This window comes from Amblyomma maculatum, chromosome 3, assembly GCF_055883805.1.
Source record: "Amblyomma maculatum isolate TAMU_Amacu chromosome 3, ASM5588380v1, whole genome shotgun sequence".
Lineage (NCBI taxonomy): Eukaryota > Metazoa > Arthropoda > Arachnida > Ixodida > Ixodidae > Amblyomma > Amblyomma maculatum.
The window spans coordinates 167,954,723-168,013,246 of record NC_139346.1 but is presented as its reverse complement, the minus strand read 5'-3'; the positions used below and the strand labels follow the sequence as shown (position 1 = coordinate 168,013,246).

The window sequence follows — 58,524 nt, the reverse complement described above, 5'->3', positions numbered from 1 at the left end:
GCCGCCAAGCAGATATTAGAAGAACTCTAGGTACGCCCATAAAATTATAGTCCGCACCTGAAAATTTCGAGGGAAGCGATATTATTAAACGCCAGAAAACAGAACAATAGAGTTACAAGCTGTTACGTTTAAACTTTCTAGTGAAGGAAGCGATAGAAAAAGGGGGATAAGAAAAAGGTCGGAAAGTGGCTCTAATATGCCCCTAATACTAATAAAGAATTATAATCGATCACCTTTCCCAGAGGCTCCATGGTTTCATTCTCGGTTTCTTTGTTGTATGCAATCTTTCAAGCTGTAAATCTTTGTAAGGTAGCTCACCTTCCAAAACCGTCTTACCGTTAAGAAAACCGTAGGTTTTCTACTGTACGATTGAAAAGCCAACTGTGCAGCCTGTTTACGTTTGAAAAATGTTGTTAGCCGAAGACGCCGCGAAATAAAGTATTTATTCGAAGAGCAATACGAACATGACAGACAGGAACGGTTCAGTGGCTACGTCTCGCAAAGGAAGCCTGTGTTGAGCCCAGACATGCCGTAGGCTAGCGATGCAATATAACGCACGTGAACAGTGATTGAGTACATCAGATAGCGGCACGCAGTAATTGTGGCGCACTTGACAAGCATTTCACCTATACAACTCTTCCCCTCCAACAAGATCAGAACCTTTCGTACGTCAAACGATCCGATACGGTTTCCACTTGCCATTATCACGAGCGCTGCGCCTTGATAGCAGTGGAGAACCGACATCGCTTTGCTCGGACGTTAATGCACATTGAGCGTCACTTGCAAGTCGCAAAAACGATTGTGGTCCAGCACTGAATGGTTTGAGACGTGTGCATTGGATCGTGCACTTGAGGCGGTCAGTTGCAAGGGAAACACTTGTATAATTTTCGTTTTCAACCGTAGGCTTCACGCAAGAATGGCGCAAATGGCCATCATGCGCAAATCGCATCTGTCCATCCACAAACATAAGTTATGCCGCTGCATATTTCACATCCATCACCTTCCCTGGACTCCATTTCACCTGTTCCCACCGCAGTGAATGCTCAAACACTATTTGGCTCATTTGCACTGTGCACATTCTTCTAAATTCTGGCATTCAATGCATCTTTCAGATTCCGTTTCAAAAAAGACAACCTTGTGTGAGCTTCCTCCTCAAGAGGAGCCCAGCTGGCGTTTGGCCTGTGAATGTACGCAACATACAGCAATCTGTAAGAAAGCAGATAATTATCAATTATGTGCTGCAGTGTCCTGGGACTTTTATCTTCCAGTAATTACTTCAACCGCGACTGCTTTACTGTTTAGACAGAACGTTCTGCCGAGCCGTTTTACTGAAGGTGACATGGTGGAGTAAGCATGTGCTTCACCCCGCTAGCCAGCAGAACCTCCTCGAATTCTGGTCGAAATTGAGGCCTGTTATCTGTGACTACCTTTGTTGGTAGGACATGCCTTGTGAACAAAGAGCGTATTTTTCGATCATAATTCGCGCTCACGTTGACTTCATAATTCTTACTTCTAAAAATTTGGAATAGAAATCTACAGCTGAAAAGAATATTTTTTTTCTTTTTCAGCAAAATCCAGATGTGCTCTCTCCCAACTGTTCTTGCACCACTTCCAAAATAAAATAGGTGGAAGTAACCCCACAGATTTTGTGCTTTGACATATGCCACAATGCTTAATTGTTCGTTCAGGGCAGTTGTCTATCTGTGGCCACCAAAGCATTGACCTCGGAAGTGCTTTCATCTTTGTAATACCGATGTTGCTCTCTTGCAACGCGATAGTCCCCCGCTGGACCTATAGCCTCCCGTACCACAACGTCACCAGAACGAAATCACAGAAAATTGAGGCGCAGTTTTGGAAAGCTTATAAACTAGCACTCGGATTACCAAGTCATGCATCCAATGAGGCTGTTATAGCAATGCCCCCCCCCCCCCCCCCCCCTCCAATCTCGGCCACCTACGAAGAACACAAAGAAGCAATGCTGGTATACCAAGAACGCAGACTAGAACAAAGTCGGACTGGTACACCTACTGAACATCATGAGACGACCCATCGACGAGGAAACTAACCCCCTAAGAGAAACACTCACTCCCGAAAGCAGTGCTGAATACCAGCTCCTTCCAATTCCCAAAAACATGGACCCCTACACAACAGCGAAAGACGAAAAGCGAGAAGTCGCCACATACAAAACAACGTCGTCAGAAACAATAGCGACATACTTTATGTAGACGCCAGTCCATATCTGGGGAGAAAAGCGGCGGTAGCCACCACAGTTGACCACACCGGAAGAGAGGTGACCAGCTCATCGATCAAGACCAATAACTGCATAGAAGATGCACAGGAAGCTGCAATCGCCCTTGCAGTTAAACACGCCAGCAGCCAAGGTAGAAAACACATAATACTGAGCGATTCCCAAAAGGCCTGTCGTGCCTTCCTCCTGGGGCACGTATGCTAACAGACACACCGAATAATGGAGCAGGAAAAAAAGACGGGCAACATGAAGCACACAGTCATGTAGATACCGGCACAAGAGAGAATCGACGGCAACGAGGCTGCCGACAGGATAGCCCGAGGGCGTACTTTCCGGGCACCTGCGTCAGCTGCCCCAGAGCCTTCAACCCCTCTCACATACGGGGAACTAATACAACACTTCAAATTAGAAAGAAAACGATAGTCAGAACCGCACAAAGACCTCAGTAGACAGGAGGCAGTAAGTAACCTGGAGGAACATACAGGCTAGGACATTCCCAAACCTAGCAAAGTACCACAAAATCTGGCCCCAAAAATTCAAAAATAACAAATGTACTGCATGCGGTGAAGTCTAGGACATCCTTCACATAATATGGAACTGCAAAGAGCAATTAGTGAAATATAAAGCTCGAGCGCTCAGCCAAGCGGAGTGGGAGGCAGAGCTGGCCCACACGGGTCTCTCTGAGCAGCGCAGCCTGCTCACCAGGGCCCGGGAGACAGCCCAGGCCAATGGTATCCTGGACTGAGGAAACCACCCACGCTATTCAGATAAACAATTAAAGTTTACTCTCTCTCTCTCTCTTGCAACAAATACATAACTTCACTTTGAAGGACCTGGGGTATCTTTGTTCTTCCACACCAAACAACCGCAATGGACTGAAAGTTCAGATCGCCTCAGGAGAAAGGCTGATAAGGTGTGTCGACAGCACATGGCAACCCGCGACATACCATTTCATGCATAGCACTGAGAACTGGGTCTTTCGCAGTTTCAGGCTCAATCTCTTTTGCAGTTATGCGAAGTTTACTGACAGGCGAAAAATAAAAGATTTTTTTCTGCCTTCTCATCAGCTTCCAGCCGTGAAGACGTGATAAACTATCTGCGGAGGCTGCCTTGTTTCCTGCTATGTTAAAAATGCGAAAGTTGTAGTTTGCAAGAAATAAAAAATGCAAGAGTCGCTTTGGGACGTTAAACCGCACAAACCAACAAACCAGTTTCAGCTACTGCATTTGTATGGCTTGTCTCAAAAACGGCTGTGAGTGACTGGTGGTCAATATGATCACATTGAACTTACTCCCGTACAGGTAAATGTGAAATTTTTTAACTGCAAAAACAACTGCAACAACTTCTTTTTCCCCCTGCACGTAGTTACCCTCAGCAGGAGTCATATTACCTGAAATGTGGAAGCAGTCGGTCGCACTACTCCCTTAACCACATGCGGCAGCAGTGCGCCTAAGGTTTAAGCAGAAGCGGGACATGTCAGCTTCGTTTCCTTCTTTACATCATACTGTTCCAAAACCATGTTTTCACCTATCAAACTCTTAAAGCGTCTGTCTAAAACATGTGTCGCACTGCCTTGACTATCTTCATGTGCTGCCTTGCGCAAAGTTGGAGGAGCGGCTCTAGCAAGTTTTAAGCTCAGGCAAAAATTGAGCGTGGTACTTTACTCGGCCCCAAAATGTCTTCAGGTGACCCATACTACTTGGCTTTGACGTTACGTTTCTGGAGTCGCTTTTATTCTTCCTGTGTTGGGCGTCTGCCACTCTTGTATAGCGAATCTCCTAAGTAACAGATAACTTATTCTAAACATTTTCATTTCTCTGCGTTTGTTGTTGCGACTGAAGGAAGAAGGAAAATAAAATGCACGGGACTGTTACTGGCTCTGTATAGCTGAGCCACCTTCGCTGCCTCGTGTGGACAGAAGAGAAAATAGAGGGAGATGGAGATGGCGAGATGACGTTTACACGAATGCCGTGCTTCTAAGTGTTTTTAGCACTTGCTCGTAACGGTGACAGCACTCCGTCATGTCTTTACCTGCGGGAACAGTTGAAACCACCCTGATTATTTTCACCCTCGACTTTAAGGTCACAATTCCCGATGTGACCGCAATAATACTACTAATAATAATTGGTTCACAGGAAGGGAAAGGCGCAGTATCTCACACATCAGTAGCTGTGGACACCTGAACCACGCAGCAGGGGAAGGGAGGAAGGTGGGAATGAAAGGAAAGAGAAAGGGGAGCCGTAGTGGAGGGCTACGGCGTAATTTCGACTCTCTTTTAGCGGCAACGCGTTCGCTCGTACTTGAACAGTTGGAAAGATAATATGCCCGTCATCGCTATCTGCTATTGACTACTATTGACTCTACATAGTGACAGCTGGAATGGACTATGTTCTACTGCGAGTGAATGTGTGCGTAGATGGTGACTTCTGGAGTGGACTATGTTATACTGTGAGTCAATGTGTGCATAGATGGTGGCAGCTGGAATCGAATGTGTATTACTGTGAGTGAATGTGTGCATAGATGGCGACTTCTGAAGTGGACTATATTATACTGAGTGTGTATGTGTCCATACATAGTGACTGCTGGAGTGGAATATGTAGTTATAAGTGACTTTGCGTATAGGGGCAGATTTCAGGGATATTAGGATCATTTTTAACAAATAAGGGATGCTACGGTGGAGCAATTGGTGGCAGAATAAGCAAGGCTAATCCCACCTCTAGCATACAACAACTCAACTCACTCAATATTAATAAAAATATGGGATCATCGGGGTTCCTCATTTGGATGGCTACGGCTGTAGCTTGATCTTTCTCCTCTGTTCTATTTTACTGCCCATTATGACTGAGGTGACTGTGCCCCCTTGCTATCAGCCATCGACGCCCTCATTAACACTGCCGAAGGAGAAATGGTGTCTTATAGACAGCTTCTCGTTTTTTGAAAAAAAAAAGGAAAAAAAAAAGGAGGAAGGAGGGGGGGGGGGGGGAGGAGAGGGTGCAGAGATTTTGCCAGCACATCTCTTTTACCCTCATAGAATTCGGTACTAGCGTTTTTTAGGGGTCGAGGCAATAGTGATGCTGACTGAGTTCTGTGACTTTGCTTTTAGTCCGCAGAACCCAGTACCGATTTATTTATTTATTTATTTATTTATTTATTTATTTATTTATTTATTTATTTATTTATTTATTTATTTATTTATTTATTTATTTATTTATTTATTTATTTATTTATTTATTTATTTATTTATTTATTTATTTATTTATTTATTTATTTATTTGCCTTCAGGGCCGAAGCATTACAGAGGAGAGTAGGTGGTCAAAGCAATATCTCACAAATAAAAATAACAAATAAAACATGGTAAGACATGGTAACTCCTAATTATACAATGTTAGCCAAAGCATCCATGATTCGCGTGTTATCATAAATAGAAACGTCGCAATTTTAAGCGATAGTCAACACGTTCAGATAGATAGTAAGACGGAAGAAGGAATTGTTCGCAGAGGGTGGGGTTGTAATAAATCCTATGAAAATGTTTAAACGAAAATGTTCTCGGCGGGATGGTAATGATGAAAGAGAGAGATCGGATTTCGTAGAAGTTATACTGCCAATATGGTTATAACAAGAACAAATGAAGCAAGCAGAGTGATTCTCTACCATTTCAAGTGAAGTAACGAAATTGTTAGTGCTTGAGTACCACACTGGAGTGGGATATTCCAATTTAGATCAAATGACTGTTTTACATAAAAGAAGTTTCAAAGAAGAAGGCGCTGCTCTAAAAGTAAGGCGTAAGTAACCTAACTTGCGACGAGAGTGTTAATTGTCTTCTCAACATGCCAAGACGAGCTTAAATTAGATGTGATGTGAACGCCTAGATATTTATAAGAAGAAACAGAGGATAGGGTAGAATTGTTCAGATAATAAGTAAAATGGATGTTAGATGCATGGGAGACACGTATAAATGTACATTTGTTCCTATTTAATTCTATTAACCAGGTATTGCACCAGGTTAATATAAAGTCTAGGTCTGGCTGAAGGTTTGGTTTGGTTTGGTTTGGTTTGGTTTGTGGGGTTTAACGTCCCAAAGCGACTGAGGCTATGAGAGACGCCGTAGTGGAGGACTCCGGAAATTTCGACCACCTGGGGATCTTTAACGTTCGTTGACATCGCACAGCACACGGACGCCTCTTCGTTTCGCCTCCATATAATCGCAGCCGCCGAGGTCGGGTTCGAACCCGGGTATTCCGGACAGTGGTCGGGCGTCTTACCACTGCACCACCCCGGCGGCTGTTAGCATTACTATCAGAAACTACTTGATGGGAAATTACACAATCTTCAGCGAAAAGATATACTAGAGGAGACGCTAGAGGGCAGAGCATTGATTTTAATAAGAAAAAGAAGAGGGGCTAACGTGGATACTTGTGGGAGTCCAGACTGAAAAGGACTGAAGGTAAAGAACTTACCATTAGCTACAGCAGATTGAGAACGATTGAAAAGTCCCTAATCTAGAAAAAATAGTTACAATCAATATTAAAGTAAGTGTATGAACTAATAGTAAATACGATACCATTGTCAAATAGGAAAGTCCAAAAAGATACAATCAGCTAATGAAAAGTGGTCAAGAATGCACTGTAGTTCATGAGTAAAAAATATCAATTGAGTTTCATACGAAAATAATTTCTGAAATCCACCCTGAGCTGCTGTAGAAAAGGTTTGAGATTCCAAAATGTGACCAAGTTCGAGAATATAAAGTGTTCTAAGAGTTTTCAGCATGTCGTATGGTAATAGAAATGGGCTTATAGTTACTTGCTGAATAACGCATCAGAAGAATGATTGGAGTCAGCCAATTACTAAATATCGCTAGAATAAAAAAAAATCCAGCCTCAAAAAAGCTTTAGCAACGTTGCATACACCAAATTTCGCAGACATTACGGCATTATATAATGTGTGCTATACTACACTTGTGGCGCTATCAACTGAATATCTATAGAAACCGTCTCAATTCATGATATATTTCATTCGGTCACTAAAATAAATAGAAGTTAAATGTAGTAACACGACTTGACGGAGTCTTTCCTGACATTCGTCCATGTAGCAGTCAGTGCGAATCGGCGCCTGTCGTTACTAACTTTTCACAGTAGGGTATACGATTTATAAATCACATGCTGATTTTCAGTTAGATTTAATGCAAAATATTTTCTCTAAAATATTTTGAAGTCTGTCTTAGCTTCAATCCTTGGAGAACTCAACGCAGAGGCATTGTAAAGTTCGTATTTGAGTTGTTACCTGATCATTCTCGTAACATTGAACAAGCATGTGCTTTTAAAAATCAAGGTGAAAAGCAAGGTGAATCAAGGTGAACCAAGAACCTCGATGGCGGACCTACCTTCCTAAGTTCGTTAGGTGAAAAGCAAGGTGAATCAAGGTGAACCAAGAACCTCGATGGCGGACCTACCTTCATAAGTTCGTTGGGTGAAAAGCAAGGTGAATCAAGGTGAACCAAAAACCTCGATGGCAGACCCACCTTCCTAACGTTAAGCAGCCGCGCCGAGAGACAGCTCCCATCTACTGTTTTTGAATGATATTAGCGTCTATATAACTTTTATTCTCCAAATCCACACGCGAAGCCGGCACAGCAACTGCATTCCTTTCTCTTTCTTTTTTTTTTTTTTTTTTTTTTTTTTTTTTTTTTTTTACGGGACCCTCGTAAACATATCTCGCTTTCTTTAAGCCGAAGACGCGAAAAGACCTCACAAAAATACCTCGCCCTTTTGCGTCACCGAAGATTGGCCGCTAAAGAAGCCGACGAGTGTGACCTTGAGTCTCTATCGTGGCTGTAAGCCGCCGCCTCTAGGTGAAAATGGAAAGTAGGAGGCGATGCCGCGAAAGAGCGCGGCGCGCCTACGGAGCGCCAGCTGCGTCGGGTGGGCGCTGCGCGCAGCCAGGCACGGACACGCCGCAGCGTGACGCTGTTTGGCGACACGACACGTGAGAGCATGGAAAATATATGACCAAAACAAGAATAGTTATTTGTTACAGAGTAGCTAAGGTTACGCTCCTTCGGCTTTGTAATTTATTTCTTGCGGTTGTTGCCGGTGTTTGGCTATCCTCTCAGAGCTTTTGTGCCTGGCTGCAAGTAGTTTTTAAGAAACAGTTGGTTTCATAGCCTGAGCCACGTCCCAAAGCGGCTCAGGCTATGAGAGACGCCACCGTAGTGGAGGGTTCCGGAAATTTAGACCACCTGGGGTTCTTTAACGTGCACTGACATCGCACATCACACGGGCGCCTTGCTTTTCGCCTCCATCGAATAGCGGCCGCCGTGGCCGGGATTCGATTCCGCATCCTTGGGAACAGTAGTCGACCGCCGTAACCACAGCACCACCACTGTGGATACTTTTTAGAATCATCGGAACATTTAGTGGTGCAATTGAAAAACCCGAAGCATGTTTACTGGCAATGGAAACTTATTCAAATGGACCACGGCATCTGCATCTCTCAACTCTGAATTATTTGGGGCCATATGGTGAGTGAATGTTTGACATACAAAAACCCACCGGAAAGTCTTATTGCAAGCTAGGAGAGGGTATTGGCGCAATCCAGACATCGTTGTCGCCTCCTCACCTCGTTTGAATGAGGAAATTTTTAAAAGTACTGAGCCTATACCATTGCTTTTCTTTGTTAGAAATGTTCCCTCTAATCATGTGAATACATATTCTATCTATTTCCCACAAAGTAAACCACTGCCGAACTAACCTAGATGACACTGTCGACGGTTGAGCATCACCCGGCCGAAGGTGTAAGTATCTTCACAATTTTCCGCTCCACCTAGGCTGCTGCCGCACACATTTGCATAGGTAGACAACTCACCTACAAGCTCACTGCAGAGTACCTGTAGCAGGCGCCGCCGACTGATAATTGCAACGGCTGCTTAAGATGGTCGTGTAAGTTCAGTAAGCATAGCGAAACCAAATGGCTGAATATTCGAATCTCTTTCTTTCAACCGCATTTTACACCAGCCGGCTTAATTACGTACACGTGCACTACATACAAATAGTGTTTTCAAAAGGACATTCGCTGCTTCGCTTCCGACCCTAGACATATATACAGAACTGGGGAGTTACTGTGAAGACCTCTGGAAATGACGACAAAAAATAAACTCAGAAAGCAGTGCCCCAGAAATCAGGTCTTATCGTCGACAGCGTACAAATATATACACACATCCAAATATATATATATATATATATATATATATATATATATATATATATATATATATATATATATATATATATATATATATATATATATATATATATATATTTGCAAAAACCCTGTAATACTGCTATTCCGAAGCAGTATATGTGAGTCGGGTTACCAAGATAGCGGAGTTTTACTACGTGCTAACAGTAAGTACGTATGCAGAATCGAACTGCTGTGATAATAAAAGGAAGCGCATTCTTCTTTGAAAGTCTACGTCATCATTCATATCTTTCATCGAAGAAAAAAAGAGAAAATTGTTATGCGAATACAGTGCGGCACTGTTGTGAAAATTGAAAGTATATTGTATCCTTCGGGTTGAACGTCCTGCCTCCGTGGCGCAATCGGCTAGCGCGTTCGGCTGTTAACCGAAAGGTTGGAGGTTCGAGCCCTCCCGGGGGCGAATTTGTAATTTTTTTTTTTAAATCAATCCTTTTCATTTCACCTTTTTATGACTGTCCTCAGAAAAGTCTGTCTGCTGTTTTCCGGATACTTCTCTCCAGCCACGCGACGTACTCTCATGGTCGGGCACTCCCTGCGGACGCGTTCATTTCATGGCGCAGTCCCTTTTGCTGTCACGCCCATTCTGCAACGCTCTGATCAGATCCACACCAGCGGTGACCCTGTTGGCCTTAGAAAGCAAAATCAAACTGCGAACTAATCAGATAATTGTGGAAGCGAAATAAAACATGGTTCTAACGAGCTCTCAACATTTGTAGCAGGTTTATTGTGCACGTGCGCATTGTCCCATCTTAGGTGTTCATATACCGCGTGACAGTACCTGCCCGCCGAAATACTGTCCTCGTGAACAATTGTATCTTCGTTCTTCATGGATCAGTGCCTTGTCGTGGCGGAGGGGCTTGCGAAACTCGATGAAGTCGTGAGCTCTGCTGTGTAGGGCCACCCAAGATAGACAGGTCACGGCAGAGACTTCTGACAAAATGTGATTCACTGGAGAAGGTAATGGCAACCCACTCCAGTATTTCCTGCCAAGAAAACCCTATGGCCAGTCACAATACCATTAATGATATGGCACCGGAAGATGAGCCCCCCGGGTTGGAAGGCGTCCCACATGTTACTGGGGATGAACAAAGGGCGATTCCTAGCTGCTCCAGGACGAATGAAGCGGCTGGGCTAAAGCCAAAAGGACGCTCAGTTGTGGATGTGTCGGGAAGCGACCGGAAAGTCCGATGTTGCAAGGAGATGTATCACATCGCAACATGGAATGTAAGATCTATGACGCAAGGTAAACTGGATATCGTCAAGCGAGAAATGGACAGATTGAACATTGATATCTTGGGTATCAGCGAGCTCAAGTGGATCGGAATGGGAGAATTTAACTCCGGCGATCATTATGACTTTTATTGTGGGCACGAATCCAAGAGAAGGAATGGGGTCGCTCTCATAGTAAACAGAAGAATGGGCAAAGCAGTGCTAGGGTACAACCCCAAAAACGACCGAATGATTTCACTTCGGATCCAAGGTCACCCTTTTAACATAACAGTTATCCAAGACTATGCACCGACCACTACTTCTGAAGAAGCTGACGTTGAGAGATTTTATGCGGACCTACAATGCCTTTTAGGCCACACCCCATCATCAGACGTCGTTTTTCTCATAGGAGATTGGAATGCTAAGGTAGGGAGTGAAGAAATATCCGGAATTACACGCAAGTTCGGTCTTGGTGAGCCAAATGAAGCTGGGCAGAGGCTAGTAGAGTTTTGTCAAGAAAATAACCTGACCATAGCGAATACTCATTTTCAACAGCACAAGAGGCGCCTGTACACATGGACTTCACCGGACGGTATGTACAGGAATCAGATCGATTATATTATTTGCCGGCAGAGATGGAGAAGCGCTATACAAGCAGTAAAAACAAGGCCTGGGGCCGATTGTGGCACCGATCATCAGCTTCTTGTTGCCAAGATTAAGCTTCGATTGAGGAAAACGGAGAAAACTAGAAGGCCTTTCAGGTATAATCTGGATCAAGTTCCATTAGAATATGCTGCGGAAGTGAGGAATCGACTTCAAGAATTAGATCTAGAAGACAAAGAGCCCGAGGAGATGTGGACTGATGTTCATGATATAATACAAGAAGTTGCTACTAAGGTAGTTCCAAAGCAAAAGAAATGCAAGAAAGCAAACTGGTTATCTGAAGAGGCTTTGCAAATAGCTGAGGAAAGGAGGATGGCAAAAGTTATGGGGGAAAGAGAAAGATACAAGGTTCTCAATGCGGATTTTCAGAAAATAGCAAGGAGAGATAAGAATGCCTTCCTGAACATACAGTGCCAAGCAGTTGAGGACAACAGCCAACTAAGGAACACAAGAGCTCTGTATAAGACAATCAAAGATATCAAAGGAAGCTTCTGTGCTAAGCTGGGCGTGATAAAGGACAAACGAGGCAAGGACCTCACTGAAGCCACAGAGATAAAGAAGAGGTGGCAGGAATACACAGAAGAACTGTACAAGAAGGACCCGAATGTGCAAACCCAGCATAAGACGGCTGTGATCACTGATCTCGAGCCGGGCATCCTGAAGAGTGAAGTTGAATGGGCCTTAGCCAGCCTTGCTAAGAACAAAGCTAGCGGAATTGATGGCATTCCAGCTGAGTTGCTTCAAAACCTCAACCATGACGCTGTTAACATTCTGCATACATTATGTCAGAAGATTTGGACAACCCTGCAGTGGCCACAGAATTGGAAGAGGTCAGTTTACATCCCCATTCCAAAGAAAGGCAGTGCCAAAGATTGTTTCAACTACCGCACGATCGCGCTTATTTAGCATGCTAGCAAGGTGATGTTTAAAATCCTCCAAGGTAGGCTGCAGCAGTATGTGAATCGGAAGCTTTCGGACGTGCAAGTTGGGTTTCGCAAGGGCAGAGGAACTAGAGACCAAGTTGCCAACCTTCGCTGGATCATGGAAAAAGCAAGAGAGTTCCAGAAACCCATCTACTTCTGCTTTATTGATTATGCGAAAGCGTTTGACTGCGTAGATCACAGCAGATTGTGGCAAGCTCTCCAAGAGATGGGAGTTCCAATTCACCTCATCTGTCTCCTCAGGAACCTGTATGAAGGGCAAGAGGCCACAGTCAGAACTGGGCATGGTCTTACTGATTGGTTTCCGATTGAGAAAGGAGTGAGGCAAGGCTGCATACTGTCGCCCTGCCTATTTAACCTATATGCAGAGTGCATCATGAGGAAGGCCGGTCAGGATGAGTCTTCAGCTGGAGTGAAGATTGCTGGAAAACGTATCAACAACCTTAGATATGCGGATGATACCACTTTAATGCCGGAAAGTGAAGCGGAACTCAAAAGACTTCTGATGCGCGTACAAGAAGAGGGTGAGAAGTTTGGGCTTAAACTGAACATTAAAAAGACAAAGATCATGGCGTCTTGCCCCATCAAGTCCTGGAGCATCAAGGGACAAGAAGTGGAAGCTGTGACAGATTTTCTCTTCTTGGGCTCCAAGATTACCTCGGAAGGAGATTGCAGCCATGAAATTAGGAGACGCCTGCTTCTGGGAAAGAGAGCAATGGTTAGCCTTGACCGCCTAGTAAAGAGCAGAGACATTAGTCTGCCAACCAAGATCCGTATAACTCGTGCTATGGTCTTTCCAGTTGTGATGTATGGACGCGAGAGTTGGACTGTGAAAAAGGCTGACCGCCGAAAAATTGACGCGTTTGAATTGTGGTGCTGGCGAAGACTCTTGAGAGTTCCTTGGACTGCCAGAAGATCAAATCAGTCAATATTGTCGACCATAAACCCTGCCTGCTCATTGGAGGGTCAAATTCTAAAGTTAAAGCTCAGCTACTTTGGTCATCTGATGAGAAGAGAGGAGTCGCTGGAGAAAGATTTGATGTTGGGAAAGGTTGAGGGTCGCCGGAGAAGGGGTAGGCAGCGAACGCGATGGTTAGATGGCATCCTCGAGGCACTGCAGATGAAGTTATGTGATGTTAGGAAGATAGTGAGAGACCGGAAAGCGTGGCGTGACATGGTCCATAGGGTCACGAAGAGTCGGACAGGACTGAACGACTGAACTGAACTCTTGGGGTTGAGAATGAATGAATGAATGAAAGCTTTATTTCCACCGAAAAGGAGCCCTTCATCTCCCGCCCCCGACACGCAGGCCGGGGAGCGGGTCAGGAGGGCCCCGCAGGCTGAGGTCAGGTGAGGTTACAAGCACGCTTCACGGCCTCAGCCGCCAGGCGGGTCGCGTGCCGCTGAACGGTGGGATCTCCGCTCCGCAGCCAAACCTCCCAGGCTTCTCTACTATTAATGTTAATGCCGGCGCCTGGGGAATTGGCGCATTGCCATATTGTATGATCTAGCGTGCCTTTTTGGCCGCAATTTTTACGCTGAGATTTTTCTTCCTCCCCCGTCTGTGTTAAGAAAACCCAGATAGGGCAGATGTAGTTATCGGCTTGTAATCACCTCCAGATGCGTGCTTCATTGTTAGTGAGAGACCGATCTGGGGGAGGGTATACTTTTCGATCTAGTTTGTAAGATTTTGTGATCTCATTTTATGTGATAGCGCAATCTTTAATTCCCTTGCATTCGGGCTGTTCTACCGCTGCCCGGTGGTAGCAGCTTCGTTGCCAGGGGCAGACTCGTGTGCTGGTATCCATATGATGGATATGGTTCTAGTAATGGGATTTGTAAGAAGAATCTTTTTGGCCTCCTCTGAGATCCGTCCTTTTGCAAAATTCCGGACAGCCGTTTTGCTGTCGCTGATTATAGTTTCGGCCTGTGTACCAGTGCATGCGAGTGCTATTGCGACCTCTTCAGCTGTAGTAATGTCACGGGTGCGTATTGAGGCCGCAATTTAGGTGCACCTTCTCCATTTACTACTGCCGCGACAGCTGCTCCGTGTCGTCCGCATGATGCATCTACATAAGCAACGTCATCGGCTGTTTTGCGTTTCATTCTTTTAGTGATGGCTTTGGCTCTGTGTTCTCTGCGTTTTTTGTTATAGTCTGAGTGCATGTTTTGAGGTAAGGGTGGTACCAGTATGTGTTCCCTTATGTTGGGTGGGATAGATGTTTTCGTCTGTGGGCCTCTGCCTGATTGGAGTCCGACCCAGTCTAGGATGGCTCTGCATGTCTCCGTCTGACTTAGTATTTCCAGTTAAGAGGTTGACAGCTTCATGTGAGCTCTTGTCATGTATTATGAATCCCCATTTTCTCCAGCTTCTCTGTTGATGTGGATACAGGGAGGCCTAGTGCGCGTTTGACGCATTTTCGAATTATGACGTCAATTTTTTTCACGCTCTGTCTTTTTGAGATTGAGAAAAGGCGTGGCATAACATATGCGACTGATGATGTAGGCAGGCCTGCGTCATTTTGAGTAGACTGCGTTCCTTGAGGCCGTGTCCTCTGAGCGCTACTCTTCTGAATATGCCAGTAACTTGGGCTGCGTAGTTCTCCAATTCTTTTACGGTGTTTGTGTTCTGCCCTCTTGCTTGGAGGATCATTTCTAAGATTCTAATTTCCTCTACTTGTGGAACCGGGTAGTTTTCAACATTTATCTTTATGTCTGCTTTATTTTTCTTATATTTGGGGTTGTAGATAAATAGTTCGGACTTTTACGGTGAGCAGGATAGACCGCGTTCCGCAGCGTACACAACCGCCTTATTTGCGGCAGCCTGAAGTTTGTTCTCTATCTGTGTGTCGCTACCTTTATTTATCCAGAGATTTATGTCATCTGCGTACATGCTAAATTTTAAGTCCGGTATTTGCTTTAGTTGCGCTGGTAGCCCCCTCATAGCAATGTTAAATAGAAAGGGAGACAAGACAGAGCCTTGTGGCGTTCCCTTGCTACCCAAGGTGACTGTGGGTGATTTGGCGTTTTGAAAGCTCATGGTGACTTCTCTGTTAGTGAGAAAATCTTTAATATAGTTATAGGTTCTGGTTCCAACCCCAACTTCTTGGAGACCTTCGAGCACTGCCTTATGCTTGACATTGTCGAAGGCTTTGGTTAGGTCAAGTCCGAGAATAGTCTTTGTATCTGAAGATTCATGTGTTATGATATCGTATCTAAGTCTGAGCATCACGTCCTGTGTGCTTAGCCCCGGCCTGAAGCCCACCATTTCGTGTGGCCAGAGGTTTTCTTGCTCCATGTATTTGGTAAGTCTCGTCTGAATAACGCGTTCCATTAGCTTTCCCACTCACGAGGTCAGTGATATGGGTCTTAGGTTTTCTAGTTTTGGCGGCTTCCCCGGTTTGGATATGAGGACTATACTGGCATTTTTCCATGCCTGCGGTAGCTGTCCAGTCTCCCATACCTTATTCATGTATTCTGTCAGGGCTGTGATTGACTCGTCGTCTAGATTTCTGATAATAGTGTTCGTGATACCGTCAGGTCCTGGGGCTGATCTTGTCTTTAATCCAATAATCTCCGCTCGGACTTCAGCCCTAGTGATGGGGGCGTCTAAGTCTAGGTTAGGTTTCTCCTCATATGCCGGTAACGTTTGGGTTTCCGTTTGTCCGATGTAGATTTCGATTAATTTACTCATCAGTTGTTCGTCCGAGCCTTCGAAGGCATGCTTAACTTTAGTTTGATTTACATTGGCTTGTGCTTTAGATTTTTCCGGATCGAGCATGTGTCGTAGAATGTTCCATGTTTTGGAGAGGCTCATGCCTTGTTCCATTTCATCACATCTGCTACACCAGTTTTGTTCATTTAGGTTAATGGCGTATGTCTCCGTCTCTTTATTATGTCGAGCTAGTGCTCTCCTAATATTACGGTTCCATCTTTGTGTTTTTAGGCTTTTCTCTAGGTCTTGTTTCTTGTTCCACATGTTTAGGAGTTTGCTATCGATACTCGGCGGTGCATCTTCGTCTTCTAGAGTGACTGTTGCGTCCTCCACGTGTTTCTTTAGCATTTCTGACCACCTGTCGATATCTTCGATTTCCTCAATTCCCTCGGTCTCTCGTATTTGCCTAAATCTTTCCCATTCCGTTATTTTGGGTTGTTTGGGTTTTCTAATTTTGATTCCTATTCCTAATGTGAGTGCAATAATGAAGTGGTTACTACCTAGGTTTTGCTCGGTGTTTTTCCAGTCCGCTGTACTTACATTCTTGCTTAAGGTCAGGTCGGGGGTGGTGTCCCTGCTGACGCTATTACCCGTGCGTGTGGGTGCATTTGGATCAGTGTGCAGTGTGAGTCCTAGTGTTTGCATGTCTTCCCATAATTGTCTGCCCTTAGTATCCTGCCGATCGTATCCCCATTCCTGATGGGCTGCATTAAAGTCACCGGCTATGATAAGCGGGTTATTTCCTGCGATCTTTAGGGCTTTTCGGAATAGGACTTGAAACCTAACTTTCCTTTGCTTCGGAGTGCTGTATATATTCAAAAGAAAGATACTCTTTCGGTCTTTTCTTCCAGTGATGATTTCGGTTAAAACTGCTTCTATATCCCGAGATGTGTTCTCGTGATTAGTAGCGGCTATATTTCTCTGGATAAAAGTCGTGACTGGATTTTTCGCCCCTATTGCTTCTGTGGCTTTGATGTACAAACAATTTGGTTGGGTTTTTCCCAGTCTCCTGTATCATGATAGCTATGGGTTTGTCGGCAGTTTGTTTTATGTATTGTTGCAATAGCGCTCGCTTTCTCTGGTACCCTCGGCAGTTCCACTGCCAGATCGTGGAGTTGTCTTTCTGATAATGGCTTTTGTCCATGATTTTTACCCATTGTTTCTTCTAGTTTTGCGATTCTGTTACTGGATTCAGAGAAGGCCAGTGATGCTTCCTGCATTTGTTTAGTGAGATTTTGAATCTGCACTTGCATCTGTCCCTGAGCCCCTAGAAGTTGCTGGATTAGCGTGTTAATATTCTCGAGTTGCTTATCAAATTTGTCATTACGTTGTTCAAATTTTCTATTAAGGGTTATAAACTCATCGGTCTCTCCCCCTTTACGCTTCTGGGGTGGCGGCTGAGTGAATTCGAAGTTCATATCGTTTGATTCCTCTGAAGTAGAATTAGTAGTAATTGAATTTGTGGTTTTTGGTACCTCATTTGATTGATTTGCCGGCCGGCTCTTAGCCGTGGGCTTTTCGGGGAATTTAGATTTAAGTTCCTGAATTTCGCGACTCATTTGTTTGATCATCTCTCTAAGTTCTGCGTTTTCCCCTCTGAGTTTTTCCATCTCTCTATTTTCAGCCTGGGAGGTTTTGCTAACGAAGCTTACCGCCTTGTTATCTGCTGACTTGGGTTGGCCCCATGGATTCTTGGGATCTCTGGGAGGCAAGCCAGGTCCTCGTCCTGGCTCGTGTCCCGGGATAGCGAGGTCGCTCGGGTTGTCGAGCTTGATCTTGATCTTGATCGGGTCCCGACCGTGGGTTCGCGTTTGCCCGGTTCCTTCCCCGGGGTTCTCGTCCCTGGTACTCTTGTTCCGAAGAGTAGAGGATGGGTCCCTTGCTTCCTGAAGTTGATTGCAGTCGTTGTTTTTCTAGCTTTTTGTCCCACATTTTCTTCTTTGTGAGGTAGGGCATCCTGTATATTTCGCGGCATTTGTTGTCTCCTAGGACATAATCTTTACCGCAGAGTTGACACTTAGGTTCACATGTGTGTCCAGCGCCTGGATGTTCCAAGCCACAGCCGCGACATTTCACGTTGGTCGGGTCTGGTCATACCTCGACTCTGTGTCCCAGCCTGCCGCATGTTGTGCAGACTTCGTACTTCTTCTTATACAAGTAGCACCTCATGTTGATTCCCTGGAAATTGAGCCATTTCGGCACAAACCAGTCTTCGAAAAGTGTCAGAATTGTTTTGGATCCCGCTCCCAGTCTTCTAATACCGGAGATTTGCGGATTAGTCCCACTCCATTCTATCATTTCTTTAAGTTCCTCCGCTGAGTATTAGAGTGCATGGTACGTCGTGAACGACGCCTTTGCCTCCGTCATCCGGCACGGCGATGTATGACTTGGCTTCAATTATGTTGGGTCCAATCTTCAGAGCTTGAATTGCTGCGTACTTGTAAGTTCTCTCGGTATCCGTGGTAGCGACCAGTATTGATTGCTGAGTAGAGTTTGGGGAGATGATGTCACCCTTTGTGGTCGTCAGGTCCAGGCCGGCGGCTTGGATGATAACTCGAAACAAGTTCAGTCTTCCTACGATGTTGATAATACTGTTAATTCCGCCTCTCGGGCGATTGATGATCTTGTTAGCGGTGCTGGGAATTCGCTCCTGCTGTCGCTCAATCGATTTTTCGGCCAGCTTCCTTCCTTGAGGGGGCTTGGGCTTGGGTAGGCTCAGCGTTCCAACGTTGGGCGTTGTTGACGGCCATGTTTCGGTTTCTCTTTCTGATAAACAATTGTCCGTTCAAAATATCGCTATCGGAAGCGTCTCTTCCCTCCACGATTTCCATCATCTTGCTCTTCTCAAGTCGCGACGTTCTGGGGCCACTCCCAGCCTGTTCGCGTAGCGCCTAGCGCCCAGCGAGGCTTCGGAGTCGAGCTAGGCCTAGGCCTCGGTCAGAAATTTTTAAAGACTCATAAAATCCAGAACATTGGGCCTACCGTCAAACGCCCGGTGTCCCCGTGGTGCTTCAAGGTCCAGGTATCCGTTGGTAACACAGGATAGGAGGTGAGAAATCAAACACCGCATTCGCAGATTGAACTTTTGCGGAGCGAAACAAAGTGGCGTCCGTCTCAAGCGAAGCGAAGAAGTGTCCCCTTCAGGTTGAGAGCCATGTGCACCTTGCGAGCATGCAAACAGCGAAAAGTGACAATGTATCATGCGCGCCTTTGACGAAGTTCGCTCGCTGTCATTTAGCTATAAAATTTGAAGCTCCATTTTGTTCGCAGGATCGCAACTGCCTGGAGGAGTCAGATGTAGAGATACAAGCAAGAAATAAGGCTCAGCGCACCTTGGTCATAATGAAAAAATAAATGGGAAAAAAACAGACGCGATAGCCTTAAATAGCTACGGTGCATTGGCACAGCTCTTTTGCTTCTTATTTTTATTTCAGTTATTTTTATTCGGTAATTATTCAATTAATTATGATTTTGTCATCATCATCATGCTTACTGCAGGATGACGGCCTCTCCCATATTCCTCCAACTAACCCGGCTGTGACATTCATATTAACAACTAAATACCCAATCACATTTGCCATCCATTACCGAAAACTTATCGATCAACTACCGGCCTTCATTCTTCCTTCCATGTTCCGAATCCTTTCGACAAATTTCGACAACATCGGAACCAAAACTGAAGTTTACAGCGACGGCTTTTCGATCCAACGAGCTCTATGCGCTCGCGTGTGGTAGATAACGTCGGCCAAAAGAAAGTGTGGTAGTTCTTCCCATATTAACGCGAGAGCCCTGATGCCCCTCTGGCAGAAATAAAAAAAAAAACATCTTTAAAATCACCGCAGTACGATAAATGATTTGGAACATAGTATTAATGCCCGTCTTATAACCCTTCCCTAGTAACTTGTGGAAGCGCAATTCTGAGCTTCACTCTCTACCTCTGAGCTCTGTCGGCAATTAACATCAAATATATTGTGAAACTAGCTCAGCATTTTGGTAAATGTCATGTAATACAACTGCCAAGCTATGCTGATTCCGAGATGTCCTCTTGAATGTGGAAGCGTTATCCAAATGCAAGTCTAATGGGCTTCTATATCTGCACAGAATATCCTGAATTTTATGAAGAAAGACTCACCGATGCGTTCGAGGAAAGCACAAGGTAGAATGGCTCTCAGTGCGGCACGAGTGAAAAATGCGACACTCATTTTTCTCTTCCACTTCACTTCATTTCACTTCTAATACTTTTCAGCACGTGCGTTTCCGAAAAGGGGAAATACACTGTCTTCCTCCACTTCTAAGGTCTGTTTTTGAAACAGTAGCAGCTTTCAGTCAGAACCACGCATAGATCACTCATATTGCGAGACAGCTTACCACGCTCGCTGGATCGCGTCCACAGGTCGTTGCTTGGTGAGAGCCTCCTTTTGTCTTTGCGAGGAAATGTGGGAAAATTGGCGACAACTTGGAAAAAATATTCCTCTCGAAAATTAACTCGTTTTTTGATGGTTTGTGAGGTTTGACGTCCCAAAGCGACTCAAGGCTAAGAGATACGTCATAGTAAAGGGCTTGAAAATTTCGACCACCAAGGGTTCTTTAACGTGCACTGACATCGCACACAACACAGGCTTCCTGCTTTTCGTCTCCGCCGAAAAGCAGCCGCCGATGCCGGGATTCGATCCCGCATCGTTGGGCGCAGAAGTCGAACGCCCAACACTGCACTACCGCGGCAGGCCGAAAGTTAACCACGTGTAACAAAGTATCAAACAAGCAATATATAGCTCATTGCAGCCAAGAAATATTTGTGTTATGGCAATAAACGCTGAAAAGAATAACGCAATAATAAATGATTACTTGCACATATAGCTCATTGCAGCCAAGACATATTTGTGTTATGTGAATAAATGCTGAAAACAATAACGCAATAATAAATTATTACTTTTCTTAATTGCTCAGTATATTTAAGGCGAAAGCTTTTCTAGGCTAATGGAATAAAATCCTGTGCGTGAGAGTTGTGCACAAGATCTGTCAACGCCTCCTATTTGGAAAAGTTGGATCTGTGCGCGAGATTCCGCGAAATGTTCTCCTTGTATAGCGTTCCTGCCATCTGCAATTCCACAATTGAACGCGCGCCAAGGAACGCCACGAGACAGGAGCGATGGCGTACCGCAAAACTCATTCTTGCCGGAGAAAGTGCGACAGATACTGCGCCTTTAAACCAGTTATAATTATATGAAGCACTGCAACAAACGCCGATAAGAAGCAAATGATATAAGCAAATGATAGGAGGGGAAGAGTAGATTTACTATTCTAATCAGTTACATTTCAGGTAGTACTTTTTTGTAACACGTAGAAGCCTTCTTAGATGGGTAGAGAATTATTTAGTTATCGCGACGGCAAGAACGTAAGCGCAGATTTTGATTTTGATTTCCCGGAACAGCGAAACTGCTTCTGCTGGGTGCATATGAAGCTCAGTTTACAGTGTGAAGCACCTCTCGATCAGTGGAATGCCATGTTACTGTTGTGACTATACATCGGGGCTTATCCACTAAGGAAGGTATGTTGATTCCTCTAGCCGCGAACTGCAACGTACCTTATACAGATCACTAACTCTTTGCACCGAATGCCACAGAGATGTAATATCGACAGTGCAACCGCCGGTGTAACAAAAAGCAGTGCCTGGTGTTCGACCTAGTATTGCTGCGCAGGATCATGTATTATGTAGACTGCACAATCTCCGAACCGTCCGCCCTCCCCCTCCCTTCGGCTTTTAAGGTAGGATTCAGAGTTGTACGCAACACATTACGTGTAATCAATTACTAGTAATAATTCCCATTTTGAGTAACTTTGTAAGCACTTCATTACCTTTTTATAATGTACCTTTTCGGGTAATTATTTTTTCGCTAATTGATTATCACTTACTGCTTTGAAAAAAAAAAGGCTGCAGGGGCGAAACGTCTGGGACGATGTGACTGCTTCAAAGTGTTCGACCGAACGACGGTGCGCATGGCTGCCTGAAATGATACGCTCTCCGCAGCATTCATTCTTGGTGTAGCTCCTGCTGGCAGATGTTGCAGTTCTTTCATTTAAGGCCGAATTGGTGCCCTGTGAAGGGCGACGTCAGCAGCCCCACCAGCTTTCGGCCGATAAATTCCAACCAGCCTTGCTATGTTTCTATAAGAGAAGCTGTCTCGTATGTATTGAACAAATGACCAACACGGTATTTTCGCAATTTTAATAGCCTTATCTGCCACGCGTTTTAGCAGCCCAACAACGAAGGGAGTCGCTCCATAGAGGACGTAGAAACTGCCATCAAAGCACTGCGCAGCTGCAAGCGGTCGCGCAAGGTGTTCGTACTGTAAAAGCACATTGCCCTGTATAGAGCGGCTGACGGCTATACATTCAAAAATCTGTAACGACAACCTTGAAAAGCAGCTCCCCTTGAAAATCGACTGCGTATGACAAAATTTCAAGCAAGCCCCACTAGTAAATTGCAGTTTGAGCGAATTTGGCAATAAAGGTAAAAGACAAATTTACGAAATTAAAATCGACCACTGCTGTGTAGTTGGTTATACTTTTCTTGGGGCTGTAAATTACCACTGTAATCAGTCACGTTTGAAATGGAGCAATCCCTTACAAAAATGAGCATTGACAAAGAGTTGACAGACTGTGGAAAACTTGCGGAGTCAACAGCTTCCACACAGGTTGTTGACTGTGGTCAACAAGTGTAAACGAAATGGATATTTACCTTTAGTCAACAGCGTAGTTGTTGACTAACATTTGTGTAAAGTTTGTTGACCATGTTTTGACCTAAGTAAATACATACAGTTGTTGACTAACATGTGTGTAAATTTTGTTAATTATGGGTTGACTGGCTGAAGCATATATGGATGATCTTCAAAAATTCTCAGGGAGAATTTACTTAAAGAGACTTTATATTACACAGGAGAACTGAAATAGCAGGCCTACGTAGTTATGAATAAATCAGTGGGAAACATTTCCTTAGGTCCCGAAAAAATATATATAACGTAAAATTGACCGGAACATTCGAAATTTACTTTCATCTACGAAACCTGCGTCCTAAGGGAAAATACACTTTACCGAAAGTCGCGCCTTATTTTCAAGGTGGAATAAAATAAGACCAATGAGATGAATCACCGATTAGCCTGGTAGTTCCTGGCATATACCCGTTTCTAACGGACTCCACAAGCCTCGCTTTCAGAAATCTCATCATCTGCAGACCGGATAAGTTACTGTTTATTTTTATTGTTCTAATGGAACTATGGAGGATTCCTTTCAGACAATTGTGATGCGCCTGGAACCATCGTAGCGAGGCCAACTATAGCATCTCATTTCCGCCTATCTATGCATCGTTTAGAAAGGAAGGCTTACCATGGGGGTTTCTGAAGAAGCTTCCAGTTTCACACAACGCAGCAGGCAAGCCAGATAAGCCTTGGCCTGAAGCAGGGCTAACCGAACACCGACGGAGTGGCGCGGCCTGGCACCGAAGGGCGTGTAAGTGAACGGGCGCACGCTGTATCTGTTTTCTGGTAGAAACCTGGTCAAAGGATTCAATAAAGATATTAAGAAACAGTGATACTCACGCAGGTAATATCAAATGAGAATAGTAAGGTATGGCTAAGGGTGTGTGTATATATATGAAACAAATATTTGCGCAAAAGCACCGATTGCTAACCTACAAGGCTGGTTATATACGAATGTTTATGACGCTTTAGTTTAACTAACGCTGTTGTTCTTAGATAATTTCGAACCAGTCACGCATGCTTTCTTAGGTAGTTTTGAGCCAAACAGTGAGCTCATGACAGAGAAATCTAGTGTACGCCTAGGTTGTAAGAATGGCCACGTCAAGGACTGCTGCGATGACTGGCTTTATTTATACAAGAATGTGTCTTCTGAAAGGCTGCTAGTTGTAGAACACTTCAAACTGGGGATGCACTTATTAAAAAGGCAATAAAGAGATCTGTAAAAACAAGCTGCAACACCAGCGTGTAGGTTCGCCTTTTTAATAAACGCTTCACTGGTTCCAATCAAGGTTTTTTAGAGGTTGCTGAAATTTGTTACACGATCTTTAATTTTGTAATTACCAAATGTTCCAAGCAAAGCTTATTTAGCTTGCCCAAAGAACAGCTGGTTATTATGTGAACATTATGTTTCCAAAAAGAAAAAGAAGCTTGCCTGTCAGGATTAAACTTTTCCGGTTCAGGGAAGTACTCAGGATCGAGATGGATTCCGGCAAGAGGAATATTCACGTTCATGCCAGGGGTGAAGCAGATGCCGGCCACTGTTGTCTCCTCTGTGCAGAGGCGCATGATTCTTCGACAAAATAACCCCGTGCGACCTTTACATTCAACAGCGACAATAATCGCAGTCTCAGTAAAGTAAAGTACTATGCCTGTAAAGAACAGCAATAACAAAATTATACTTTTTAATGCGATCTGAAAATAGGACAATGGTGAAGAGAGAGAACTTATTCTGTCTGTTTCAGTTGGATGAGCCTTTTTTTTTTTCGGTATTATATTTTGTGTAGGTGACATGCTCTCCCAGCACTGCGGCATTCAAAAGCTTAGAGCCAAACAATCTTGTTGAAAGCTTTTTCTCACATACGAGAGCTGCAGGAATATTTCCGGCAAGCTAAACGATTGTAATTACAGCTCGGTTCCAGTAACGATGCCGCTGTTCGCACCAATAGTATATATAATAACTTAGCTAAAAGGGCGACGATAGGCGCATCGTTCATCAGTCCTGCACGTCCGTTATTCACTGGCAGGCACACCTGGCCTATATGATCACAGGTAACAGGCTCTGAAAGACAGTCTCTGCCAGAATGCGTGTCCATTAAACATGTCAAGCACAATGATAAACTGCAAAATCACCTGTGACAACAAGCCCCTCCATCAGAACAAACGTGCGTAAAACCCACCATCAGTTGAGGTGATGTCCGGATCTCTTGAGGTATTGCACGATCTCAAAACCTCAGCATCTTATAACACCTGCTGACCAAGTCTCCTCTCATCTGGTGCAATCTTGTGCCTTGCTAATTTAGCTATGAAGAAAAAAACAAATTGCATGGCCCCTAAAGTGGTACCTGCCTTAGGTTACGTTTCTGGTTCGATTACCAAGTTTTTTCTTGTTTTATTCTCTATTTGCGTCGATAATAATGAGCGTCTTCGCTTATTCTTACATTACTGCAAAAAACGTTCACCAACGCTTTCAAAAGTGCTTGGGGATCGGGGCACGCAAAAATTGCGTATCCAGGCTAGTGACTTTGTTTGATATGAGTAGCAAACATTCCGCTCACCGTATACAATGCAAATACGCCTTGTGACAGAGGCTCACGACGGAACGTTGTACTAGCCGCCAGGCCAAAACAGCGGTTATCTGCTAGGTCTCACTGTCATCATTATAACACCGCCTGCCTATCGCTACAAAAAATCATAATAAACTAATCGTTGCAAAACCCGTCAGAAAAATGGCACGGAGGTTGTTGATACGGTTTCTGAAAGGTGCTCGTGCCACGGCTTTGTTCAGGTGAACGCAACAAGTGCTGGTGTGCAATGCAAACCTAATGTGGGCACTTGAACCACTCTGTGAGCAAAAACATCAAGAAGGAAGAAAACGAATAAACAATGAAAGAGAGCTTAGGAATTTCATGTGCATTTTGGCACCATGAACAAAGCCTATGGCAGTAGCCGTCAATTTTTCTGCTAAACAACAAAGAGTCCTATTAGTAAACAAAGAAACAGTTTTCTTTCAAAGAGGACACAATTCAATAGATCATGTTGCCTACTTGTTGCTTGACTTATGCTTCCCACAATTCACCCAGTAATGACGGTTAAATCAGTATTGACCAGCATTCCAGACTTCACGGCATTATTCAACTTGCAGCGTTTCAAATAGCACTTGTACCGGCGATATATATTTGGGGTCCTTACACTGGATCTGGTGAGGTGAGGCGCATCGCCTTTTCTTTTTTATGCTTCCAGGTAATGAATTTCCTGCAGAGCGTCATATGTGAATCCTTTCTGAAATAAGAAACGGTTTGAAGTGACATGATAGCAAGCTAATGTCTTTGTTAAATTGGCCATCAGGTTAATCTGATAGCTGAAGGATTAAGCCCGCAACATCATGATTTTAGATATCTGCAGAGAATAATTCTGATTAATTGCCAAAAGCTTTTAGAGCTCGTTGTTAAACGCCTCTACTTCGCTCAAAATTAGGAGGTCTTTGTCACTACCTCTAAATATGATCCAACTACAGTATGGTATAATGCATCAACGCAGCCAATTTTGTCTAGTGCCAAGAAATAGTCTAAATTAAAGGAGACTGATCGTTCCCTTGAAAGTAAGTGGTTCAGATGGTCTTTCAGAAAAAAAAAAATAAGCAGTATTGTTATACTATTATAGTTACTGGCGGCGACCTCCTAATAGAAAATCTACGTTTCACTTTTTGACACCCTTTCCCACCCTTCCCAGGCTGTGGAACAGTGGTTAAAGCGCTCGACTTCTGTACTCAAAGGTGCCGTTATCGAACCTCGGCCGCGGCGGCCGCTTTTCGACGGAGACGAAAAGCAAGATGACCATGAGCTGTGCGTCCCCTAAACCAGACAAAACCTGCGTTGCCCGTATCACCCTCGTTAGCAGGATGTTCAGCTCGAGCCTATTAGCGATACGATTGCAAACACAAAACAAAATGAGGCTTGGCAGCTCCAGCCCCTGTCCCGCCTAGTGTGCTTGATGAACTGGCTGTCCTCAAAAAATTTTAAACCTTTCGTGACAGCCGAAGTCTGGTTGTTGCGAGTTTTACCATTATCGTGGATCTTTTTTGAATTGATGTGAACTCAAAACAGGCAATAAAGAAAAAAAAAAAAAAAAAAGCCTCCGTGGCGCAATCGGCTAGCGCGTTCGGCTGTTAACCGAAAGGTTGGAGGTTCGAGCCCTCCCGGGGGCGCGTGTGTGTGTGTGTTTTTTTTTCCTTTCATGCTGACTTGGAAATAGAGTTACTCTGGTCCACAAATAAAAAAAAGCTGTAGAACTCCTGCCACCGTAGTGCAATCCCAGAAGCCACTAGCGCTGCTACACTGGTACACTATAGGTTTGGTAATGTTCTGGTTAACTATCAGTCTTGTAGTGGTCGCTTTATAACATAGTTCAGTGCCTTTAGGCAATTCATCACCAATGTTTACACTCTCCAATACAGCCGACAAAAAATCATGACGCACCTTATCAAAAGCTTTTGCCAGATCAATCTGAATTGGGGCCACTTGACTGACCTCATCTGACACTGTTTCTATCACAGAACGTGCAATATGGATATGGTTTTGAATACTACGGCCTTTGATTCCACACACTTGATGTGGCCCTAATAAATCTAATGCCACAAGCTATTTGCGGAGCCACAAGCTCCGCAAATATCTTATAATCCACGTTGCATAAGGATAGCGGACAGTACCTTTCAACAGTTTTCAACCGACATGCGTCTGTGGTTTTCGGGATTAGTATAGTGTGATCAGTATAGAACGTGGGATGCAAAAAGCCTTTGTCATAAGCTGCACTGAAAACTTCCAATAAGGCAGGTGTTAAGGTAGGCATAAACGTTTTATAGAATTCACTACTTAGAACTATCCGGACCAGGAGTCTTATTGCCCTGTAGTGAACAAATGGCCAACTTGACCTCATCTAAAGTAATGGATCCCTCAATGGTTGTCCGTTGCTCATCATCAAGAAGAAAATCTTCTTTTAAATGACCGAAATCAGACCCACTGTTCGAGTTATTACTACCACTAAAGAGCCACGCATAATAGTTAAAGCTGGGTACTCCTCGCCGAGCTCGGGAGAAACCAATCTCCTTGTCCAGTGTGAGGATGATAGTAGCGATCACATTGACGATGCTGTTAGTGATATATTGATACTATCGATGATAATGGCGCTGTGTAGTTAGTGATAATGATAGTCCATTTAGTTTATAATGAGGATAGTAGCAATAGTGATGATTACAATGACAATAGTAAGAATGACATGAAGTTAGTGAAAACCATTCTGTAATCTGGATTTCCCTATTTCCGCTCCTAAACACGCTTAAGCTAAGCGCAGTCCTGTAATTTTCTTCAGCAAATGTGAAAGGTCATTGTTATAATTTACTTTACACTGACAATTTAATCGCTTACAATTTAACCCGTTTACAGATGTTTTGTATAGTTCCATTGTCATCGCACGGCGTAATCACTGCACCTAGATATGAAAACTATTTGGTGTCAATTAACCACAAGCACAACATCTAGAAAATGTTGCCATTCCTGCTTTCTTGCGCCATGGAATGGTTTGCAAGACTGCCAATAAATATCTGGGTAACTGAAACCTCCGGTAAGGAATATTGGGAAGAAGGAAAATTTGTGTGGTACAAAGGTTAAGGAATCGTGCAGGAAGTTCTACGCGAAAATAATGGGGTGGTATCAGGCCCTAAGGAATAAGTTTCAGGTGGGAATAGACGCGATACAACCTATAAGACTTCAATCTTGCTTACTTACAGGGATTAACGCCCCGCCACCAAATGAAAAAGCGCGAGGACTGTTCGGAATCCGAAATAGCGGGAAATAACCAGATTCATGTAGCCGACACCATGCAGGTCTACTGAGAATGTCTCGGAATATGAACCCAAGTTATCCGGTTTTGGAAAATGGCTGCGCAACTTTGACCCCCATGAATGACAGCGTTGATTTTACGTATTTATATTGTAGTCAGTGGTTCTAGGTAGTCGCTTCGTACAAGCAATCACTTCTCTAGTGAGACAGTTGAGTCATTACAGTGTGCAACACAGTGGAGCTCACAGAATGCTAGCTTGTATTTTCACCACGCTATTGATTACTTCGAGCCGTGCATTTAAGCTACTTCCTAATAGAACGCACCGTCGGCAAACAGTCGACCTCTATAAGAATAGAACAAGGTTCAAGGTCTTTGAGTTGGGAAGCATTTTTAGACTGCTAGTCTTATCTTTAAAACTTTAGCACTTCACATTTATAGGATAGATGGTGTCATTCTTTCGTTCTGTATTATGTGGTCTACCTCTCTTTCACCAGCTGAGATTCCCGAGATTTTGCATACAGCTTTGTTACAGCTTCTTTGGTATCTTTGGATGTGTTTGCATCGTTCGAGGAGGAATCAGGTTACCTTGACGCATTATGTTGCGAAGGCTGTCCAGAACTATACCCTAGCCTGTTGAGACTGTCTTCTCTATGATTTGAAGATCATCTTGATAGTGTCACGTCCTTAATCGCAGCGAGATCTTCAACCACCTTCACAGCTAAGTGCGGGATTGGTCTCAATGTCACCAATGCAAAGGCTAAATGCGCGCGCCGGAATGACAGGTTCGCTTTGCGCGAAGCGCAGGGATCATCCCAACTCTCCGAGATATTTGTAATTCGCGCCCCCCTTTTTTTTTCGCAAATCGGCGAAAAAGGTTGACGAACGACGCTCTGGAATGCGGACATAGTGCGCTGAGAATGGCTGCAATGACCTTGCTGCTGGGATGGTGAGAGCTCGAAGAACAAGTAGAAAGGGCCCGATGTGACAGGGAAAGCCGCAGAATGACGGTGGGGCAGAGGAGCGAGAGAGTTGCTATAGAGGAGAACGCCATAACCTCACCTCCCGAAGGCTGACCTAGTCCTGTTCGCCACCGTATTCAGATCATCGTGTAAACCGTCATCATTGGCGCTGTTTGCAGCTATATGTGGTCATCGGCAACCACAATCCCCGGATCATCGCAAGGTCGTCCAGATGCCGCCTCAAGGCCGTCGGGCGAGCGAGGGCTTCCAGTTCCTGAACAAAGCTTTTACTGGCCCTAATTTTTGTCTTATCCGTGCTTTCCGAGCCGTAAAGAGGGCATCACACCTTCACAGATAACCAGGAGCTTCATACGGGACACGGCTAAGGACAGTCGACGGTCTACGCACAAGAGCGCAGCAGCTGACCCTGGGCAAAGCCGAACTGGTGAAATTGACATGATTTTCCTGTTCAATGGAAAAAAACTACAAATCCGAGAATATGTGTAGAGTTCAACATCCACCACCGCAGGATTGACCACTCAGAAAGCAAAACAAGGCGACATACAATCTGTATTTGTAGCCAAAACATAGGTAGTTGCCTAGACTTCGTACAGTTACGACGCACTCACCTAAATGATGAGAAATCGGAGTTTGATTAAAGGCAGGAATCGCTCTACGAATTTAATACAGAACATCACACTGCATAGCATATGGTCATGACATCATTCAGCGACAGCTTAAATGCGAATGTCATGCACTGTGAATAAACCCTCAAATTTTATCGCATCCTACTGAAGCGAACTAGAATGCTTTCGAAAAGGTGGCAGCTTTGTACTAGGTCCTCATTACGGTGTTGCACTTTTTGCAGCAGGACATTTTTTTTTTTTTCTCATGCAGTAGGCACGTATACTGATCGCGATTTTTCTTCTTTCTTTTTTTTTTTTTTTTTTTGTCCAGAGATCCAGCCCTGTCCAAGGACTCCACGCCGTCGTTGTTGACGCCTATCCTGTATCTGCTGAACACTAAAGTTTTACCCCAACGGAGATCATACAGAGGACCACGTATATCTTTCAGGACATCATCTACGCCTACATCACAGACAACCTTCTCTTTTATCGATGCTAGCTCGTATTGGTGGCCCTCGACTTCAGTAACATCAGTCTATCATCGTGCTGTAGTTGCACAATTAAGATATTTGCCCGTCTCAAAACGGTGGGCCGAATAGTCACTACGGCAAAACAATGGCTGACTGACTTTTCCACATCGCATTCGTGTGAACAAAGAGAAATACAGAGGAGACAGGACACGTAAATTTAAAATGAACTCACATAAATCTTCATACATCAAAACTTGTTCGCGGCATGTAGCCGTGTGAATTATTTTTTTTTTTTTTCATTTTCTGATATGCGAGTTAGAAAATCAACTGCCCAAATCTACAGTAAGCATCGTATATACACTATAAGTAGTCAAAAACAGGCGCACAACTTTTAAAGAATTCCGACGATTGTTTGGGACCGCATAGTGAAGGCACAACGGATTTTATTCTTTGCCTTATCCAGGATCAGCGTCTAATTTGTCGTTCACCATCTTCTTTATTCCTTTCAATCTCGTCAGCAGCGTTTCGTACTGGAAGACTCCAGCTGGCGAAAAGAAATCGTACATATCTGTACCAGTCAAGTGAAGATTTTTTTCAGCGATGCTTTCATATTTACTGTACGACTCTAAGAAATACTTTAAGATCTGCTTCCGGATGGCTTGAGGGCATTCAGGACTGTCCTGGATAGCATCTTCCACCATCCCACAGACGGCCACCCTGATTGTCTCGTGCTGGACGAAATTGTTGTAGTCTGCCACCGCATCGGCGTTAACTAACTCGGGAGCCAGTAAAGGTTCATCGCGGAAAGGCTCCTCATTCAACATCGACTGGATGGATAATAAAACGCTTTCCATGCACTGGGCGGGGCACCATGATGGCCCCTCCCATGTGCCAAGTATGCTGAGGCAAACCTTACCGCTAGCATAGAGGTGCGGGTTGAAGCGCACCCGACCAGCGTCTGTGGTCATGAGGCGTACCCTCGGCGGACTCATGGGATAATCCTGCGGGAACTTCATCAGGAAATGAAAGAAGCCGCCTTCGTATGGAGTGTCAGAAGGTCCCACAACGAGGGCGTGGATTTTGGTGACGTCGGTCTCCTCGGGCGCAACGAAGAGACCTGGAGGAGGGCTGGCGTAGAAATCGGCGATGTCCCTTTTCACCCGGAGCAGGCACTGAGGAGACGGTTCTTCGTACTGGGGAGCAAGCGGGTCCCAATTGGTAGTTACCTTGGTATTTAACGGTGACTGAGCCATCTTGAGGTTTTCGACGTGGTAAGAACATTTAATCACGACTGTACCAAAACATCAACGTGGAGAATACATGCCGGTCCATGACTTCTCCTTTCCTCGTGTAGCGCCGGCAGCGCATATTTATCGCGCCTCATGCGGCAGTTATAAAATTATATTTGTTCAGGATTTTGCAGAAAGCGCGCGAAAAAAAAATGCAATATAAAGCACCAGTAATTTCTGTCTGCGTCGAAACCCCTTGAACAAGCATAATAAATTATAGGAAATAAATTATGACCATTATTACTATAACGCGAGCTTCTATGAAAGACAAAGAGGAAAGTCAGCTTTTGATGCAGTGTTGGTCAGCGATATCTGCCTAAATTTTGATACTAAAGACGTTCTGCCTGATTTATGAATCGGCTATACCTTCGCTATGTTTTAGTCATCTAGCAGTCTGCAAGTACTAAGAAATTCACGATATTCCGCAGTTCAATTTCATATCCGGAAAAAAAGAACACTTATACACATTTGCGTGTACCGGGATAATATAGGTTAATTGAAATATGCCCGTGTGCTTTTTCGTGTTCAGTAGTATGTGCTTCATATATTTCACTTTTAACTTGATAGGTATATTTAGTTCTCCTTTCATCACCTGGAAAATGAGCGTTAATCTGTGCTTTTTTATTTCTAGGAAATTTAATTCACATTGCTTTACACTTCTGCAAAAAAGGTAGTGCGTGGCATAGGTGATATAAACGCGTTGCAATCTATTATGCTTTTTCTTTTCTTTTTAACTATTTTTCCCTGCGGGCTTTATGCTGCACTGGTCTACCACATCACATCGCCGTATAAAGGTCTGTTGCCAGTCAATTTTTATTGACTTTATTTAGTTATTTCTTATGTTCATTTATGTTTATTTATCTTTATTATTCATTTGTTTATACATATAGCTTCCTTAAAATCTTATTTGCCTCCCTTATAGCCGCATATCGACAGCTTTCTCGTAAGGAAACAATTTCAAGCTTCAAACATGATGCAATAATATATTTTAATCTGGTCTTCTGTGCAAGCACTGAAACAATATATATTAAACAACCAAGAAAACGTTTTGATCTCCTCACGCGGTTCAACGATATGAGAGGTATCAATTATCTATAGAAAACATTCTATGCTGGGCAGAAGTGTAATTGCTGTAATCCATGGAAAGTACTATTCTGAAAAAAAAAAAAATGTTTCGTGATCTGCATTGGCTCTGCTGATCAAGAGCGCGAAAAATCAGCGTTTTTCTCCGCTTTGGTTTCCGACTTGCTGGTTAATTTAACTCCGGAACAGATTTCTTCACGACTGTTTTATCTCTTACGCTAAGTGTTAAAGCTCCGCTGCATAAGCAGCATTGAGAAAAACGGTGTCCGAAAAATAGGCACCTGATTTCTTGACAAAATTGTCACTCAACCGTTCCTTCTGCAGCGTTCAGAGTGACGTCATATATACCATTTCACTTCCCAGTTAGCTTCCACCTGCTAGTCAAGTTTGCGGCTAGTTTTTGTTAGAGATTCGAAACGATGACGTATGCACATTTGACAAGTGGAGGCGCCCACTGAGAAGTGAGATACTGCGCCTTCTTTTTGCCCAAAACCAACTTAGACAAAAAATATTAATGAATTCGTTTTATGCAAATGCGGTGTTAAAGGCGCTTCGCGTTTACTCGTAAAACTAAGTTTGAGCGCCCCCTACTTTTTTTTTACATATTTTGCACCGTTGCACTCTTGGAAATTTGCTGCGGGGCTAGACATTCTTTGTTTTATATATTTGATAATTCTAATTATTTGTATACTCATCCCAGACATCTACAGCAACTGCGCAAAATTCAAAACTAAAAATTTGTGACTTGCGGCAAAAGAACGTGAGAATGTGTTAAATAGATTTATTGAAAGGAGAGACAAAGAGGTTGGCCGGAATGATTAAACTCTGGCCTGCTACTCTGCATTGGTGAAGAGGAAGGGGTGAGGATTTGTTGTCCTGTAACATGCTAGTAGAACGGAACTAATGTCGACTAGTATTCTGCTTCATTTTGTTAATGTCGCATGCTTTCACAAGAATCAAACGATATACCTCAGGAGTGGAACGTTTTTTGAGATACAGCAACTAAACTTAACAGAACTCGGAATAGTATTTCCAATAAGCTCAAAACGGTGTTGGGCAAATCGAAAACGTTTGTCTTCGTTTATGGGTTTTAACGTCCCAAAGCGATTCAGGCTGTGAGAGACATCGTAATGGAGTGCTCCGGAAGCTTCAACCACCTGGGGCTCTTTAGCGTGTACTGACAGCGCACAGCACACGGGCGTCTTGCTTCTTGCCTCTATCAAAAAGCGGCCGCCGCGGCCTGGATTCGATCCCGCACACTCGGGCACAGTAGCCGAGTGCCCTAACCACTGCTCCACCATAGCGGGGCCAAACAGGAAGTAAAAAAAAGTTTTCCCTGAAAACACATCTCCCTTTGCGTTATGCTAATCAGATTCCTGGAGACAAAGCGCGATGCTCTACCAACTGCTTTTAGAATCTACCCTTCGCGCCTTGTACCCACGATGGCATGAAGGAAGGAAGGTGCGAGCAGCAACCGGCTGTACCATGAAGATAAACTCGCTATTTTCCCCTAACCTCCCTTATTTCTGCGAAATGCATTACCTTCCATTCACACTGGACTTAGAAACAAAATCCGTAATTTCTGAAACGTGTCTCCTCTGAGCTTCGAACTAGCAAAAGAGCAAGTAACAAGAGAGAACAGGGTGCTGTCTCGTGCCGTCTTTCGCGCTGGCCCCATTATATACAGCGGCTTGGGAAGGGAGAAGGGAGTTATTAATTATATTCTTCCTTTTCCTACTCCGCCACAGCATTTTTCCATTGCGTTGTGCGCTGCAATTAAGGCAGTAGTACTAGACCGACCTCAGAGGCCGCTGAGTTATGCTGCGAAAGCACGTCATCTATACAACTGTCACTATGTCAGCTGTTGTTGGAGAGCAAAGGACATGTCTCTCTTCTTTTGTGCAGCTGAGCGGGTGTTTTTTGTTTACGAGCTCGCTTTCTGGCTCTGAATACAAAGCGACAGAAGTCAGGGTGAGTGCATCACCTCAGTTGCAAACGCCTTGCCGGGACTTGTTCGTTTGAAGAAACACGCGGCGACGATCAAGCTACTGCCAGATGCCTTCTATTTTCTCACCAGCTTAAACATAGTTGTAGTGGAGTCAAGAACGGGCAATATAAGAAACTCCAGAAGAGTTTCTGGAAGTTCTCGGGGAGGCTGTAAAGTTTGGAAGTAAAGCAGGCAATAGCAGCTATGTTTTTGCTTCCCTTCCTAGGATCCTTTAGAAGTATTGCTTGTGGATATCCTATGAACTATGGAGGTTACAGCTGGGCTCCTATACGTTTGCCCCAATGAAAACCTTTTGCACTCATAATTAGAATTGGGCTTATATGTTCAGTACGGACTACGTTCATGGCACAGCGAATCCATTTTGTGAAATGCACAAATGCACTCACCTGAAAACGAGTGACAATAAGAACACCAGAAGAGCCGGGAACACGTACAACATGGTTGACGTAGAAACACCGAGGAAGCCAATTCTTATTTCCATTAGGCTGAAGAACTTCTTCCTAATTAGTAAACGTTGACAGTTTTCATCAGACGTAGCACCATTTTGATGAATACACACGCACAAGGGCGCTGAGCCTAAACTGCCCTTTCCTGGTACTTAATTCCTCGCACTCGAAAGTTGAGAGAAGTAATATAACCAGGTACGCAACAGAACGCTCGAGAAACGGGCGAGGTATTATGTCTGTCCGCAGACAACGAAGCCGGCACGTTGCCCATTCAAGGTTACTATATCAAAGGAGACGGTGTGTTTATCGGGTGAGATCTCTAGGACAGAAGTTTCGAGGTCACAGCCACTCTAGAACGGAGACAACTTCTGATATTGCAACTGATGACATAAAATGAGATACAATTAAAAACGCCTAACACGCTGCGACCCTCGTGTGTTGACGCGTGTGATCTTGCTTTTTCGGAGCTGCGTAACTTGAGACGTAACGAAACCATATTGGTAAGGGGTACGAAAGCAGTGAGTGGCAAGTCATAAAGTTCACGTGGTCCTGCCGCCGGCTATGGCCATCGCCACTCACCGTACGCCCCAGTGTCACACCAGTTAAACGCTGGACGCGTTACGCAGCCAACCGTGAGAAGCGGCTGCTTTCCATTGACACGTGGATCCGGCACGGAAAATGAAAGCTTATTGAATGCAGCCCCTCCTGTGTCTTCATACTCAATTGTTTTATGACTTCGGCCCCTACGTTGCTGGAGCTTGTCTTATTAGTATCTTAGAATGTCAGATCTTTGGAAAAACCGAACCACGCCAAAGGCGTGTAAAGGAACATATTGCAACTACGAATGAATGTAGTGTCGGAAGTTTTACGCGGGAAATTAGCTCTCTAACACTTACGCATGCTTTAAAGTGTGCTGACGGTGGGCTGACGGCCTCCCTGTGGCTTGTGCAGTCGGAGGTGCGTTAGTGGAGTTGATAATGAAACTAAGCAATGGACGATAGTGGACCTATCAAAAAGACGCATCCGAAATGTTTTCGCAGTTAGCTATAGAAGTGTGATGTTATCGTTGTGACACTTACATTGTAATTAGATCATTAAAAACGTATAAACCTTGCAGAAACAATTTTGTACCGCATCAAGAATTGTCGAAACGTCATTCTAATGAGGGCCCCAATGGAAACATGCGCATTCCATTTTCGCCCTGATAAATGTTCAGCAAGGAAGTTATTATTTCATTGACGGAAACAGTAGTCGCATGCCTTGGCGAACTAATAGCGACAGTGGCTTACTTAGTATCCTCAGTTATGTAAATGACTAGCTAAGATTGTGAGTTAAATAAATGCCTAAAATATGTTGTTACTGCGATGATTTCCGTATTGTTGGTAAAATAATTTGATGCTTGTGAATGACTCCCATAGAACTATAATACAGGTGTCTCCTAGGCCTGTAAAGGAATGAGTAGTTTATTGCATAATTTGCTTGATGTCAGACAGAAGAAACTAAAGGCATCACACAGTTATTCTTAGGGTGGGACGTTGAACTCAAAATACAAGACAAATTTGAATAAGGAGATGTATATTTGTTATCGAGAATAAGCTCCTCTTTATACTATCTCTGATTCATGAGGTATAACACGCACCTGATGAAAGTGATTGTTAAAAATAAAGTACTGGACAATATAACGCTAAGTAATATTGCACGTCATTAAACATCGTCGCAATAACTGCATTGATCCCTGCCGATGAAATTAACTTTAAAGAGTCTATTAATTTTACAATCCCATTGGGTTCGAAGATGAGGTTCGGCTAGCGGAGAAAATCAAGGATGGAAAATAAGGAAGGTAATTATCTGCTTCAAGGATGAAAATTGAGCTAAAGATTAAATTCAAAACTTCCACAGAGTAACGAGCCGCGTCTAGGTTGTTATTTTCATCACAGAGTTAGAATTATAAACACATTAGGATTGATATTTTGGCATAGTTGACATAGATTTGTGCGAATCGTTTCGGGTAGGGTAATTTAAAAATATGTGCTAACTTAAACACTTGCAAGTTATTGGATTTTCCCACTTCCTAATGATATGTCTACCTAGCTGTTACTGTATCTCTTATTTTATTTTTTTTGTCGGTTCGGAAAAGTATATTCTTTTTATCGTCCAGACGTTTCAGAGGGATGTTAGAAGAATGGGGTTCAAGCCGTCTGGTTACGGCAGTGATTGGGATTTATTTTTTCAGAGACAGTGTATTTAGTTTTTAAATAGCAGTCAGGTTTGAGGGGTGCATTTGTGAAAATCAATCAGCGACCAGGTAGATGTTCTTTGTCATAAAATGTGATTATTTCGGTGACTTCTTGGGCGTAGTAGATAGTTCAGGAACGTGGCGTATGTTATCGGGTAAACATTGATTCCCGCCCAATATGAAAGCAGTGTCGAGTTTTTTTTTTTGTTTTTTTTTTATGTGAAGTTAGCATCGCATCTAGCATGCTACAACACTGAGCGTTATGCCTAGTTAGAGCTCGCTTGGTACATGTTCAGAAAATTGCGTGTTTGCTATCACAGATGGGAGGAGTAGACACCTGAAGTCGCCTGGTTTTCGGCTGTCTTATTTGATTATATGTTAGCGCCTGTAATTCAGGGAATCTACGAAGCATTTCGGCTCGATTTCAATAGGTTTGGTTTCATCTACCGCATTAAAAGTCCCAAAATGACTCGCGCTGTGAGGGCAGCCTTAGTGGAGGTCAACAGGAATTTCGATCATCTGGGCTTCTTAAAGTGCCGAGACACCACACAGTACATGGGCGCTTTTCTTTTCGCCTCAGTCGAAAAGTTTCCGCCGCGGCCGGTATTGAACCTGTGTTCTTGGATTCGAAAGTCAAGCGCCTTAACCCCTGAGCAACCATGGCCGCGTGCCAGTAGCTCATAGTCTCGAACAACGTGACTCATGCTAATACACACTATTTTGCAGGTAACCTCCATTTCAGGTTTCACGAGGTGAAAAGAAAAATACTCTGTTTTAACCCTGCTAAACCGAGACGAACACTTACAATGATCCATTTGCATGTGGGGATTTTATAATCCAACAGCCACATCTGTGTTGTGTATACTGTGTAAAAAACGGGCAATAAAGAAAAAAGCTAAGCCCAGACGAAGCGAAAGCTTCGTTATGCTCGTTTACGTTTTTTTCTTGCTCATCATCGTACTTATCCCATTATCAATTAAATACACCGTCAGTGCCACCGCTACTACGATCAATATGATTATCACTAACTGCACTGTCTTTGTCATCACTACTATCATCCACACGATAAAGGAGAACTATGATCTGTTTCTCACGAGCCCGAAGTAAAGAAAAAAGTCCCGGGGTAGCGTAGTGGCTCGAGCACTCGGCTGGGTATCGTCTTTGCTTAAGCCACACTTCCAATCAAACGTCAAAGTTGGTGCGGCGCCATATGGGTGGTGCATGATCGTTGCTTGTAGCCACAATTTGTCATCTGGCTCATGAAGGTCAAACGAGAGCCATCACTGACATTAGCCCGAGGTGGGGTAGGGAAGCTCCTATTTCAAAAAGTAAGCCACCGAAATGTATTCATGACTGTAAATTCATCGTGAAGACCATGGGGACTAAAGCAAGAGCACAGTCGAGTGCTGCTTTCGTCCTCTTATTCGCCCTGAATTTCCGAACATGCATCCACTTTAGCTCACGTGCAGTAATGCGCACAGGAGCAAGGAGTGAGAAAAAAATAAAGTAGGCACAATATTGGTCGATGAGTTTATTTGCTTCTGACTTCTTTATTCGCCGTTTTACTTGATTTCAGCGACGCATTTCTGAAATAAAGCAAAAGAAGAAATCACTTTGGCAGCTCTCAAGAACTTATATTATTACAAGTAACAAATACATTCTGAAGCTGTCATCAAAACTCTTAAAAGGCCGTCTACATGCGACACGCACATACGTAAGCATCATATCTGCGTGCCTATGCATATTTGCATGGTGCGCACGGCAGCAGTTTGAATTGCGCTGCACAGAAAGATAACACAGCGTATAGCATACCATCGCCACTCAGCGTTAGTAGCTGATGCATACATTCAGATAAGCCAGCTCAGTGCAACACCAAAAATTAAAAAAAGCATTACAATGAATTCGAAATCGTCCAGATTTCAATTGGGATTCTAAAAAAAATGCGACCGATTCTTTAAGCGAGCACTTCCACTGATTCCAATTTTCTAAACCAGCGGCGATACTCCGCCGCGGTGGCGCAGTGGTTAAGATGCCCGACTACTGTGCCGGAGCACCCGGGTTCGAACCCTACCACCGGCAACTGCGCGAAACGAAGAGGCATCCGTGTGCTGTGCGGTGTCAGTGTACGTTAAAAATCCCCAGGTGGTCGAAATTACTCCGTAGCCCTCCACTACGGCTCCCCTTTCTCTCTTTCCACTTTAACTCCCACCTTCCTCCCTTTCCTTAGAGTGCAGTCAGATGCCCACAGAAACAATGGTAACAGATACAGCGCCTTTCCCTCCCTGTGAACCGATTATTATTATTATTTAAAGATCGGTGGTGTTCTTCACCCTTTGAGTGCCGCCGTCTGTGCTCGCCGACGTGGATATTTTGCACATTAGACAGAAAAGACGTATACATGACCCTGTCCAAGCTAAAGCCCCGTCCGAACCACCCACAGCTGATATTAAGTAAATTGGGCACAACAAGCGTTCAATCCTCGCAGTTATTTCCAGTATGGATTACGGAACGGCGCTCGAGCAATGCTTCTGGACATTCTTCTTTAATTTGTTTAGAAGAAAGGAAAGGTGCAGTATCTGTCACACTTTCTCTATGTACACCTTAAAGGGGGGATGAAACGGCTAGAAAGGTCACTGACAAACGTTTTCAATGCGCAGAACAAATGCTTCCGAGCATTCGTTCAAAGTAAAACTCATCGGAAAAAATCCAGCGATTTGTTATTAATTTTTAAAAACAGCGTTTTTTGAAATTCGCGGGCTGCGCCATTTCCGCGTGGCGGCGAAATTTGGGACTATTCTGCCGTGATTTCCTACGTCACCAGTCCCAGAGTGACAGGCCACGACAGGCTGCCATTGGGTGCAGCCGCGACGCCCACTACGTCACTGACACACTTCCGGTAGCTGCGAAAGTCGTCTGCTCGAGTGCTGCAATGCATGCGTGAACCCGAGCTTGGCGCTTCGGTTCGCGATGTTAACCGAAAAGGTGGTGGCATCCGACTGAAAGTGCGCGTCGGTGCAGGAGTGCGAAAAGAGCACTAGCTGGTCCGATTTAACACCGTACCGATTAAATAGGCAGCATCAACCTTTATGTACCGACCGACGGCGCAGCAACGTACTGTACTGTAGTCCCGTCTCGTCTTTGCCGCATCGACCATTTGTGCGGCGTGTTAATAATTAAATGGAACGTGCGTCAAAAAAAAAGGTGTACCCTCAGCTTCATCGCGAAAGTACACAAATTCGCACCGCTTAAGTGCAGCACCCGATGCCGCCAGGCGCGGGCGCTGCGGCCGACGGCACTCCGGTCGTGCGCCGCTCCCTGCTCGTCGATAGGCCTTGTTTCTTTTGCATCGCAGCCACGGCGGACGGCATTTTAGAATCGTCCGCTTCGCTGCGTCTCTAGTGTAGTCGCTCGCGTGCTCCTGTGCACGATTCTTGCGTGTAGCTTCGGAAAACAGTGACAACCTGCGCTGCCGAACTGCATGTGGCGAGCTGCATTGCTCATGTTTTGCGCCGTTGTTTCTGGATCGGCCGATGCGTACACATGAGATAAAACACGCGTGCACGTTACGCACTGGCACTTCCTAAACTGTGTGCGTCCGACTGAAAATGCGCGTCGGTGCAGCAGTGCGAAAAGAGCACGCAGGTCCGATTCAACACCGTACCGATTAAAAAGGCAGCATCAACCTTCGTGTATAAATGAAACGTGCGTCAAAAAAGGTCTCTCCTCAGCTTCATCGCGAAAGTACACAAATTCGCACCGCTTATGTGTAGCACCGGATGTCGCCAGGTTACCGCAGCGATGCCGTCCGCGGGCGCTTCGACCGACGGCACTCCGATCGTGCGCTGCTCCCTGGTCGTCGCTAGGCCTTATTTGCATCGAAGCCACGGCGGACGGCGTTTTGGAATCACCCGCTTCGCTGCGTCTCTAGCGTAGCCGCTCGCATGCTCATGTTCGCGATTCTTGCGTGTCGGCGCGAAAATCAGTGACAACCTGCGCTGCCGAACTGAATGTGCCGAGCTGCTTTGCTGATGTTTTGCGCCGTCGATTCTGGCTCGGACGATGCGTACACATGACATAAACACGCGTGCACGTTGCGCATTGGCACTTCCTAAACGATGTGCGAAAGGACGTCAAAAAAAAAAAAAAAACACTACACTATCTTTTTTGTTAATCTCAATTTTAAGATTCGCGGACGAATAATTCGTGCTCACCTGTCATATCCGATATCCAAACTCTGTAGCGACCATCAGTCCGTGCTCTCGTCGGTGATACGTACGCGCATACATTCCATTCGTTATGCACAAGAGATGCCTCTCGCCGACCATGATGAAAGCAGCTCCGGACTAAAAGTGACGACGACATATGTTTGCACGCGGGCAACTCGCACGCTCGATCGTCTGCCAGCATCCATGCAGAGTCGATGCTATCGCGTCAACTCCGCGAGGGGTCACCGGCCGCCGTTGGTCAAACCGCAGAAGACGGTACCAAAGAGACTGACCCAGGCAGCGCGAGAGAAGAAAGCGGTCTTGTAGAAAGCCGTGCTCGGCAGGAGTGCACGCTAATTTGCGCTGAATGGGACAGGGATATGAAGGGAAGTGCTCCCTCCGCGGCGGCCGCCGGTATGTGTGAACTCCCACCTGCAGGTATGCGCTCGCGAACGACCCGAGTCGTTCGGGCTGCTGTCGCACACAATTCCGAGAGGTCAAGAAACTGAAGACACCGGCGGCCGAGGAAGACAGCAGGCAAGGTTGAAAGCTATGCAAACGCAGACGGGACGGCAAAGGCAGACCGTGAATGCATAGGCGACGCTCGGGGGAAAACAGGCGCGACGACCGGAAGTCTGAGAACCGAGCGTCACCCGATGGCGCTTCGTGGGCGGGGTTAGCGGGGCGGAGTTCCCGAGCTGTTTTCTTCGTTTTTTTTCTGGTGTCTCGGAGTGTTGAGTTGAGGGGAGCGAGGAGGAGCGCCATTTTTAATCGCCGATATCTCTGGTGTTAATGAAGCTAGCTAAAAAATTCTTGCGGTGAATTGACCTGTGAGGGAGTACCTATCTCTCGAGCGATTTGTTTTACCCCGTTTTAGGCATTGCATGACCCCTTTAAGTAGTTTTTACCGCTCATAGCTAAGAAGTTTTACTCATTTCCACTCAATTGCATCCATTTCATGTCGTTGTTTGACATATTGATCGTTTCGTTGTCATGATGAGTCATGCCTAATAATTTCAGACATTACAACTCATAGCTAAGCATTTTTATTCATTTTCAATCAGTTGCGGTCATTACAAGTTGTTGTTTGACATACTGTTTATTACAAGTGATTTTTGGTCATTATTAATTATCATTATTAGCCAGTAGCGCGTCAGTTAATAATTCTATCAGTATCTGTAACTTTGTTTGTTACCTATCACCATAAATCGTTTTTAATCTTAACCTCCCTCCTCACACGTCCGCTTTTGAAAGTGACACATCAGCGCACAGCTCCTGCGTACAGATTATCGCTCCATGAGCGTAGGAAGGCTTAAACTGTAAAAATTAGAGGGCCTTTTTTTTTTTTTCGAATAAGAAATTAGCATTGTACAGCTGCAACATTTTTGCACCGCTGAAGGTTTTTATTGGTGAGCTGCAGAGCTGCCATTCTACTGTTCACATTTTTTAAGACCTGTTTTCCTGCTATAAACGTCTAGAAGCGATCAGAAAATTAGCAATACTTACTGAGAGTGTGCGAGCTTTCTTAGTCAGGTCACTCATTGTTGTACTCGGATCCTGTTTGAAAGGGTTGATCACATAGTTATCAAATAAACGTAACCTCATACAAACATGCGCAAACCGGATATACTGGAAAATGGCGATGTCACATGCATAACTTCTGGCGTCCCTCTAAGGCTAGTAGCTTCATTCTACCTCACGCATTCGCTCGTGACGTCAGGCTCATTACAACTCTAAAAGCTCATATTCCTGTCGTTAACCGACGCTTCACGCATGTGCCACACTGAAAAGACAGAACTGTTGACTTCTCGTACCGTAAGTTTTGAGAGCTGCTTTCTCTCCTCTTCGGGGCTCGAACGACCGTTTTTACCCTGTAACAAGCAGCGTCAGAAAGCCGGTCGTGAACATTCAGCACTCGACGAATTTGGCAATGTTGTCCCGTACTACGCTTTGTACTGCATTAATACGACCTTCCCAGCGCTGCCTCACTAAACTTGTAGTGAGCATGCAATTACTTTCACTGACAACGTTTAGTGTAAACGTGACCTTGTTCGGTTATGAAAATTAATTCCGCTCAACAACTTTTGTTAATTCGAAAGCATTATTAGGCTATGTTGGTGGGACCAAACCATGGGTGCAAAATGTGAATCCAAAGAGTGCAGCCACGACTGTGTACGCGAACCTTAGTGCAATGTAGTAGAGGCATCCACAAAGTGGGACAAATACAGCGTCTTCCCGTAAATCAATTACTAATGGTAATTCTCTAGTCGTAAAAATAAATCATTGCAATTAATGATGATGGTAATTAATAACTGCTATTGATGATAGCGGCACATAAAAAAGAATAAAAGGAAAAAGAAACGAAAATAACAAAAATGAAATGTAAAAGGAAATTGAAGTAAAATAAAAGGACAGATTAAAAGGTAACAAACAAAAATTACAAAAATTTCGCTGAGCGTTAATGGCTTCCCATTCTCCCAGTACATTTTCTGTAGTAACCTCTAAATTTTTTGTACGCAGAGAAGGTAGAATTGCCAATTCATGACTGCAAATAAATATATTTCCTTTATTAGTTCGTAGTTTTCTATTAAATAAAAAAATTCTCGTCTGTCAATGGAAACCGAACAAGGGTTAAGGGGGAACCTCCGTCCGCTCGCCAATGTTTCAAGAAGTGATTTTCTTCACCCGGAAAAGCAGACGGTAAAACGTTGTTAAAACGTTGGATAGCAAGCAGGCCGAGGCTCCCCTTTAACCCTTCTTAGTTTTAATTGAAATTTGTGTGCCCATTTTCTACACCTCGCTCAGCCCAAAATGAAAGAAGTTACAATTAAATCAAGGTTTAAAATATAGAACCGGTTTTTTGCTGCAGTTCCCACCTACGGCTTTTCAGCTTTTCCTCCACTAGTAGTGCGTTTGTCTCTGAAATGACTAGGGTAAAATAAAGAGCGCTCTTCAGAATGCCAATGGCAAAATGCGGCAAGAAATAATTTCGCGTTGATAACTTATTTCAGACTGTGAGGGACATCTGGATTAAGTTTTTGTTTGCACTTGTGAGATGCTCTGCATGCAGTCGTCCATCGCTTCTCAAGGAACTAAAAGCTTCAACTATATATCAATGCTCAGTTTTTGGTTAGATGCATCTCAAAGCGTTTTAACTTACGTTGCATTAGTTACGTATCGTACAGCTCAGCAAAACCATGGCAGCAGGACTTTTTTGTGATTTTGTTTTTCGGGCGCGTGCCCGGCTTCAGACATTGAGCCAATATACCGTCCAAGGACTGCAGCTGAATTACTTTGCAGAGAGAGGGCGAAAGGAACTTCATCTATGCTGTGAAAATTGGTGTTGTATTATATGATTCGCAAATGTATTTATTTGCAATACTTCAACACAAAATCAAATGCGAACTTGTTTTGCTGGTCGCGCTGTTCTGAAACCTTAAAGTCGAAATATATGTGGGTAGTTACAAGCGCAGAAGTTTGGGCGTGTTAGTAGTGATTCATACTTAAGACAGCACGAAAAAGACGACCAAGGAGACAGACAATGACTCGAGAAATGAAATGCATCCCTCAGTAATTCACGTTTTCTGCGTGCGCTGTTTTAAGCATGAATTTATCTACAATCTTACGTACATGCAAGCATTGTGACCAACCTAATTAAAATACTGGCTTGAGAGAGTCGATTAGCAATTTGTTTTTAAATTTAAGCAGCGCTATATCTCCAGCAATAGCCTTTCTGTTTCGTGCACGTCATCGCCGTGTTTTTCACGCTCCCTAAATTTAAACACTAACCGAATTCTCCAAAGATAAGTCAAGGCTCATTTGGCCCGTTTTAAATGTGTCTTTCTCTGTCGTCAGTGTCATTCCCCCCAGATAAACTCAAGACTGCGACAAAGCTGTGATCCTTGTTCAGGCCCTCCGCTTTGACAAAACAGCCATGTTCGAAAGCGTCGAGGCACCCTTGCGCAGTTTGTCAAGACAAATTCAACACTACGGTCCTGTGATGCGGCCGCTGAGAATGACATTCCGCTGAATAAGCTGGGTGCTGCTTGCTCCAAAATTTGACTCCCCGGATGATAGCGGAGTATGCACATTAATATTCATAGCATGTGAAGAAATGGCGCAGGTCTTATTGCCTAAGCCTGTCTGGGCAAAATCATGGAAAGGACACGCAATCACTTCAATTATGACAACAGATGTGCATGTTACAACTGCTATCACTCCGTCGGCCCGTATTAAATATACTACTCATACACATTATCAGGTCTGGCTATCGCATGCCAATTTAATGTGCGTAATGTACCTCCTGTGCCCTTATCATTGCGCCGACGCGGTGTGTCAGTGTCATGTGCCTATCCCGCACGCTTATTTATTGCCTATTCCGGAAAGCCCACTCACCCTATCTCCGGATCTCCACCTTTCGATGGCACTCTTCAGCTGGAAACGAAGGCATGGCAGCGTTACGAATTTGCATCCGAGTAACGCAAAAGGGAGTATGCGAGAAAATAAACACGTTCTAACACTTAGGAGCAATCTGATGTGGAATGTCACCTTTAAGCACTCCCTTGATGTTCTCCATTGATTTCACCACGTACTGACGCTTATACTCTTTGTTACTTACGCTCATTCATCTTTCTTCGGATAAATAAATATTTCACGGGTCAGCATCCTCGCTCCAGACCCAAAGTAAACTATGCTTAGTATGCTAGATCTTCCCCAAGGTTTTTAAAAGTACGGGCGTACATGAAGCACACAGCAGCACACTGAGGCACTTTCTCACAAACACACACACACACACGTGTGTGTGCGTGCGCGTGCGTGCGTGTTTGTGTGTGTGTGTTTGTGTGTGTTTGTGTGTGCGTGCGCGTGCGTGCGTGCGTGTTTGTGTGTGTGTGTGTGTGTGTGCGTGTGTGTGTGCGTGTGTGTGTGTGTGTGTGTGTGTGTGTGTGTGTGTGTGTGTGTGTGTGTGTGTGTGTGTGTGTGTGTGTGTGTGTGTGTGTGTGTGTGTGTGTGTGTGTGTGTGTGTGTGTGTGTGTGTGTGTGTGTGTGTGTGTGTGTGTGTGTGTGTGTGTGTGTGTGTGTGTGTGTGTGTGTGTGTGTGTGTGTGTGTGTGTGTGTGTGTGTGTGTGTGTGTGTGTGTGTGTGTGTGTGTGTGTGTGTGTGTGTGTGTGTGTGTGTGTGTGTGTGTGTGTGTGTGTGTGTGTGTGTGTGTGTGTGTGTGTGTGTGTGTGTGTGTGTGTGTGTGTGTGTGTGTGTGTGTGTGTGTGTGTGTGTGTGTGTGTGTGTGTGTGTGTGTGTGTGTGTGTGTGTGTGTGTGTGTGTGTGTGTGTGTGTGTGTGTGTGTGTGTGTGTGAGCGTGCGTGCGTGCGTGCGCGCGCGCTTTTCGTAGCTGCAACCAGTTTTCGAGCCCTTGCAGAATGAAAGCTGTGGCAACTTGCCTATTTCGTTCTTCGTTAGCACTTTAGTCTTATCTCACTCTGAAAAACGCAAAATGTACAGGTAGGCCTGCAATGCCATGCAATAAAATTGCAGCCACTGCTCAACTCGGTTGTTCACAACACTCTGATCACAACAGCATCACTACTGGTGTTTTCAGAGGCGAAGGGGAGAAAGTATATTACTGTCTCTGAATAAGTACTAAATGTCAGCAGGCTGTTCTGCTAGCACATTAATAGTCCTTCGCTCAGTAGTGGGAAGCGTTTTTTTTTAATTTCCATTCTGATATGTGCCTAAAGTTGACTCCTTGTTAGATCGGTTCGAAATTATATATGGCGTCTAAGTCGGAGTTCGTACGCGCACAGCGAGCCCCTCTTCCCATTCCTATTACAAAACAACCACGCAAATTTATGTCTCTTCTGCCTGATCTCAGAACGGCTACATGCGTATGAATTAATTCTGCACAAACTATTTCAAAGTTCTGCTGTGAAGAGTATTGCCACCATATCCAAAAGCTTTGCTTCTGGATATTAAATCTGGTAACCTTTGGCAATCACGAACGAGTGCAAGATTGTCGCCACATCTTCGCACAATCGAGCACGGATCTCATAAGAGACTAAAAGAGGTAATCAGCACCCAAGCTTACCTCTTTGTACTGCTTGAAGGTGAAACCAGCTTTGTCAATACACGTATTCAAGGCCTTAGATTGATCTGAAAGGAAAAGCAAATAACTTTGCTCACGACATTTTACACAGCAGCCGAGCGGACACAGCCAGGCATTAGGGGCCGCTTAAAAACGAAACGATTCTTCGGAAGCTGCCTCACTGGGGGCGCAACATCTCAGCAGGGTGTTCTCTTCTTCTTCCGTGAAAATGTGCTTCATCAAAATGTGCCAGTCCCGTAGAAAATTCTCTGGAATGATAAATCACGAAAAAGAGACAAAGTCGGTAGCTTTAAAATAAGTACACGCTTCAGCTGCTCAACAGAAAAGCATTCTCCCCGCCACCGTAGCAGCTAAACAACGAAGAAGCCAAGAGTCTTCGCAGACTACAAGCCAGAAATACCCCAAACCAGTATTGCTGCACCATTTACAATTAGAGGACAGCGAACTCGAAAACTCTGAACACTGCGGACAGGGAGGTACTCCAAGCCACATAATCTAGAAATGCCTCTTTTCGCCTGGGACAATGACCAACAATTAAGATACGGAAGATTGGCAATTCCTCCTAGGAAGCGAAAACCTTGAGATCCAAAAAGAAGTTATCCATCTGGTGGCTCAGGCCGTGAAAAATCAGTGCATTCTTGCGCGCTTTTAGTCGCGGAACCCCAGCCCACTAATCGGGTTTGCGTACCTATGCGAGGTAGTAGGGGCCGGACCTGCCGTATCGGTAGTAATAAAGTTTTCAATCAATCAATCACTCAGTCAATTAAATCAATCGATCAATCACTCAATCAAATAAGCCGCTGTCGGTCGGCAGAAGTTTAATACAGATAACGGCTTCAACGAACACAAAAACATGTAATCAAGACAGTGGAGAGCAAAAAAAAAAAAAAATGTTTTTTTTCAATATATCTGCCGTTATCATCAGAAAACAGACCAGTGAGCAGAATTGCTATTTTCGGTTTAAAACTATCCCTTGGTGTGCGTGGCACCAAGGGTTTATCCCAATACAATACTGATAAATCTGAAAAAACAAAAATAGTAATACAGCAAACTTTCCGGCACACGCGAATTCCTTGATCACGCATTGATTTATTTCCAGTAGTTCGGAATGGTGCATGTGGTGCCTTTTAGATGAGTGAGCCTTACAACCAAGCATGTCGAAATATAGAACATAGCGTGTTATGCCTATAGTTTTTACCGTCCTAAAGGAACACATGGGCTGCAAGGGAAGCTCTAGTCAGGGGCTCCTGATTATGTTTGGCTAGTTGTGGTTTTTTACCCGGCGTTGACATCGCACAGCACACGAAATGAGACTACGCGACTAGGTTTGAAGCCACGTCGGCTGCGTCTACGGCTCAGCAGTCGAGTGCCTTTATCAGTGATCCACAGTGGATGGTGCCGATATAGATAACAAGATGTACAGGGCCATCCACTTCTACCTATAACACGGTCACTCCTTTCAAATCGTCATTGCATCTGGCCCGGCTACTTAATGAAGCTAATTTATAGACCATGCGAAGCACCACTCCAGTTCCCTCTGTGGTTGTATCGTTCTGCTTCGATATACGCCTGCGTCCTACGCAATGTTGCTTTGAAAGCATTCACTGTGCTAGAGCTAGAAGTGGATGACCCTGTACGTTTACAGCTGACATACAGCGCGTGTTTCTTCTAGTGGTTTGTAGCCAATTAGGCACTAAGCATTCTTAACAGTAGCCACAGTCCTGCGATCATGACATGGCCAGTAACCTAACTGCACATCTACTAGCGAAGGCAGCAGGTCTTAATGGTCCGCCTATTTTCATGCTCTAAACAAATCTTCTATATTATGCACTTCGCCTCGCTTCATTCGTAATCCCTCCCAAAAGTATAGGTTTGCGTTTCCTTTTTCATTAGCATCTAATACGTAGGAGGGGCTGTCGTGAAAGCTGAATTTTAAGAGACATATTCTTTAAAGCGGACAGACACTTAAATCGACACTGATTGCATTTGGTCAAAGAAATAAAAATACATGCCTATTTGGACGCAGCACTTTACCATAAAAGCTGCGTCTTGACACGTAACGATAGCACAACCTGAACTAACCAGGCGATTTAAAGGTCCCTCAGACATCGATGTCCGCAATGTCACAGTCTCTCTCTCTCTCTTGTAGTAGCATTACCCAGAGGCACATGATGTAATATAAAAGCGGAAGCAACTTTTGTCTGCATTCACCAAAAGGAAGCTGAATTGAGAACTGCAGGCAGTCTAACTCATCGTGTTGCCTCAAAGATTAAAGCATTCGAATTTTTAGCAATGTGTCACTTTTTTGTACCCATACTGTTGTCGGCACGTCTCTGCAGGGGTACGCAAGCAAAAGTACGCTAAGAGGATGCTGCACGTCGTTATTCTATAAACTAATTGAAATTAGTCTAAACTCCTTCAGAACAAGCACCTATGTATACTTGTGACGTTAAATTGTGGTTCTGCACTTGCCAGGTAATAACACGGCATTACGACGCAAACCTACTCATGTCCAGTAATGTTGTCGAAAGGTCGTTTACAAAGTCTAAGCTTCATCACTCTCTTTTTCCGCGTCAGATTTTCGCAAGTAGCGTGCTACGATGAATGAGCCCAGAACGTTCATGCATAGAAACAAAAACTGGACATGCACCTTCTCACGGTACCAAGCGTGGATACCGATGATATCTAAAGGCCGCAGCGAGGACCGATTTCCCAAGCACACGCATGTATCGACATTTTCGCATTAAAAGCACTCAGTCACTCAGTGCTCTAAGTGCCGATATGTCGGTTCTTCGGAGTGAGGCCAAGTTTCTAACAAACATCGCTTAGGCGGTTTTGCAGAAGGTACGCGAACGTAGTTGACGCTCGTCACACGAGCACTGCATGCATTATCGCCGATACGAGCCACAGACAGCAAAAGCAGGGTATTCTCTCGTTGGAGAGAATATGCATCTTGAACCGCAATCGGTCGTCCGTACAGGTATTGAACTAGATAACAAAAGTATAAGCAAATCTGAATTTTCTAGGAAATTCGATCGCGTATTAACGGAGGGCCTGGCGATATTTTCTGCGGGCCCATCGCAGGAGTCGAACGTGCTTCAAATAAAATTCTTCATTCCGGAATCCTGCCTAGCGCATTTTTCCTTTTTTATTTTGCAACACTGCACTGTGACAATCAATATACTTGGAGGTAATCTCTCGGGATTCGTTTATTCTTCTAATTTGTCGTCAAAGACGCACCGTGCAGATGTGTGTGTGTGTGTGTTTTTTTTTTTAAGTCTTAACCACCAGATCCAGGCGCAGGACAATGTTCAATAGCAAGACTTGGCTACAGATTGAAAGATCAAACTGTTCCAAAAAATATGTTCACAACAGTACCTTAGAATATTCCCCAGCTGCCTAAAAATTGCAGCAAATGTTGAAAAAAAGCGAGAATTGGGAAAGAAAACAGAGGATTATGTGAATCGAACGTCGTCTGCCGCCTTCGTCGCAAAGAAACAACAGTGAGCGCGAGGAACACAAGGTGCGCAGTCTGGCGGAGGAGACAGACGTTGTGCGCGTATGCTTACGCTATGACGGTTGTGTACCACTTCAGCTCTCAGACACGAAGGTACAGACAGGTGGAAATTAATTTTCATGACGGTAACACATATGAAGATGCATAAAGAAAAATAACACATTCCCAAGTCTTCTTGTTTTTATGTTTTGTACTTATTTCATACGAATTCAATTGTTATTTAAGTCTATTTTCTGTTGTATCGTTGCTTGCCTAATTGTAAAGGACGCTGTGGGCTCTAGTCAAGCCGTTTTCTTCTAACGTGATTTTTACTCACAATCTCCTCCATCATGGATGAAAATAAAGAAATTATTATTATTATTTGCCGATGCACACAGACCTCTATTTGTAACATCCTCGTAGATGGGCAGGCTCGTGCCCTGTACACATTTCCAGCACTCAAGTCCATTAAATAAACGTACAGACGCCACCAAGCCGGGAATGAACACATCATAGAGATAGACTCAATAGTTTCAATGAGAAGCGTCAGACACAATTTACTCCATTTCAAAGCAAACTTGTATTTTACCTCCTATCCGCTACCAAAGTGATTCGCTAAGCAGCTGGTACCTCTAAGAATAAACAAAAGGCAGAGAAGAAATGCCTTAGCTCTTTTAAACTACAGCGACTAACATAAAGTAAAAGAATAAGTACGGAAAAAAAAGCTTGGGTAATGGAAAATAGGGTAAGATCACTAGTGAAATATACCTATCATAACAGATGCCGAATACGCCGGTGTGACTTACGGAAGGGAAACTGAGGTAACTCAGGCTATGAGAGACGCCGTAGTGGAAGGCTCCGGCAATTTCGAACACCTAAGGTTCTTTAACGTTCGAACACCTGGGGTTCTTTAACGTGCACTGACATCGTGTAGCACTCGGGCGCCTAGCTTTTCGCCTCCACCGAAAAGCGGCAGCCGAGGCCGGGATTCGATCCCGTATCATTGGGCACAGTAGTCGAGCTCCCTAACCACTGCGCCACCCCGGCGGGGTGAAAATAAGATGTCGCAAACACACATTCTAAAACGCTGACAATGCAGACTCCTAGCTAAATGGGTTGACCAGACGAAGAAAGACCCCAGTTTTAGGCAATTATATGAAGTTTTATTGCAGCGCATCTCCAGTTGCGTGAAATGGTCTGCCTTCAGCTATATATATATTGCTGCAGCAGTAGAATCATCCTTCAAGTGCATTTTGACTAGAATTTTTATACACGTGGAAGGGGGGAGTGGGAGAATGATACACTACAAAGCCTTTGGACGAAAAGGCAGGAAAATTGGTCCATGTATTTCTCCCTCTTTTTAGCTAATATCCATCCAGAAAAACCCTCTTTCGGTTAGAGTACATTTCTGAGCTCTTTTGCTGAACAAATCGCATGCATCCAGATGCGTCTGCGGTTCAGAACCCAAGCACAGACACACGAATGCGAAAAATCCGTCGACACCCAGTACGGTGACTTACTCCATTGTTTTGACTTTGGTTTCTTGTTTGCCTCCGGGTCCTGACAAAACGCAGCTGTAAAGCATAAGTATCAACCTGTAATGTCGTGACGGCATACTCCCATCAGGCCTCGCGGTAATCTGAAACGCACTGTCGCATTCACGTGTCCTCAGAGGCGTTAAAAGGAAGACAACAAACGAGCTTCATAATCGTTAATATGCACCACGTGCCTTAAGCCCGATTTTATCCTTTCACAAGAAATTAATGTTCTCCCAGTGCTGACATTCCCGTAAAGTCGGTTGCAGGTGTAAATGTGAACCTTTTTCGTGATGCTTACAGGGCAGCTCGCGTAGCATTCCTGCTGCTACAAAAACATCTGGACTGTGAAAAGAATCTCCCCCAACCACGTAGAGATTTAAGGTTCCCGCAGTACACCTGCACCACTGCCTCAGGGCATAGCAACAACCCCAATGGCCGGAGTTCTGTGCGTATTTTTTTAATAAATAGTACGTCTTTTTGCTTGGCACACAGTTTGACTCCATAACCTAAGCATGGCATGAATTTTGCACCAACATTCCTTGTTATTATTTCAACAAAATCTATTTTATCGCATAATGACTGGAAACCTGAAGTTATAAACATTTTTAGGAGAAGGCATAGCAATAATTCTGGCGTTTTCCTTCTTACAATACACGATGCAGTCCAGCAGTTTGGCGTGACGTTAACGTCGCGATATTAACTTCTTGAGCATTTAAGCGATATTTTGTTCCTAAGCGCTGAAAACATCGCACATAGAAACAATAAACAGCTTATCATCTCAAAAGGCGGAGAGGATTCACTTATCTCACTTGCTCGGGCTATTGTAATCAAATCAGTTAGAATTATGTACATTGCTTATTCGATACATCACTCATCCACAGTACCGAAACCCCTTTTTCTCCATCTAAAAACGACACTGCGAAATTATTCCAGGTTCTAACCACCAGATGCTCAGCCCGAGACTCACTCTGTAAGAGGACCAACACGAGGACAGCCTTCGCGAGCATTTTGCACGTACCGAATCTCACCTGCAGCGAGCACCTCGTAGACTGCGTGACGGCAATTTGCCTCCGTTTTACAGCCGTCTCCCACAGCTCCTTCCTCTTTTGCACCGTCCGTATATTTACGATGAAAGCAAATGCTAGCACGTCTGAGGCGTTGTTGCTCCCGCTGGATTCCCATCTCCTTTTGATGCTCTTAGAGAGGGTCTCATTACATCCAGACGCCAACGAACAAAGTTACGAGAGCACGAAAACGGCCAGCGCGAATAACAAAAACATGTCTCTCGAGATATTAGGATTTTGTTTTCTGTTTTTAAGGTACTGACAGTCATCCTGTGTGTTTGAAGTATTCCGTACCCCCCGGAAACCACACAACACTCGAATAGGCTCGTATGTTAGCTCACATGAACAGCTTTTCTTTCCCTGCCCCTTTTTATATACGCACCATTGAAAGCTACTCATGCAATTAGGCAGGGTATTGATACGCGTTTCTGTTGAGCATTCGTTCAGAGGCAATACATCAAAGCCTAACTGCTTTTCCACAAAAATGCCCGAACATATTCCGTTTTATAATGTTCTCACCTTGTAAAGCAACGTTATATACAGTTGTACGAACCGGAGCGCAGCCGCCTTCTTTGGTAACAGGTGAGCCCTTAGTATGACCTTATACTCGAAACTACTGCTAAGGCTGCACATTTACAAGTGTCTATCCGAGTGGCAAATGCTAGGGCTAGACTAGCAGGGAAGCCTAAGAATGAGAGAAAAAAATCGTCTTGCTGATCAACACTGCTTAAATTTACATGGGCGTCAGCTCGTAGCTAGGTGGTGAAACATCGTAACTCGCACACAGGGTGGGAGGAACGAGATGCAGTACCATGGATGAAGGATGTCAGTAAGCGCTTCATCTGTGCCCTTGCTTCCTAATAAGCTGTGCGTTCTTTACAGTTTAAATGCCGAATCAAACCCGTAACCTTCGGCGACAGCATTGGTGATAGTGAACCGATTGTTAAATTTATGCTCACGGCGGTCAACTCTTAGGGTAAACAAGCGAGTGCGAGGCTGCTCGTTTCGGAGTGCCAGTGCGTTTGAAATGCTGTTCATTGAGACAAGATGGCGAACTGAGACGGACCTCGATGTGGTACTTTGGATGCTTAGTCTTCCACGTAGCCTAAAGGTGTGGCTACGATGGACTTAAGGCGCTCCGAAAAGTTACTGTGGCTCAACTCATCTGAGTCAGGTTATACGTAGAAAAAGCTCGGTTAAACATCGTTTAGCCGCCGGAGCGGCAAGGGAGATGACGGCATGCACAACTGATACACCCCGTGCAAGAGGACACCCGTCGCAAGCAGCGCGACTGTGCTGTTTTAGAAAAACGTGTGTACTAATGCCGGGGGATAGAGCAGTATTTTTCGTAAGCTAAACGGAAATCCGCAGTGTATGTGGTCTTGGAGAGTTGCTCCGGTGTATGCGGAATACGGAGCGCCTGCTCATAAGGGCGTTCCATACGCTTCCCGCAAACTTCCTAACGATCTACGCAGCAGGCGGGTTTGTGTATTCGCTAATATAGCGTGTGCTTTCGGCGCAGTAATTAGACTTTGTATATTACTGTTAGTACTTGAAACCTCGGGCGATGCTTTAGAAGACCGTTCATAAGCACGAATACAGATAAATGAGTCCTTGAATCAACATCACCCTCTTAAATCATTTGATTGGCAGCATGAATGTCAGCGCTACATATTCAAAAGCCTCGGCGAGGCGGCTGAAGTGCGATTGATCTTTAGGACCTATAATCCAATCGAAGTTTTTTTGCTCATTGCCATACGCTTTCACTGCTTTTGTGTAAACAAACAGCTACAAGTCAAGGGTTCTGGAACAGCGTTTAGTAGCGAGACTATACGTTGAGATATCTTTAATAAATGATGTATCATTTGCTGGGAAACCCTGATATGACTACAACCCCCTTTATGTTTGTTTCTATGTTTGTTCTTTTTATTGTTATGCACGTTCCCATCATCGCCGTTGTAAACCAATAAGCCCCCCCTTATGTAATGCCTTCGGGCCTTTAAGGGATCAATAAATGAAATGAAATATCACAAGGTACTGTTCTGCACATTTTCATGGGAATGACCTAAGATTCCAATGCGTGGCAAAAAGCTGCATTTAAAATTTTTTCGGTGCTCCCAGCCTATAGGTAAAGCTAGTACAGGCCAATCAACAACTGTTTTGAGAATAATTGTGAAGCAGCTGAGGAATACTGTGAGCTACTTTAATGCAGGTATTGATAAAAAAAAAAAGCCTAAGCCTCTGATTGGTGCCAGAATTTTGTTCAAGAAGTTTCTCTTGCACTCACTAATTAACATTGTGTTAACCCAATTGGGTGAGTTTTTTCAACATAACAATTACCGCCACCTAACTGAAATATTTTGTGAAACCTTTGTAATTAAGAGGTGAAAAACTTTGTACGGCCTATTCGTCGCATCGTTATGGGCAAGGTAACGTGGTACTACCGCTTTGCTCCTGGCGAGGGACAGAAAGATTGTCAGAGCGCGCACTTTTTACTATAAATGGGATATCGTAATCAGTAAAAGTGAAACATTTTTTGTCATTAGCCTCACCGGCAACGAAGTCGAAAACTGAAATCCTGGCTCCTGCAAAATTGATTGACTCCTCAGCACTGAAGCGAGTGACTATAGTGAACTAGTTCACTATATATATAGTTAACAATATATCCTAGTTAGCAGTGACTAAGCACTGAGTTTCACTGAGACGTTCGCTTTCTTCGTTCTAGATGCAGCAGATGATAGTTAGAGTCTATATTCAGACACAATGAAGACTAGTAATAATATATTATGTTAACCCAGGCTGCAAGAAACCAGAAGTAACACCAAGAAAACAAAAGAAGAAGGCATTCGATATAGAGAGGATATAGTAAACGATTACCCGAAAAGAATATCATAAGGCATGGGCCGGTTTCCCTTGAGTGTTCAGCATAGCAATTACCTGAAGCTGAAGGGGAGGCCTCAGTAGTTTGTTGCTCACCTACCAATATCTGCGCCTTCGTGGCCGTGGCTTATACGTAGCCGGTAGGTCGATAGTGACATTCTCGAGTACGTACTGTCGTAACACACCAGAGGCCTTCAGACCGTAGGTGTCTCAATTGAATAATGATAATCCCAAGATACCTAATTTGAAGTCCATTTTTATTTTACTTTGTCATTCACTTGCTTTATCAGCTGCTCCCGGAATGTTCACCATGCAGTCCTGAAACGATGAGATAAAAACAAAATTCGATCGCTGTTATCCACGTGCAAAATGAATAGATTCTTCCTTCTAGAAGATAGCACTTTCGATCCCAAATTTTACTGTGAAAAAATAAAAAACCTCAAATTATATCCTAGTACGGTGCATAGTAAAAACATAAACTAAATAATCGCGAAAGAGCCGCATCGAAATTACGTGAGTGCTTTTTCTCACATAAGAAACCTAAGCATATGCAGCGGTGCCACTGCTTGATGAAGTTATTTGTGTTCGGCTGTTCTCATCCTCTGTTGCAGAGACAACTATTTCTTCCATGCACCTTTTGAAAAGACGTTTATCATCGACACTCCAGTGTTGTGGTAAACAAATCAACGTATAGCTTTTTGCACCAGATTCTCACGAAGCATAAGCTTATAGTGCGCAGAAAAATGGTCTAATTTTTATATAGTTCACTTACATAAGCCTGGTTTGCATAAAACAAAAGTAAACGAGTTCTAATTTATCAGGCCTTGAAGTAAAATATATATAACAGACCATTAGATGACTGCATATGCCCAATCCTTACCGCTAGCTGTATGCATGCAAGCTGGTTATATGCGTAATACTGAATGACTAACACTCTGCTCACCATAAGCTTCTTAAATTTCTTGATGAGATCCCACATGGACATTTGGCCGCGCTTTAACTGCAATGAAAACAACGGTGTTAGGAACATTGCGCGCGAGATATTGTGTTTGAAATGGTTGGGCTCAACGTAAGCGGACAAAAGAAAAACACATACTGGGCACATACAATGGTCTTCAAGTGGTGTTTACTTGAACAGCATTATACAGTGTGATTTTAAGCATGAAATGCTTTCAGCTCCCTTTGTCGGTGACCTTCAGGTGACCTCCAGCCAAAACCTATAGAGACAACATCTTGGCACCGATTTGCAGTCATCCGGGCACCGAACAAAATTTAAGGAGACGAATTAATTTTCCGTTCTCTGTGCTGTCGAACAGAACTGACATTTGTCTCAAAAAGTGCTTGCCTGCACCCCCAAACTTTGGTCCTATTGAACCCCGAAATTTGATCGCGTCAGAATTTCTCCCAAAATTAGTGTCTAACCGAAGTTGGTTAAAGCCAATTAAGAGGTTACTTCCAATTTAGTTGAACCACACCCAAAATTTTGCATGCTTATACGTATTCTACA

The 58,524-nt window shown here is 44.2% G+C and overlaps 1 protein-coding gene, 2 non-coding genes and 1 pseudogene across 3 annotated transcripts; 2 read left to right on the top strand and 2 right to left on the bottom strand.

Annotated features, from left to right (window-relative positions):
- The first annotated feature begins 9,828 nt into the window (after positions 1 to 9,828).
- Positions 9,829 to 9,902, top strand: TRNAN-GUU (transfer RNA asparagine (anticodon GUU)). Its single transcript has one exon. It is a non-coding gene; the product is annotated as a tRNA-Asn (tRNA).
- A 17,013-nt stretch (positions 9,903 to 26,915) lies between these two features.
- TRNAN-GUU (transfer RNA asparagine (anticodon GUU)) lies at positions 26,916 to 26,989 on the top strand. The gene has a single exon. It is a non-coding gene; the product is annotated as a tRNA-Asn (tRNA).
- Positions 26,990 to 30,468: 3,479 nt separating this feature from the next.
- LOC146196810 (ubiquitin-conjugating enzyme E2 Z pseudogene) lies at positions 30,469 to 31,928 on the bottom strand (annotated as a pseudogene).
- A 7,371-nt stretch (positions 31,929 to 39,299) lies between these two features.
- Positions 39,300 to 54,080, bottom strand: LOC146196809 (uncharacterized). The gene is made up of 8 exons (XM_084596408.1): positions 54,041 to 54,080; positions 53,056 to 53,109; positions 48,201 to 48,287; positions 48,022 to 48,086; positions 46,343 to 46,376; positions 43,757 to 43,815; positions 43,449 to 43,499; positions 39,300 to 39,323 (listed from the first exon to the last, which is right to left on the bottom strand). Exons 1-8 carry the CDS (start codon positions 54,078 to 54,080, stop codon positions 39,300 to 39,302), a joined length of 414 nt encoding a protein of 137 aa, XP_084452534.1.
- Between the last annotated feature and the right edge of the window lie 4,444 nt (positions 54,081 to 58,524).

Coding starts and splice junctions, on each gene's coding strand:
- LOC146196809 (XM_084596408.1), bottom strand. CDS start 54,080: ATGCTCGCGAAGGCTGTCCTCGTGTTGGTCCTCTTACAGA. Junction 53,110..54,040: donor CGTGTTGGTCCTCTTACAGA/GTGAGTCTCGGG, acceptor TATGCTTTACAG/CTGCGTTTTGTCAGGACCCG. Junction 48,087..48,200: donor GCTGAGATGTTGCGCCCCCA/GTGAGGCAGCTT, acceptor TTTTCCTTTCAG/ATCAATCTAAGGCCTTGAAT.